This window comes from Mytilus trossulus, chromosome 4 (assembly GCF_036588685.1).
Source record: "Mytilus trossulus isolate FHL-02 chromosome 4, PNRI_Mtr1.1.1.hap1, whole genome shotgun sequence".
NCBI classification, from domain to species: Eukaryota; Metazoa; Mollusca; class Bivalvia; order Mytilida; family Mytilidae; genus Mytilus; species Mytilus trossulus.
In genome coordinates, this window is record NC_086376.1 from 93,072,329 (window position 1) to 93,123,985 (window position 51,657).

Sequence of the window (51,657 nt, forward strand, 5' to 3'; positions counted from 1 at the left end):
AAGTTGATAGGTTAAATAATCTGTCAAATGAACCATGAGAATGAGGTCCTGGTCAGAGGAAACCTGCCAGTAGATCAGTACACTTAACAATCACCTCATACACCAAATATGGTGTCCCTAATGCCCGCTTATAGTATCTGAAAAATAGACCAACCACAAAAACTAAATATTGTCAAATGAACCATGCAATAAAGATCAAGGTCAGATGAAACTTGCCAGTCCTACATGTATACCTTACAATCATTCCATACATCAAATATAGTTGACCTAGAAATCAAAATAAATGAAATAAAAAACCATTTAAAAATTTTTGTGAGTTTAATCGTCAAATTTTATCTTCTTTCCTTGGAAAGCTTGGATGGTTGAATGTTCCTTCCTTTTCTTACTAGCCTCCCAAGACGGATGGAGTTTCTCCTCTGTTTTTGTTGATGAACCTTGAAAAATAAAATATTAATTTTCAAGTTTAATTCTAACATATTTACATTACGTTAACTTGTTAATCAATGTTTCACAATAAAAACAAGGATAAGAAAACAAGTTTATCAATATAACTGATATTTATTTTACTCTGAACTTGAACAAAAGTAGCAACTTTTATTAGAATAAGTTGGTTCAATATGAATTTTTCCTATCAAAAAGATTGTAAGATATTGAATTTATTAAAGTACTGTCTATAGTGAAACAGCTAGCCCCATGGTGACTTTAGATTTACCTGATTTCCACCTACTCAACAGAGGCTGATTTAGAGGGGGTCCTGTTTCTCTTCATCAAAATCCTCTATCCGAATCTGAGCAATGTAGGATTCAACCCCAGACATTTTTAATACATGTAATACAGCACTTAATACAATCAAACAATCAAAAAGAATGTCCAATTGCAATAAATTGGTTTACATATTTTATTTATCTTTATTTACAAAATAACAATTTCAGCATAATTTGTTAAATGAACAATAACAAGAATGTGTCCAAAGTACACGGATGCCCCACTCGCACTATCCTTTTGCATGTTCCATGGACCGTTAAATTGGGTAATAATCTAATTTGGCATTAAAATTAGAAAGAGTATACTATAGGGAACATATGTACTAAGTTTCAAGTTGATTGGACGTCAATTTCAACAAAAACTACCTTGACCAAAAACTTTAACCTGAAACTTCCACTTTTATTTTCTATGTTCAGTGGACCGTGAAATTGAAGTCAAAAGTCTAATTTGGCTTTAAAATTAGAAAGATCATATCATAAGCAACAAGTGTACTAAGTTTCAAGTTGATTGGACTTCAGCTTCATCAAAAACTACCATGACCAAAAACTTTAACATGAACGAACGGACGCATATACGGACAAACAGAACCACAGAAGAACAAACGGAGCCACAGACAAGAAAACATAATGCCCCTCTACTATCGTAGGTGGGGCATAAAAATTGCAAGAATATGTAATTATTGAAAACATACATCAAGCCGTACGGTGATCTATGGTTGTTAATTTCTGTGTCATTTGGTCTCTTGTGGAGAGTTGTCTCATTTGCAATCATAACACATCTTTTTTATAAACCCAAATAACATGTATACATGAAAATACAAAATTACTATGCTTGGATTGTAGCATAAAATTAAAATGACATAGATAAAATAATTACCTTTATTGTCAGCGTAGGACCTGTAAAAAGTTAAAAAAAGTTATATTTTAAAGTTAAAATGTCTCTTCTTTTTTTTTCTTGATAATTTATATGTGTGTCTCACGAATAGTTTAGATTTGTTTTGGTAGCCTATACCATCTAAAACTGTTATCTTAATTTTAAAACTATAAGCTCTCAAAAAAAGAAAATACAAAAATATTTACAAAATATATCCACATCTAGCATGTCTAATTCAGAACTAAAATATGTTATATTTAATAGTACATTTACAAGTACATGTTAAATCTGTAATGTTTTTTAGTTAAAATTGTAGCAAGAATGTGTATATTAAATTGAGTAATCTAGTGTAAAAGTAAAATCTCATTTGCAGTTATTTACAAAAAACTGTCTGATGTACAAGCATTTAGAGTTGTGAGCCTTTTTGAAGGCCTAGCACAATTATTTAACATCCCTCCACAATAGTCTTTGTTTAGGTTGTGAAATAAAAGATAGAACTGTAATGAGAAATGGTCAGCAAACCAAAATAAAATTTGGCATATTTAACATGTTTAAGGGGTTGTAAAAAATGTATACATATACCATGTAATTTTGGTAAATATGTTTTTTTTTAAATCACATTTCAATAAGAGTTTTAAGTGAAAAAAATGATAATTTAAAATCTATAAAATATCTTGCATGAATGTTGTTTTTATACATGTGAAAAATAAATAAACAAACTTAAACAATTAAAGAAAATATTTGAGTCATATTATATTCAAAAAGAAACAAAGCTTACCAATGTAGTCTATTTGGTTATATATAAAGTATGTAAAATAAGTTGTTATCATGATCATGTACTCACTGGTTTTGTCTGTATGAACTTCCTCTATTGTCTGACCTCTGGAAATCTCTAGGTCCATTCTGATGACCTTGGAAATTGCCTCTTCCTCGTCTTTCAAAATTCCCTTGTCCTCCTCTCCCTCTATAATTATTAAATCCTCTGTCCCTACCATATCCTCTGTTTTGCCCCCTCCCTCTGCTGTCATCTCTTCTATCAAAATGTCCCCTCCCTCTGCTGTCATTTCGTCTGTCAAAACCCCCTCTTCCTCTACTGTCATTGCGTCTGTCAAAACCCCCTCTTCCTCTGCTGTCAGTTCGTCTGTCAAAGCCTCCCCTTCCTCTGCTGTCATTTCGTCTGTCAAAATGTCCCCATCTACCTCCGTATCCTTGTCCCTCACTTTCATCATGAGGTCTATGTTTTGATTTCACTTCATTTAAAGCACCTAGAAAAGAACTACTAATAGCCTGTCTACTAGCTTCTCTCTTTTCGTCTTCACCCATGTCATCTGATTCACTGTCACCATGAGTAGAAGGAAGATTATCATCTGAATCTTCATCATCACTATCACCTCTTTCAAAGAATGAATCTTTAGACTTTCTCACTTTTGAAATGTTTTCCTCCTGGGAATTAGCTACAAGAAAGTCTGGGATATCTTCATCTTTGCTATTAACAAGGTCATTCATGTTCAATTTCTTGACTACCATTTCACCTTTAATTTTAGTGTGGTCTTCATTCTCACTTTCAACCTGTTCATCATTGTTCGAATCTTCCTCACTTATTTCACTTTCATCACTGTCTGAACCTACTACTCTACTTTCACTTTCATCACTGTCTGAACCTACTACTCTACTTTCACTTTCATCACTGTCTGAACCTACTACTCTACTTTCACTTTCATCAATGTCTGAATCTTCTTCATTACTTTCACTTTCAGCATTGCTTTGGTCATCAGAAATTTCATTATTTTCACTTTCTTTCAAAGAATCATTATCTCCATTTGAATTACTGTCCTCTTCCTTGTTTGCTTGTTTTTTAATTACCTCACTTGTATCACTTTTTTCTTTAACATTTGTTAATTTATGTGTTTTTTCTTCCATACTTTTTTTAAATTTTGTTGGACTTTTTTCTAAATTAACTTTACTTGTCTTTTGTGGGCTAACTTTTATTATTTCTGTTAACTTTTTGGATTCTTCGCTATCATTTGTTGATTGACATGATATTTCTTCCATTACTTCTGATAGTTCTTGCTGACTCTCATCCTCAACTTGAGTTGTTTGTCCTTGACTTACTTTTTCCATTTCCGTAGATTTATTCACCAGTTCTGTGTCTGACGCATTACCGGAAACACCACTATCATCTTCTATAGTTAATTCTGAATCCTTTCCTATTTTATTTTCCAAGTACGCCTTTACTAAAACATTTCCGGCATTTACATTTGTCATCATTTTAGATTTGATTTCCTTGTATTTATTTTTGTTAAAACGCCTAGGAATATGGTTAAGAAGAAACTCTGATAAGGACTTCCAGTCATCATGGTCCTTTCTAAACTTGTCTACTTCCTCCTTCAGTGCAGCATGTTCTGATAGTCTAGCTAGTGCTATCATTTCTGAAGAGGCATCAGGCTGTAAGTACAAGTACAAGTCTTAACTAGTGTTGGTATTTTATGTTATACTTATAAAGCAACCATCATATTGGATTCTTCCATGGATAAAAAGATTTGGTTTGGAAGTTTGGGTGCATATAGAAAACTTCTTTCTAACCAGAAAGTTGAGAGTCCAGAAATTTTGATACGATCTGAGTAAACATTTTATCAATCCTTTGGTATTTTTATAATACAGTATAAAAAAGATGTGGTATGATTGCCAATGAGACAACTATCCACAAAAGACCAAAATGACACAGACATTAACAACTGTAGGTCACTGTATGGCCTTCAACAATGAGCCCATGCAGCATAGTCAGCTTTAAAAGGCCCTGATAAGACAATGTAAAACAATTCAAACGAGAAAACTAACGGCCTTATTTATGTAAAATATAAGTTGTTTTTTTGCTTTGAACTAGGTGTTGGTACTTGTGAGTACTCTCAGATCTGTACTTTTTGTCTTTCATGTTGTGAAGGATGCATATTTCCTGTATATAGTCTGTGTTTTTGTTATTTGTTTTACTAATTTGTATCGATCTGACAAGATAAGCCCTTTTCAACTAATTTTTATAGTTTTTTATAGTGTTGTATTGTTAAAACACTCTCCCAGGTTAGGGGAATGTTGGAGCATTCAAACATGTGTAACTCTGTCATTTTCTTTTTTTAACTTTAACAAAAACAGAGCACAGTCTTTATGTTCACAATAAAATATTCAACTTTAATGATGTAGTATATATCTCTTGACCAGGGAGGAAAATCAATTTTCTCCTCCAAAAATCTGTAAAATGCCAAGGATGATAATGATTACTTACCTTTTCTGTTATTTCTTGTAGAACTGAATCATATCCAATGGCAAACTTAGAAACTTTGTCAAGTTTCAAGTCCTACAAATAAAACAACACATTTATATAGACTAATTATTAAGTATATATAGATTGGTTGTCTTAACAAACTTGTTTCATTTTTTATCAGTCTATGAAGCACAATGATAACACATGGATTTTCAACCCAAAATAATATTCAAACAGAAACTGAAAAATCACAACATATAAAATAAGAAGATGTGGTATGAGGCAGTATTACAACAGATACCAAGTGATAGTAAGAGTTCAAACTTGATCTTTAAACCAGTCTAAATGGTATTGGCTTCTCACTTGTGGAATGCCAGATGGAGATCAATAGATGTTTAAATCCACATCATTTTGAATCTGTTGTTCAGTTCTCAAAGCAAATCATACTTTGTGTTTCAAACTCCACTTCATTAGTTCAGCTATTGAAAACATATACATGCACAAAAAATTCTTGATCCAGAAATCCTAGTGAGATTTAATTGTCACTATCATTACACCTTATGTAAGAATTCTGGATTTTGATTGGTTGATAGTATGTTTTTGACCAATTGACTGTTCTTGTTCATTTTTTAACACTGTCGGGGTATTTTCCAAAAGGATATGCCCTTTTTTACCCTCTCTGCTGTGGTATTTGCCAAAAAATACTCTATCCGACTTAACGCTTGTAACATCACGATCATCAATGTGTTTGTGAACATTAACATTCGGTGTAATTAAACAGATATAGCATGTTCTTGAGGGGTATTTGCAAAAAATACCAGTCTTGAGAATGAATTTCCCTCTCCTTACAGCTCGTGAAATTTAACATTCTCTCCCCTTACAGCTCGTGAAATTTAACATTCTCTCGCCTTACAGCTCGTGAAATTTAACATTCTCTCCCCTTACAGCTCGTGAAATTTAACATTCTCTCCACTGATATTTTTCGCAAATACCCCTCCTTAACATGATATATATCTGTTTAAAATTAATTTGGCTCATTTAATTTTCATAAAATTCTGTCAAAGTATTTACTTTGACCCTTTAACAAAAATATAAAAATTTCAAAAATTTTGAACTAACTGTTTTGTATGAAAAATTACACTGGATTAAGGTGGTAGACCTAGGTTAAGGGAAATAACTCTTAAAATCATAAGTACATTTGTGTCAACCATTTTCATAAATACGTTCTATTAGCTTCTAGGATACATAGATTATTTTCAATCTGTTTCAGGTAAATGCTTAAAATACATTAATAAAACTTGGCTATTGCAAACGCATCACTGAATTAATTTTGATCATTGAGAAGCTTAATATTCCTTTTACAACACAACGTAATTAAAATGTTTAGCTGACTTTACAGAGTTACTTCCCTGTAGTGTTAGGTACCACCTAAACATATGAATATTATACCTTGATGGCATACATAACTTCTAACTGTCTCTCAATCTTTCTTTTGTCCTTATTTTTTTCTTCTTCTGTCCCTCTAAAATTGTTTTGATATATGAATTACATTTATGAGGTATGTAATAATGCATAATTGTGAATGATAAATGCTTGTTGTTGGATTCTCTGATTGAGAGGGCCCCAGATCCTAAGCCATATGGACCACCTTGCTGTTAAAACTTATGAGCAGGTTTTACTAGGAGAGGTTTATATGTTAATTTTTTTTAAAGTCAAAAATAATAACTTACAATGTATGTATAATTTTCAGTCATGACAGTGTACATTGCTATTTGACTAGGCATCAAAATTTTACTTGACTTAACAGGAAACATCACTCTTGTAATACCTCCCAATATCATTGGCATACCTGTCAACTCACCCGTTTTTTGCGGGTGACACCCGTTATTTTCACCTCTCACCCGGGAGTTTTTCTTTACCTGGCGGGTCCCGGGAATTTCTAACATTACCCGTTTCACCCGGATTTCTGACCGGAATTGTTTCCGGTATTTAGAAGTAATACGACCTTCGGTTTTATCGGTCTTTTTCATTGTAACCAAAAGTCAAAATGTAGGACTTGTTTACCTTAACTGGAATCCGCTTGTATTACGCTTCACTTAAACAAAGTGTAGTAGTCAGTCGAGAACCAGCTTATGTTTACCTGAGCTACGTAACGATATTTTCAACAAGCTACAAGATGAGTTCAGTGACTATCAGTTGACCCCATTAGATGAACTTCCACTTTGCACTTCCCCTGAAACTGACATTGGTACATTTTGGGGAGAAATATCCAAGTTGCATGACATTTTTCTTAACAAGCCAAGATTTTTTGTTTTGTCAAAACTTGCTAAAACATTACTGGTTTTGCCAAACAGCAATGCAGACAGTGAGAGGGCATTTTCTTTAGTAAAGAAAATAGCTACAGAGTTTAGGGCTGATCTTAATAAGGATACACTGTGTGCTCTTCTTTCTTGTAAAATGAATACACATTTGCATTGCTATGAACTGAAACCAAGTGCAGTTCTTTTAAAGAATGCCAAGTCTGCTACTATGGAATATAACAATAGTCTGAAATAAACTTGTATACATGTTCTAACTGTTTTATATACATATTGACTATATAAATTATATGTAAACATATTTTTGTTCTTCAATTGAGCCCACAAAATGTCGTACGCGTTATGACCTGAGATTTTTTTTCTCAATGCAGGTCATGACCTGACTTTTCATTTTCAGAGGTTGACAGGTATGCATTGGCTATATATTGTCGATGAAGAATGTCCTATTTATCTTCATGATTCAATTTACTGAAAGGAAATCTCTTATTCTTTTAGATACCAAAATACAACAGACCTACAATCTTAACTAAAAAACTGGCTGTGTATGTAATCATTTTAAAATTAATTCACAGTGTTCTCTCCAGGGTGTTTTCGCATCATGGTAATGGGATGACATATTGCTAGTAAGTGATGTAAAATTAGTTCAACATTAAGGCCTAAATTAATATAATGTTTGTTTCTCCATTCTGACCCTTCCAAGCCAGGTGTGGGTAGGTAGGTAGGTAGGGAAATAATTTTATTTTTTCCAAAAAGATAGCACAATATATAGGTCGATACACAAGCCTGAAAATCAGATGTGAATAAAATAATATTTGACTTAGTTTTGACAATAAAATTTTATATGAGTTGGACCATTTTTGCAGGGTTGGTCGGGATTGAGGAAACAAAAAATATTTCATTTTAGGCCTAATAGATAGTGTTTATATGAATGTGATGCTATACATTTTTGTATTTTCTAGAACCATAATGGAATTTCATAATTTTCTATCTACCAGGATGATATAAGAAATTTCTGAGGAGAACACTAAATTCAAGAACCTGATAAATTCTTGGTGTAGCAGCTTGTACAAAACTACTTAATTCTTTTTAATATTTTTAATTCATGTAATTATTGCTTTGTTTTTCGCATGGCAAATGTTTTTGTTTACTTTAATATTTAAGTTTTTCTGCTATTTTTTTACTGATTTGAGCTACTTAATTAATCTCTATAATTTTTTGACCCATTAAATGCATGCTTCATAATGTGTGCTATATTTTGATTTCTGTTTTAATTTTATGTGAGTATGACTTGATATGTATGTTTTAATCGTATGTGAGTATGACTTGATACGTATGTTTTAATCGTATGTGAGTATGACTTGATACATATGTTTTAATCCTATGTGAGTATGACTTGATACATATGTTTTAATCGTATGTGAGTATGACTTGATATGTATGTTTTAATCGTATGTGAGTATGACTTGTTAGGTATGTTTTGATTTCTGTTTTAATTGTATGTGAGTACGACTTGATACATATGTTTTGATTTCTGTTTTAATCGTATGTGAGTATGACTTGATACGTATGTTTTGATTTCTGTTTTAATCGTATGTGAGTATGACTTGATCAATACGTTTGTTTTGATTGCTGTGCTTTTTTTTTGTCTGTTGTAAAAGCTCTTCTGAGTTTATGTTTGTAATTGTGTTACATTTACAGACATTAAGGTGGTACCTAACACTACAGGGAGATAACTCTGTAAAGTCAGATAAACGTTTTAATTACGGTACGTTGTGTTGTAAAGTGAATATTAAACTTCTCAATGATCAAAGTTGGTGTTTGTCAAATTGCTATATAACCAGTGTATTTTTTTTCTGACAAAACGGTTGGTTCAAAATTTTTGAAATTTTTACATTAAGGGGATAGACCTTGGTTCAGGGAGATAACTTTTTAAATCAGTTATGAGTTTTTAAAAGTCAAGTATCATCAATGTATTTTAAGCATTTAATTGAAACAGATTGGAAATAATCTATGTAACCTAGAAGGTTAGAATATATTTATGAAAATGGGTAACACAAACATACTGATGATTTTAAGAGTTACTTCCCCTAACCTAGGTCTACCTCCTTAAGGTGGTACCTAACACTACAGGGAGATAACTCTGTAAAGTCAGATAAACATTTTAATTACGTTGTGTTGTAAATTGAATATCAAACTTCTCAATGATCAAAGTTGGTGTTTGTCAAATTGCTATATAACCAGTGTATTTTTTCTGACAAAACGGTTGGTTCAAAATTTTTGAAATTTTTATATTTTTGTGAAAGTGTCAAAATATATACTTTGACAAAATTTTATGAAAATTAAACGAGCCAAATTAATTTTAGTTAAAGTGTTGGGTACCACCTTAAATAAAGTTTTATGTCATTATGTCTATTGTTAAACATGTTAAATAAATTATCATGATCCTTGTTAACATGGTTAAGCTGCTTTTACAAACCTTATCTTTAAAATGAATAACTCATTATTATCATGATTATACATGTAGTACAAATGAAAATTATGTAATAACAGAAGTCCATTACTAGATGAAGTAGTAATTGACTTCTGGAAATAATTATTAATATTTCATGGCAATACATGCGTTTGTACTTAATTGTTTTTAAGTTGGTACAAACTGGTTTAAATGTGAAAACTTACTTTTTATTCCTTAAACTTTTGACTCTCCTAATTATCTTTTGTACTGTCTGACCTTTAGCCCTCTTTACAGCTTGTCTCATCATAATAATCTGTCAAATCAAAAACACAAAATAAACCATACAATATACTAACCACTATTGTTCCACATCATGCACTTTCAGATGTTTAATCAAATAACAAATGGAGAGAATAAAAGTGTTTCCACAAAAAATAAAATATATTTGATCACATAAAATAATTGGCAGTGTATTATAAATAACCATAAATGTGAATGCCTCATTGAAAAGTGGCTTTGAAAGCAAATGGGACCCCCACCCTTTTTATGCATTGCTTTTCATTAAAAAAATTCATAAAAAAATTCTGTCATACTTCATATACTCGTTGTATATTCTTTAGTTATCTTACAAAATTACTCTTTTTCTTGCGCCCACCAGAGTCGTTGAGTATTGGTCAAGTTTGACAGATCACTAACGTAGAATGAAGATGTAGATGTAGTCATTATATTAATTAGAACACGAAGGTTTAATGTGGTTCTTCTTTTGCATTTAATTTACAATAGTATAATATGCAGCATATTTGAGCATATCGCTTCAAAGATTGAACAGAATCCTGCTCCACATTCAATCCTTTAATGCAAAGAAATCATATAATTGATGACTTCTTGTTGATTCTAACATTGTATGTTTGTTGTAAAGGACACAGGAAAGAATAGATGTAAATTTTAAACATCTATGACATTATATAAAATAGGAATATGAATTGCTTTGATAGATAATCAAGACCTCATATATCCAAAACTTGCTAGAACAATCATAATGTTGAATTGGGGCAGTATCATTGTTTGATGTGTTTTCGACTAATAACAATTTTTACTGCTTAAGGGTTTCACTGTTGAGTTTTTATTCAGGTGTTTACTCAAATTTAAAAAGCATGTCCTGTAGATTGATTTTTTATGGTATCTAGTTTTTTTGTCAAGGCTTACTACAATTTTTACTGTTTCCGATTACTTTGCGATTTTTGTATGTTTGTATGTAAAAAAAAACGGTGTGATATGTTTTCGACAGGAAATGACTATAAAATCCGGAAATTAATATTTTCTTAAGTCATGGTTCTGGTGATCGCTTAAATCTTAAAAAAAATTAGTTAATACTTTTCAGAACAGAAATTACTAGTAATTAGTTTTAGGTTGGCGTTTCATATGTTGAAATTGTAAGATTTTGATTAATTTCAGATTGGCACCTGGTTTGTACAAAATACATTATTTTTTCTAAAATAAAATGCAGTTTTCAAAATTTAGGTTTAAATATAAACAGTTATGACTGTTTTCATCTTCATTTATCAAGGATGTATAAAAAGAATTGTCAATAAAATATTGAATAATTAGATTTTGAACAACCATTTTAAAAAAAAACCTTGTTAATTTTAACTTGCTGGTTTGTAATTAAAATGACCAAAAAATACATGACAGTCACTTGTTTTAAAGATTCCGTGTCTGACAGGCAAAAACATACAGTGTATCTGGACTTTATTTAAACCCTACAGAATTTTTTTCCACAACTTTTCTAATGATGCATATTTTTGACAATAAAATAAAAATGCCTAAATAGGTCAGTTTTATTAAATTTGTTCTAATGTCTTTAAAAAGCGACGTTGAATATGTGTTAAATTTGTCAAGTTGTAGTGGTGGTGTTGTTCTAAATACCGTATACATGTTACAATTTACATTATGCATTCTAACCCACGATAGCTATTAGCTTCGGGTCGATCCGGCCCCACCTCGATCCGGCCCAAGTCGATCCGTCCCACATCACGGCCCCACGTCGATACGGCCCCAATAAAAAATATATTTATAAGGAATAAAAAATAAAGATATATATTAATTGTAATTCATAAATGTTTATGATTTTTAATATAATGTAAAAGGTGTAGGGTAAAAAAAAAAAAGGCCTTTGAAAAATATGTTCTTTAGATGAGTATAAACCAACTACAAAATGTAGGTTGATTATGTTTTTATAACAAGTTTTCAAGGTTATTGGGTATTATTATATTAAAACGTATATAAAATAATATGATAGTGCATTTGTTCTTGATGAGCAAATATTATATATGTACGCCATTGCCAGTTCCTGTATATGTTATTGTAGTGTTGCAAGTGTGACCCCTTTACAGTAAGTGACAGTGTAAAACTGTTAGTTTATGTATGTGAGTGTCGGAGAGAAAAAAACAAGTTATATGAGTATCCATTAATGACCATTATTCTTTATTGCAAATAACAAATCAATGACACTGAATGCACATTTCAGTTCACTCTCTAAAATATAATATCAGCGCTACTAAAATATAACAATAAAATCTTACACACTAACAAACACACTTCACAACTATTCAAAATATTGTCAAATTTAGAAAATATATTGACTATATTCGATATTACAAAAAAAACCACCAAGTGTTATACTTTTAGAAGCTTATGATGTTACCTGAAAGAAAAACACCAATTAATTATTATTATATACAACAAACAAACGATCAAACTATAAAGACCTTGTTGATTACGTAACTTTAATTAATTAGGATTTGATTGAATTAAGTGATTACGAGTGGATTAACCTAGTTTACAATCATCAGACAATTATTGATTAAACAAACCAATTATAGACTAATGATTTGATTAAAAAAGTCATTATGATGAGTTAAATTTTATAAGTTCCATTAGATTGTAAATATTTATTTAGCTATTGTCATCCATCATCAGACACTTTTTGCAAATTCCATTTATACTGTTAATTTTTTTTTCACAAATTCCTCTAAAATCAATATAGTTCATTCATATTTTATTATGGGGCCGGATCGACTTGGGCCGGATCGACTTTGGGCCGGATTGACTTGGGGCCGGATCGGTTTGGGGCCGGAACGACCGGATACTATTTTTTCCTTGACGCCTAACTGGGCAGTAAGGTGTTTTCAAACCATAAAAAATCAAAAAGCTTTTCAAGATGTCAAAATTATTTGGACTATATATATATGAAAGCAGAATAAACATGTCATTATAAACAGTGAACCTTATTATTTAAAGACAGTATGTCTGTACTAGCTGGTTTAGCAACGTCAAGCTTTCTCTGTTCATGTACTTCCATTGTTGAAATGTTGTTAAATATAGAAATAGGATTAGTTGATAGATCTTTGCAAATAATATATCAATCACATCTTAGAAAAAGCTCATGGTAAGAAATGGGAAAGAACACATTTTTTTTGGTCACTGTCAAATTTGTGCTTTAAATAGGGGATAACAAACAATGTTATTCAAACGCAATGATGATTTTTGGTATTTTTACCTCCCTTTTTTTAAGTGAAAGATTTTCTTGCAATCTCTTTTTCGAAGTGTTTCTGGGTTTTACCCAAAGGGTGCAGAAAAAACCAAAGTAACATTTCTTTACGCGTGTTCTTGTGAAAAATGGCGGATGTTTTGGATCTTCAAGAAGGGACCGGCGAAGAGTTCGAAGTTGACGAAGAAGGAGACCGTAAGATACTTGTATTTAAAGTAGCAGAGTCTCACAACGAACAGCAAGCTATTAAGGGCAACAAAAGCACTAGTGGAAAGCAATTCATACAGGAAAACCAATGGTCTAATCTATAAATAAAAACAAAAACACATATAGTCGCCGTCACGTAAAATTGGCACGATGATTTTTGTCAAAATTTTCTTAAATATCAATCGCATTTACTCGAGATCATGTTTTTCAATTTGCGGAATAAAAATCCAATCCAAATATATACTACTGCCCTACCTTTTATTGTGTTTTCACTGTATAATCCTGACCTTCACATTTTTCAAGATTGTTTTCATTGTAAAACCGCCATCTTGGTTTCTATGAGGATCCCTTACTACATAACATTCGTTACTCTCTGGTAATATCATTGTCATTGATGATACGATTTCCCGCGCTTTTTACATAAAGATGACGCACAGCTCCGAGAGACACAAGAACATTGAGAGCACGTGGACTCCACGGCAACACTTCCGGTAATAACAATGTCGGATTCCACCATACAAAATAATCCTGGATTTTGTGAAGGTCAGGATTATACAGTGCAAACATAATAAAAGGTAGGACAGTAGTATATATTTGGATTGGATTTTTATTCCGCTATTTGAAAAACATGATCTCGAGTAAACGCGGTCGATATTTAAGAAAATTTTGACAAAAATCATGGTGCCAATTTTACGTGACGGCGACTATAATGCAACATACATGTACAATTCCAATTCACCCCTCAGGTTAATATCAAATTGGGTTTTTCACCACCAAGCTCCTTAATGTATTGGGTTTTTTCATCGACACAATATTGAATATTTAGGCAAAATCAACCCCAATTTTGTTCAATCTAAAATTAATATGTTTCTGTCTTCGTTTAGCTCTTTTATTTGGTTTAGGGTTATGGTTACAGTCGATTTCAGGTTATTCTGGTTGGGCTAAAACGCTTCGTACGTAAAACTGACTTACCGCGTCTATTCAAAATTATGTTTTCCTAACGCATAATTTTTGGTATTGCCTTAATCCAATAATTATTTCCCCCTTGTTCCTCACATATCTGGTACCGTTTGCAAAATTGCTTCCGATAGGTTATCTCACCATTGGAAGTCGGCCATTGTTTTTACCGGAAGTGTTGCCTGGGAGTACGATGACGTATGTAAATATTATCTTTTCGAAATTCTCGGGAGTCGTCTCGGTTAAGACGATAAAAGAAAGACGTTTATAAATAGCAGACGAACTTCTGTTTACCATATCGACTTATATTGAAGACTTGAAGATTTGTTTATATACAATGGGAAGGAAGAAAGTCAGAACGACAATCAAGAGTGTTGAGGTATAACAACTTGTGTATAAACCAAGAATGATGTTTTCTGAAACTCAGGTGAATCACTGACAGTGCCTTTGGGGAATATCATCTGTTTTCAGTTGTCAACTTGTGTTATTGAAAACTTTATAAAGTTGTCCCTTTTAATGTATCAAAGTAAGAAATACTGTAGTGATTACCCATACAATTCAGAAAACACCATTCACAGCTTTTCCCTTCATATATAAAACTTTTCTTCCCTGTCTACTGCAGTTTTGAACATGCAAGAAAAAAAACATGACTCTTTGCAAATGATTCAAGACATTAAAGAATACAGAATAATGGGAAAAATATAGAAATAATATAGAAAAAAATACCCAACACAGGGGCAGATCCAGCCTTTCAAAGGGAAATTCCAACCTAGGAGAAAGGGGTTGACGCTCTACCCATTTCTCCTGGGTTCTAAGGGGTGGGATTTCCAAATGTATGACCCCATTCTGACCCCCAATGCCACCACTAACGAATACAACAAAATAAAGAATAGAGAATTCTATCTATTCATTGGCTGATCCAGGGTTGAGGAGGGTTGGTTTCCCTTTTTTGGGGGCAATCAATGCATTCATATGGGGACCTATAGTCAAGACATACATCCCTTTTTGGGGGGCAATCAATGCATTCATATGGGGACCTATAGTCAAGACATACATCCCTTTTTTGGGGGCAATCAATGCATTCGTATGGGGACCTATAGTCAAGACATACATCCCTTTTTTAAATGGCTGTTCTGCCCCTGATATTTTTACACCAAGAAATGAAAATTGGACACAACATTCATCAATCATACTTTATCACTAGACTAGTATATATTTGTTAAGGGGCCAGCTGAAGGACGCCTCCAGGTGTGGGAATTTCTCAGTACATTGTATACCTGTAGGTGACCTTCTGCTGTTGTTTTTCTAGTATGGTCAGGTTGTTGTCTCTTTGATACATTCTCCATTTCCATTCTCAATTTTATTTCACAATCAATTGCATAAAGTTCTAATCACTGATAGATCCTACATCTTATCTAAATTATTGAAATCATCATTTTGCTTTTGCACTTTGAGTAAATTAGATGCACCAATTATCACCTCTACAACATACTTCAATAGAGATAACAGGAAGTTTGAAAAATACCAAATAAACTAAACCAACAACACTGCATGGTCCATTTTTCCTGAGAAATAAATAGTGCATGATTTGGCCTAAAATTTTATACAAGACTGCCAGATACCTGTAAGTGCAATAATATGGGTAAAAGAAATTGAGAATATTGTTCGCACAGAGACATGCCTTTATTTTACAATAAAATAACATATATTAGAACCTATTCATTTATGAGTTGGACATAAGTTGCAAAAATTTTCTGCCCAACTTTTCATCCTTGATAGTAAAGTCTTTGACCATTATTTAACTTAGAGCAGAAGTCCATAACAAGTACAATATGTGGCACTCTGACACTTTTTATCCTTAGGAAAATTGTTTTATTGCTTGTTCTTCTAGTAATTTTAATTATAATTATAGTTTTTATTAAAATGAGCATATTTTGAAAGTTTCATCTATTTTTCCATAAAAAAAAAAGGTATGGGCATTATAAGCTAGGAATAATAATAACATGATGTCCTTTTATAGAAAATAAGTCTGGAGACCTACATTAAAAAAAAAACCACAAATCTGAAAATATATAAACAACATTTGAATTTATCTTATATAATACAAGGCATGGACATTTTTACCTAGGTTAATAAACTACAAGGAAATTATTAGGAAAAATAGGGGGATATGAATTCCATTAGTATTTATAATGCACAACTCTAATTATAAAACATAGTATTGAATATTCATTGTGTACATGTAAATATTTTTTTTTCAAAATTAAAGGACATGAATGCTTGAAGAATATAAATGACATTGACAAAAGTTTCTAGGAAAATTGGCCAAGGGACATCCATTTCAAGAAAATTATAAATCCACAACTCTATTGAATATCAAAACATAACATTAAAATTTCAATTGTGTATATGTACTACATGATTTAAATCGTTATTATTTTTTTCCTATACAAAAAAGGGACATGTATGCTTTCACCTAGAAATATTAATGATGGACTTTAATTCATAGAAAAATGAGTGAGGGAAAAGAAATAACTTACATCAGACTAAAAATACAAGTTAATTTTGTAACAATGGATTTTTAAGGCCAGAAATATGTGGCAACCTAGGTTTCATTTTTAGAAATAATAACTCACACTCTCATAAAATTCATAAACAGTTACCCAAGGGTGTCTTGACAAAATATTCTATCCATTGAGCACACCCAATTAAATTTTTATACACAGAATTCATTCCAGGAATTGTATACTAAGGGAGGTAATCCCTATAAGAAATAGATTTATCTCCCATTAATTTGTCAAATTGTTGGTTACAATATTGACATTTTTCAATGCTAAATTTTCTAATGCATGCAACAATTATAAAAAGCATCCCCAGAATAATAACAAACAAATAAATCTATGCTACAAAATTGATTAAAAACTGTTATGAATTAATTGAATACTAGAATTATAATGGAATGGAAAATTATGTCGGATTACATGCATTGTCACAACGTCAGCTCTGACGACATCAAGAGGAAAAACAACATTTATAATATTAAGATAAATACAAAATAAAGAGTATATCCACATCAAATACTAGGTAGTTTAAAATGTTATTAAGCCAGCAATCTGACAACAAGGATGAACAATTTAGAAATTATGATCTGCTTAAAATAAATTGTTAATAATAATTTAGAAATCAAAAACTGTACACTTACAGTTAAAACATTTTCATATAATTTATATTGAAAAACACTTAATTTAGAAAGCTATATATTATAATAAAAGAAATTGTGTAAATTAAAAATTATATTTGCCATTGATTTTTGCAGGTTTCACACCTCCTTGAAAAATTCTTAAAATTTTTCACCATGGAAAAGAAAATTGGAAAACCATGGTGTTTAAGTGATCCTTGGTCACGCATGGTGAAGGCAACAGGTAGTGTAAATATTTATGGTTAAGACACTGGCAAATATGAATTCTTGACTTACATTAAAACGGCTTGTCTGAAAATTTTACTTAAAAGTCACTGACTGTTCTTTATGAGTTATAGTTATAAAACTGGACATCCCCCTATTCTTAATTTATAATTCCCATATCTCAGAACAGTTTAAAGATCTTGAATTTTTAAATTAAAAAAAAAGAGCCTGTTTCAATTTATAGAGACAATTTTCAAAAGTTTTATGAAAGTAAGGTTTGAAACTATCTCAGGAAACGTCAAAAAACAGAAAAACATTTTAGTCATTACATTCAATCAAAATTATTTACACATGCATAGCTTCAAAATCAAAAAAGTTCAATAAAACAATATGCATAAACTATTGAAAAATAATGGTCCATCTTCTTTACTAAGGAAACCGACAGCTTCACACAAACCAGTACTTTACAAAATAAAAATGTACTAGAAAATGTGTTCTTTAAATACAATTATAAAATCTCCTGAAAAGATTAATACTCTCAATATCTCGTAATTGGTTGATTATTAAAGTGTTCACATTTAACACAGAACAAATGAATGTTAATATTTCTGAATAATTTTTCTCTATTTTCAGGTATAAGCCTCAGTACATTAAAGAGGAAGATCGAGGCTTTGGATCCAGTGCAGGATGTTGTAAAGGCAGTCCACAAGTCATCAATACAGAAGCCTGGTCCAAAGCCTTGGATCTTGGACGACTTTAACCGGAACGTTGTCAAAAGGACCATCCATGATATGTACCGGAAGAAACAGGTGGTGTCCATGCCCCGTCTTCATGAAGTCCTGAAAGAGAAAGACATTACTGCATCATTGTCAACAGTAGTGAGAACAGTGAAGTCACTGGGTTTTCGGTAAATATTTATCAAAATTAACATTTTTAAGTAGGTAGGGAATTTATTTCCTTTCTGATTGACAAGCAAAATAACATGCTTGTTGAACACAAGAAAATGAAGTTACATTTAGGGGCCTTTTATAGCTGACTATGAGTATGAGCTTTTCTCATTGTTGAAGGCTGTAAACTGACATTTAGTTGTTAAAGTCAGTGTCATTCTAGTCAGTTGTGGAGAGTTGTTTCATTGTCAATCAGACCAATTCTTTTTTATATTTACTGCACACACAAAAAAAAACAAGAAATCTTATTTCATTTTAAAATTAATTTATATTTTTGGGACAACAAAAAGAAATTCATATATGTAAATATGGTAAATATATGGTCTAACAGCCCATACCTGATTCAAAACACAAGACATCTGCACACCATTGATTAACATTTTTGTCAAACACTGTTATCATCAACCAAATGTAGAATCTGTAATTAGAAGTATTATAAGAAGTCAGTATGTAGGAAACAGTGTATTTGAAAATTACATTTTTTTTGCAGTGAAAATTAGTTATAGAGAAAAAATCATTCCTATTATTTCTTTATTCTGAGGACAATGCAATAAATGCCAATGATTAAACTAGTATGTCTTTTTTTCAGGTTTTCCAAGAAAGGATCGGGCCGACGTCATGTCGTTGAGAGGGATGATGTTGTCGCTCTTCGTCACCATTATCTGCGTCAGATACGTAAGTACAGGCAGCAAGAGCGTCATATTGTGTATTTAGATGAGACTTGGTTGAATTCCAATCATGTAGTCAAAGGTGATTGGCTGGATGAACCTAGCACATCCATGTCAGTCTTTGAGCCACACTGTGAGGGCAGCGGGCGTTCTTTACCATCTGGTAAAGGCACTCGTTTGATAATCCTAGATGCTGGATCTTCTCAAGAAGGCCTCATCCCTGGTGTTGGCCTAATCTTTGAGTCGAAAACCAGCAGCTCGGATTATCATGATGAAATGAATAGTGAACACTTCACAGAATGGTTCAGAGACACGCTCATCCCTAGACTAACTCCCCAGTCTGTAGTTGTAATGGACAATGCTCCATATCACAGCCACTTAGATCCTGAGTCGAGGGCACCTTCTACAGGTGCTAATAAACCAGGTATCTCGGCATGGTTGGATAAGAACAATGTTGATTATGACCCCAAAATGAAAAAGACTGGGCTGCTTGATTTGGTAAATCAGCACAAGCCTCAGAAAAAATATGTGATAGACGAACTTGCAAAAGCTCATGGCCATGTGGTTTTACGATTACCCCCTTACCATTGTGAGCTCAATCCCATTGAAATGGTTTGGTCTGACTTGAAAGGCTTCGTAGCTAGAAAAAATTCTACCTACAAAATTAAAGATTGTAAGAAGCTTTTTGAGGAGGCCAAGTCCCATTTCAGTGCGGAGCGCTGGGCTAAATTTGAGACTCATGTGGTGAGGGAGTATGAAGAAAAGCTCTGGCAGATCGATGGTCTCAGAGACAAGGCTCTTTCTCCAGTTATTATACACATGACGGACGATGAGACGGATGACAGTCAGGCGACTATTGTATATTGTCAGGAGGGGGGTACCGATGACGAGGAAATTGACATGGACATTGTTGACGGTTATGTCTCTGATACCAGCGATCAGGCTGATGTGATTTTGTGTAAAATTTGTCATGACACTGATCCGCCAGGACGTGTTCCCAAGCGAGACCGGGGAACACACATTGATTGGTTTCAGTGTGACACCTGTGATCAGTGGCTGCATAACAAATGTTGCACAAAACCTGCCCTGGCGCAGATAATGTGTCCTCGGTGCTATTCTCTTCTTCACCACCGAAAGCTCAGTGAAACACTGGTCTCACCACTGGATGATATGGAGCAATAATGTCTTTCTTTAATGTTGGTCAAATGCAGTGCATTTTTCCATCAGTTTCAGGACTTCTGAAGAATGGACAATGTTATATCTGTGATAAAAGCATATCTGTGATAAAGACTATATTGTGATAAAAGTAAAGCATATCTGTGTTAAATTATATAGTGCTAAACATCTGTGATTTGTTGTGTTTTAATGTGCAATATCATGATTGTAAATATTATCGTCATTCGTGTAAAGAATTTATCATGTAAAAAATTATCTCGAAATTCTTGGACTGTTGTTGACATTAATTATATATGCATATTATTTATTGTTACACGTTGATTAAGTTTAATTTGAATTTATCAAATTTTATCAATTTCAAATAGTTAAATGTATTGCAAGTTATTTTATATCAAAATGTTTCAATATAACTTATCAAAATCTCATGTGTATTTAATTATTTTAAACAGACTTTATATTTGTAATATGTACAAATAAATGGTTGTATGAATCTCAATTTGAAATGGAGATTAGAGACATATGAACACAAACTATTTTAGTTTTCACTTCATATGCAGAGAAATTACATTATTAAGCAGTGTAAAATATCTACACTTTATGGATTATTTAGATTAAACAGAGACAAAAATTGTTCTCATTCCATATAATTAGTTCACTACTGACAAAGAAGTACAAAATGTAGGAGGGGACGTTTAGGTTGCACTCTGTTTATCTGTTTGTCAATCTTTCAGTCCAACAAATCAGTTTTCAACATTTTGTATGCCCCATATATGGTGATCTATGGTAGCAATACACAGTTAGGAAAAAAACTTAAAATTGACACTCATAATTTTTAAACACCCCCTTTCCCCTCCTGTCTAACAAAGAAGGCTTTATATGTGTGTTATGCATGTATATACTTGTAGAAAGATAATCTTCCATAGATTTGATTTCTAATGGTCATAAGGGTGAAATATAATCCCTTTTGGGTGTAACCATGGCAACAATCTGCATTTCTTAGATACAAAATATAGCAAAAAAGGGGGGTGAACATGTCACAAAAAGTCTCCAAAATTTGGTCTAAAGGAAAATTTCAATGAATTACAGTGATACCTTTCCTGAATCCATAGGTTTATATCTATCAAGTGGTCCAAAAAAAATCATATGTCTTCCTGCTCGTTTTTCCATAAAATTGAATTGAAAAGATCGAGCGCAAAATCTTTGTTGATAAACACTACAATAATTTATGGACCTATGAACGGTACGGATAGGAAAATACGGACTGTCAATCATTGAAATGGCCTATAAAACATGTTAAAATCAATCTAAATGTTCATATAAACCCACTAAGAAGGCTATATTATTCTTCAATTACCTAAAAATCAATTTTATTGTACAAAAACTTTCATATTTAAAAAATTCACAGGGGCCATAATGCGAAACTAAACTTCTGACTGTGTATTGCTACCTATGGTCATTATGTTTTTAGTCTGTGCATTTGTTTGTCTGTCTGGCTTTATATTGAAGCTTTGGTCAAGGTAGTTTACAACACTTCTTTCTGCATGTTTGACGTTATTGTTTCAAGAACTTGGTATATATAGTTTTATCACGACAAGTTAAGAAGCATGCTTGAATTTTATTATGGTCTCACTCTGACGAGTTGTGGTTCTTGGACTAAGAAAATCCCCTTAAAAAATCATCAGGCTTGAATATTGGCTTCATGTTTCTGTGTTTGTTTATACATTGCACTAGCTATTAATATATATATAGTACATATAGAAATTTCCATCATGACAAGTCTGAATTTTGGTTCCAATACAACAAGTTTATATCCAGTGGGATATGAGTGGGGGACTATTAAATGTATGTGTGTTGCCATGAAATATGCACATTATAGATATTATCATGTACATGTAGAAAGATGTGAGTGCCAATGAGACCTCTCTCCATCTGAACCTCTGATTGCTTGTTAATAGATATAGGAAGATGTGGTGTGAGTGCCAATGAGACAACTCTCCATCCAAATAACAATTTAAAAAGTAAACCATTATAGGTTAAAGTAAGGTCTTCAACACGGAGCCTTGTTTCACACCGAACAACAAACTATAAAGGGCCCCAAAATTACTAGTGTAAAACCATTCAAACAGGAAAACCAACTGTCTAATCTATATAAACAAAACGAGAAACATGAATATATTACATAAACAAAAGACGACTACTGTACATCAAATTCCTGACTTAGGACAGGTGCAAACATTAGCAGCAGGATTAAACGTTTTAATGGATCCAAACCTTCTACCTTTTTCTGAAACAATAGCATAAAATCACAACATAGAAAAACACACGATAAAATATCAATTGGCAGACTTAACTTTTAATCAAAAAAAAATATGATTACAAAATAAACGAAATACGAATGTTAAATATTATTAAAAAAAATCTGAAGAAGAAAGTCAGACAAATAAAAACATTCATGAGCTCAAGTTTATACTTGGAAATCAGACTGACTATAACTGTGCTTGTTCCAAAATGGCATGAAAAGTGTTAATGTATGCACTAACATTATGGTACACTACGTGTGGTCAACTAAAAGATGCTTATTATTTTTTTTTAACTTGGCATAAAAAGGGGTTGACGTCATGAAACTTTGCTCAGTGCTCAGAGCACAAAAATCATGCTCGAAACATGAAATCCAGCATTTTGATTGGTCGATTCTGGAGTCTTGAGTACAAAAGTTGTGCTTGAATGTTTTATGACCGCAAGGCCCGAACACAAATTCATTTAAAAGAAAACAAACAATACATGTAATTTAAATTTTCACCGTTTGTACCTACATGTATATATGAGGACAATTCTCAGTTGACATGGAAAAAAAATGAATAGGCTAGCATATTTTACCCTTAACGCTAATAGTTAACGAAATCTTTGAATCCACAAAGATGCTTTTTATTTTTCAGAAAATGAAAATTTTATAACATTATGATTACAGCATGTACAGCCAGTACCAAAGCACAAGTATTTTTCCGGCGATTTTGCACTGGTAAACAAAAGTCTAATCCTCATGTCCATTCCTTTCACCATATGAACTAGTTGTTCACAACTTCCAAATAATAATGACATCTCTGATGTTTTTATTTCAATATTCTTGTTTCTGCATGTTCAAGGTGCTTTTATTTCCAAAAACAAAATAGTCATGTAGACATCATGTGCATTGTAACAAGACATAATTATGTAAATTTTAAATGTTCTTGGTAGAAAATTGAGGAAAGGTATATTGCTTATAAAACATACATGTAACTGTAGTATTATAAATAAAAGTTGTAATGAATTTTAAATGCTTCAAATTAGCATGAGTATAAGCTTCGACGTAGTCTTCAACAATGAGAATAACATTCTTTAATTCATGACAACTTGATAAAATATTTACTTTCCCCAAGTAATCTGATTTATCCCCTTAGGCAACAACCATTTGATTTTTTGTTTTTGAGAGGGGGGAGGCCATCATATGGATTTTTTTTTTCAATTTTTGGAAAAAAAATAATTTGTTTTTGACACTGAAAAAAGAAATATGATTTCTTTTCACTCTCAGCTGCCACTACAGTAATGTTATGATAAATTTATAAGAACTTGTCGCCAATAAAATAGATTGGCGAAAAAAAAAGTTTGAGCGGGGGGGAAAAAAGCCAAAGCCTCCACCCAAGAAATCAAATGGTTGCTGCCTTATCTAATACAAAATGTTCCATTGAAAATGTTGAAGGAAATTGCATAGTAAACAAATGTGTTTGATTGCTGCACACGTGAAGTGAGTGATACGCGACACATAATCATTAACCCAACATCAAGGACAAGGATCAGGAACATCGAATGATCAACAGATTAGCGATCATCAAAGGCATGAATAAGGCCACACAAACATGTTATTTACAGAAAAAGGTTGCATATCATTATGAGAATTATGGATTTTCTTAACTACTGTACACAAACCTTCCATTCATCATGTTCATCGTAGATGTTGAAACCGTGACGGTGAAAACACGTGTATGAAATTGATTCCGTTCCATTCATTGTATCATATTAAGAGCATACATTATAATTGCTAATCTTGGCATTGGATATGTTGTCAATAATATCATTCTGTACAATATGTAGCGTAAAAATACCGGGTACAAGATCATATTTTCATAGAATTAATCCTCAATTCCATGTTTTCTACTGTCTCATCTTGTTTACATCATTAGCGCGCGAAAAATAACGAAACATTAGCCGAACGTTTCCGGAAACTCCGGAATTTCCCGAAGATTGATAAACAACAAACGATCCTCATAGAAACAAAGATGGCGACCAATCAATGCAAACTTGTCGTAGGGAAAGTCAAGGTCGGAATTTCAACCGTCCAATACACAAGGGCTGCCGTAAAACATTTGGAAATGTCAACACCAAAAATTATGCGTTAGGAAAACATAATTTTGAATAAACGCGGTAAGTCATTTTTACGTACGAAGCGTTTTAGCCCAACCAGAATAACCTGAAATCGACTGTAGGGTTATTTGCTAGCTGTTTTATTTGGTTTATTCACTGAGGTTTAATTTGTGTCCCGTTTCAAACCTTTTGCCAGTTTTGTATTTTCTCACAAAAAAAGGATATGTGTATTCACAGGCACTCGTTTACCTTTATATAATGAATTCTGAGACCAGTGCCTGATCAGTGGCTGTGTGCATGGTGTGTGTATTCATTAATTAACCTTAAAATGAATAAAAAAATAGCATATAAACTCTAATTATACTTGAATGATTTTCTTTTATTCAATTTACATAAATCTGGGTTTAGTTGTCTTTTATTAGAACTTTTGGTTTCTGATGCTTTATCATTTCATAATTGATTTGGCCTTTCACTTTTTCCAACTGAATTTGGGTTTGATGAAACCCCGTGTTTATTAGCAATGTTCTCGTTCGATGGACGCTTCCTAAAAACACTGGCTGAGTCTTGTTATCATTATAACTTTCCCTCAGTTTTCTATTTTTAGAAAGACAGGAAATTTTCAATTATAAATATTATAAAAATAGTTAACGTGACGACTGTAAACAGATAAGGGCAAATAATATAAACAGTAGCCAATAAAAGGGTTGAGAACTCATGGTTTTGGCATATAATTGTGTTTTCCGTTGAATTAATTGGGTTGTTGAACACTTCAATGGACAATTTCATTGGGTTTTCTTTTATTTGCATTGCGTGATCACGCAAATACGCAGCTTATCTGGAGCTCTGAATTCTATGGCCTTTTTCTTCTGGCCCTCATACTTTTCATGTATTGAATCCATATTTTGAATGTAACGGTTTATTTGTGGTACATATTTAGTTGATCAATGTCTCCTTATAAAATACACTGATAGTGAAATGTCTATTCATTTTTTTGCTCTATCATGGTTGTTTTCTGCTGGTACTAAGACAGTAAGACTTGCTTTAGACTTTAGTGGTATACTTGTTCAGAGCTCTTTTTTATATGACCTGACCCTACTAAGTGGGTTTTTTCTTGTCACTTGGTGTTCGTCTTCCGATTTCGCCTTGTTAACTTATACAATTTCGCAGTCTCTGAAACTACTGGACCAAATGTTATTGAACATATGGGGCTCACAAAACATGTTGAACCCCGCCACATTTATCAGGGCTTTCCATTGAAGCCGGTAGCCGGCGGAAATCCGCCGTTTACGGTGGCTTCAAGTGCCGGCTACTTCACTGACAAAAATATAAATTCAAAAAGAAAAAAAAATCTTGTTCAAATGTTTAAGGCAGCCGAGAGACTTATTGTCGCAAAGTCGCGGTCACGACAAACAAGGATGAAAAGTCAGTTTTTACCTTGGGCTAAATATAGTTCACATGAATTCAGGTCACTGATTGGTTGTCTATTTAAAGTCAGAATGCATCGTTTCTTTTCAAAGATAACAAGAGAGACGTTCCGGTGGTCATTGAAGGATAACAATAGAGACGTTCCGATGGTCATTAACTCGTTGGCTTTTTTTGGCTTTTAAAACGTGAAGACAATCAGATAGGATGACAATTTTATGTTATGGAATATTATCAGTCAAATTAAACGAAGTGTAGTGGATCATATTGTTCAGAATCTGGAAAACAATATCTTTTGAAGTTCAATTTTCAAAGCCCACGTGGTGTTCAGAGAATCAAGGTCAAAAACGAAAGTAGAATATTGTCGACTCGACCTCAAATAAAAAACATTTCCAAATGATTTATGTATCCGACTTATTGAACAGTTTACAAAAAAAAGAGAAAATCAGAGGATATATCAATTTTCTGTCAATGCTTGAGAAATAATTGTATAATTTAAATGCGCGTAACAGTCTTTAGAGAGAAAAAGGGGGGGGGGGGGGGGGGGGGGGGTCATTTGTTTACAAATTATGCACGTAGTTATGCAAAATAAATCGATCAAGATTTTTAACAAACCGGATTATTATATAAATAAATCTCCTTTAAAAGTAAATGAATTTTAAGCATAAGGTAATGAAAATAAAAAACTAAAGTAAAAAAAAAATGAAATTTCTTTGAGATTTTTTTTTCTTTCTTTAATTTCATACATAAAAAATGGTGATTTGAAAGATGAAATTAGGTGCCAGGAGATCGCGAGAATGCAGGATTTTGCTCTATTTATGCCAGAGCTTCTGGGGGCCTTGAGCGGCCCCCAGACCCCCTGCCGTAAGGCACCAAGCTTACAGCTTGGTGGGAGTCCGGCTTCGCCGAACGCATGTTACAGCCGCCTATAATTTTATTTTAGCCTGCTACTTCAATTTTAATGGAAAGCCCTGATTTATGCGCCTGTCCCAAGTCAGGAACCTCTGTTCTTTGTTAGTCTTGTATACTTTTTTCAATTTAATCTCATTTATATGTTTTGGAGTTTAGTATGAGGCACATTTTCACTGAACAATTTTAATCCCTGGGTGTGGTATTTTTCGTTGCGTTGAAGACCCATTGGTGGCCTTCGTATGTTGTCTGCTCTTTGGTAGGGTTGTTTCCTCTTTGATATATTCCCCGTTTTCATTCTCAATTTTATTACTTATGTTGAGCTCTACCTAATGTCCACATCACGTAAAAGCAGTTAGACTTCTAACAGGAGTTATCGACCTTATATGACGAATTTTATCACTTGCATGTTCCAGCCTGTTATATTGAAATATATGGCAAATAGATAAAACTTTCAATTGCAAAAATTACCAGCAAGACAAGATCTATTGATTTTCATAGTTCTTTATTTCACCCCTGAATTTCCTTCTATATAAAAGTTCTTTCCGTTCCGTTTTCCATTTCCGCTGTTTAGCAACACCCAGTAAAAATAGCAAACAGAAAGTAGAAAAAAATGTTTTGACTTCAGGATTGCATAACTTTTTATTCTTCGAGGCAAGACCCACTTTTTTCGATTAAAACACAATTTCACATTAGTACATGTACATAATATAAACATGAATTTTTTTTTCTATGTAGCATTTTTTAAAGATCAGCTGTTTTGCATGTAAGCCTATGGAGCAGTCAATTACAAGACTGCAACCTTCAACATGTTCTGCTTATTTAATTTTACGTGCATCGTGATTTTCAAATGCTAATATTTTGCGTGTTCTGTATTTTTTAAAATAAATTATAAACACTGGGCAGAATCTGACATCAAGAAAAAAATTGATTGAAATTTGGAACAATGGAAGAAGAATATGACTATATTATATGAAGACCTCAACTGCAGAAAAGCAGGTCCCCAGAGATGTTGGCCAGATTGGACTGGGAGGAGATGTCATGGAGAGGATGCGTCCAGCAGTTGTAAAACTTGATGACAAGATTTTACAAGTGTGTGCAGGGGGTATGCACACAGTGTGCTTAACCAATAAGGGAGAGATAATTACATTTGGATGCAATGATGAATCAGCCCTTGGCAGAGAAACTTCATAAGAAGGATCAGAGATGTACCCAGCTAAATTAAACCTGCCTTACAAAGTTATACAAGTTAGTGGTGGAGACAGTCATACAGCTGTATTAACTGAAGATGGCCATGTGTATGCTTGGGGTAACTTTCGTGATGCAAATGGATCAATGGGCTTAACCTCTGGTGGCATAAGTAAAGACTCCCTTGAGATGTGCCCAGGGGAGACTGTTGTTAATATAGTCTCTGGAGGAGATCATTTAGTATGCTTAACAAACAAAGGGGAAATATTTACAGGAGGCTGTGCAGAATAAGGCCTGTTAGGAAGAGTAGCAGAGTGCTTTGCTGGTCGAGGCAGTAGGAGAGGAGAAGATTCTATATTAAAAATGGGGCCTGTAAGGTGCAGAAAACACAGTAGTAGAAAGCATGCCACATTTTCAGACATCTGGGCAGGACAGTACGTTACTTTTGCCAAAGAAAAAGAATCCGGTGATATTTATTCTTGGGGACTAAATAACTACTTTCTGATAGGCTTTCATGATATGCAGAACAGATTTATTCCAAAGTGGATTCCATCATTTGCAGCTCTTAATAAACAATGGACTAAGATTCAAGCAGGCCAGCACCATACAATGTTGTTAGATGAGGATGGAAAAGTGTATACCATAGGAAGACCGGAGTATGGCAGGTTAGGACTTGGTGAGAAAAGTGGAGAAATGAAAGATCCTACACTAGTAACAAAATTAAGTGAAAACATGTATGACCTAGTTTATCGGAAAATATACGCCGGGAAATACGAATGAATTAAGGTTATTATTAAAAGAATATTGCAAATAATCGTGGCACAACACTGCTCCTCTTAAAGAAAAAAGAATTCTGTCCCTAGAATTGACATAAAATGAATAAATATTCAAATTTAAACATAAGAAGCAAACATACAATGTATATAAACAGTAAAACAACAATATATATAAATCTCATTCATTTAAAGTTCAATATGATTACAAAGTTCTTTCCTAATTTCTTGAATTAACAACACACACGGTACTTCTGATCTTCTTAGCGGAATTACATGTAGGTTGAAACTTTGTTAATTTATTTTTAAGGTTTCTGACTTCTTCTTTCAGATCTGTCTTTCTTTTTTCCAGTCGCTCAATAAAATTACCAAAACCAAGGCACTCGAATCTATGTTTTTCTTCTAATTCTTTCAATTGATTTGCATGTGATGATTGTAACTCTATTAATTTATTTTCTAATTCTACAATTGTTTCATCTTTTGGATCAATCTTTATTTCTACAATTTCAGTCTCCTCTTCTTGTATGAATATTTGATTCTTCATACATGTTGATTCATCAATTTCTTTAATGTCGTCACTTACTATTACCACATAAGGATTACTGCTTTTCACACAAATGTTTTCTTTATTTTAAACATGAGGTTTTTTAGGATCTTTTATGTGTCTGTGCAATTGCCACTTAGCATTTGAAATGGTCTTGAAATTACATGTTTTGCATAAAAATGGGACTCTGTCATCCGAAGTATGTTTTATAATAAAATGTTGGATGGTATTTTTGGTATTTCCTGGAAAAGGACACTTGCAACATTGAAACAGTACCATAATTCTGTAAAAATAAAATTAATCAATACTTAATACTTTATAAATTAACAAGTATAAAATATAAAACAGGAATAAATACATGAAATAAATACATGTTTACAATATTTAGGTTTACACTTAACATAACATTTATTCTAATTCGTTGAGTTTTCTATTAACCCAGTCTGGTATTTCACCTATGTACGGTATTAATTGGGGAAGACCTTGAAGCCGTCAATCCCCAATGTAGTTGACCAGAGTGACATTCCCTCACATCATTCATTTTGTTTTTATAGTGTTGAAAACCCCCAACAAATCTTACTGAGAATGATAAGATGGGAAGACACAAATGAATAAATTGACTTTATACACTTTTTTACACATTTCCCTTCTGTTTCTCTTGAAATTATCGTATATTGAGCTCTCCTTTACACTATTTACGTTTCTTTTACAATCTGGAAAAATCAGTATGACGAGATATTCTAAATATATCCAACCTACATTATATTTTATAGTGACATTATTGTTGGAATGCCACACTACGAATAAGCAGGGATATCCTTTACTGGTTATTTAAATCTGCATATCTTTTGATTATAATGTAGTTAAAGTTTTATTGCATAACCTTCTGTCCATGGTCAAGTTTTACATTGTTTTGAAATATGACTTTAAACAGTTGCATATTCTGTCTACATCTATGGCCAAGAAATTCCACTAAAAATGTGAATAAAAGGTGAATGCCAGAGGCGGATTTAAGGGGGGGCAGGGGACACAGGCCCCCCCTTTTCTGAAAAAAAAATGGTTGATTATATAGGGAATCACTGAAGCGTGACAAAAGTGGCCCCCTATTAGGCAGTCAGTTGGCCCCCACTTATGAAAATTTCTGGATCCGCCACTGAATGTATCTCCTGTGACAGTGTGGATTAGAAAACACCACACTTTCAAATTAAACTGTCACTAATATAATACTATGTTAGTTGATAGATACTACATGACATGTTGTAGAGTGTATTTTGTTTTCTTCATTTATATGACTGTTAAAACAATGTGCATTATGGAAGTTAATACACAATATCAACCAAGAAATTAGTCTTTTTTTTATCATGTGAGATTTTATTAAACAACTTTATTTCATTTTTTTATAAATACATGCAGAGAGTGATTGCTATTTCTGTGCAGACAGAGATCTATAAGAATAGGTTTCTTTAAAATGTATTTCAATGTCAATTATAATTGCCATGTGTTGTAAATATTGACCTTTATTTACATCAACATCTTAAAATGAAACTTTTTTATTTGGGCTTTAATAAAGGGTTATAAAAATTTCTCAGACGAAAAATATCTATTATTTCATCTGATCTGTCCCTATATCTGCCATGATAGAATATTAAGTAATGCAGAAAGTATTTGATTCATTATTTTGAATATATTAACATGATTAAGTATATCACAGGTTTCCCATGAAGGGACTGTACCAATTGCTGCAACTATCATTTGTTTATAAATTTTTCCATCGAATTCAAATGCATTGTCTTCTGAAATGATTCTCAACAATACCTTTTTGTATTAACCTGTTTTTACCTTTGTGTTTTTAACTGTTATTTGAGACAAAATTAAACTGTTAACTGTTTTCAACCCACTGGCTGTTTACTGTTTTAATGAAAATGAGATTCCTGTAATCTGTTACTAGACATATTTTGTTTACATTGTTTTTCAAAAAATATTCTTGTTCCTGTTTCTCATTTTTGTTTTGGAATAGGTCAAAAAAAAAAGAAAAGAAAACAGACAATTAATTAAATCTTGTTTATAAAGAATAGGTTTATTAACTTTTCAAAATTTCCTCTTTAAAAAACCATACCATGCTTCATACCATGGTATAATAATTTTTACCATGATATAGTAATTTGTACCATACCATCATACCATACCATGGTTCCATTCATGTATACCATGGTATGATGGTATTCGTACCATACCATCATACCATAACACATACCATACCATCGTACCATACCATGTTTTACAGTATGCCAAAAAATACACCTTGAATTTCAATAACTCTTGGTGCTCAATAATTTATTTATGGAAAATACACCTTATTTCAATAACTCTTTGTGTTCAATAAATTATATGGAATAAATACACCTTGAATTTCTAAAACTCTTGGTGTTCAATAATTTATATGGAAAAAATACACCTTGAATTTTAATAACTCTTGGTGCTCCATTATTTATATGGAAAAAATACACCTTGAATTTCAATAACTCTTGGTGCTCAATAATATCATATGTAAACCACAGTTTGAGTTTCAATATAAGCTGATTTGTATGTTGTTGTTGTTTTTTTAATTAATTAATTTCTTTTTTCCTTTCTGTTTTTTTTTAAATTTTCTTTTACCGCTGCCACCAATTGAAGCACCAACAGTTATTGTAAATGGTTGGCAGATATTATACACATATCAATTTTAAAGTCAAAGGAATAAAACTGTTTTGCAGTCCAAACTTTGAATACTCAAGAATAAAATTTGTTGGAATTAAATAAAATCAGCTTTATTAACCCTCTTGCTGCCGGAGGGACACATATGTCCAAACCGGCAGTGCCGGAGGGACACATATGTCCATGTTTTAAATTATGCAAGCTTCTCATCAATGCTGTATTTCTTTCAATTAAAAAACTGAAGATTTAACAGTGATATGTTTTTCTCCAATTTGTCCCAAATGTAACGGTCATTATGTCGTGACGTCATATATTGAATGACGTCATTGTTTGGCATATTACGTCACAGGTCGAGCTGTCGTATTTGCCGGCATATGAAATACCACCTTGAAAAACGGTCGGCAGCAAGAGGGTTAAAAGCTAATATCAGAAATTATAGTTATGAATCAATTACAATATATACTGACCGGCTTTAGAAACGCAACACTAGATTATTTTTGTGTTGTTTTTGAATGAATGTGACACTGTCAAAAGCGATGACTGCCTGTTACAAACGCCAAAATGATTGTCAGAAAGGTCAACAAATAATGTCTGACATGTTTAAGGTTCTGTTTTACACCTTCTGATTTTACATTTGTTCGACCCATTAATTGCTTTTGGCAATTATGCGGTTGGAACTTGAGGGCTTTAAAGGTTTTCCTTCAGTCGATTCTTTGGTAATTCAGTTTATGGGAAACATTTATGGCATGAATCTGTACTCAATGACACTCGGCAATTTGATTAGCAGTTGACGTTGCGGCCGTAAACATGTCTTGCAAATGACGTTGCATATTCAAATTCTGTTGACGTTTCATTGTCACTACACGTTGATTTGTTCATTGATGGCTAGAAACAAATCTAGTCTACTTGTTTCGTTGTCGGAAGGACAGTAAGACGAGTTTCTGAAGTCATAAAGTATGGTTGCAGCACGTTTATGTTTTCATGTTTGCAGTATTTTTAAGGGATAATTCAGTTTTTTATTTCTCAGTCTTGGCAAAATGGGGATGCAACATTTTTAAACTGAATTAAGTGAGGCAAAGGATTTATAGTCCAGTCAATCTAGCATAAATTTAACCCTAACCTGAAAGTAATTGCAACAGAAGATTTTTAAGTTTTAATCTTTAGCATTATACCCCAAATATACACAGAAAAAAGTCCCATAAAATCTAACTTGAGGAAAACTAAAAAAATCACCATTTAAAATTCCTATGGAGATTTGCATTGAAAAGGGAAATAACTCTTGCAAAAAAGGCAGAAATATCAATAAAAATTGATACATTATTATAACTTTACCGCTTCTATTCATTAGAATGTATTGATTCTTGATTTTTTAGCGGTCTTTAGAGTATAACAAACAACTCTAAAGGTGTTTTCATATATTTTATCAAGCTATAATCTAGATTTCGTAATTTATTAGTTGACCATTTATTGAATTTTTCAACATGTCAAGGTAAAGAATCTCAAATTTAATAAAAATAATTAAGCATGTATTCTTCTTTTTGTGGTTTAAAGTTTCTTAAGATGAGTAAGTTGCTAAAAAAATATAATATACAGATATAAACAATAACAAATTTTCACATTATTTTTTCAAAATGGTTACAAAGCTTCAAATTTGCAATTTCTTTAATGAAAAATGTATGAAAAAAATAAAACTACCCATAACATTTCGGTTTTGTACATTTTATGAGTAGAAGATTATATAATTTAGTCAAATAGAAACTTATAACCCCATCAAAGTATCAAACTATATATAAATTTCAAGAAAAACAATCAAAAACTGACCAAAAAAGACTAATTTTTGCAAGAGTTATCTCCCTCCCAATGTTAATTTCCATAGGAAATTTTAAATGCTGATTTTGAGTTTTCCTCAAGTTAGATTTTATGGGACTTTTTTCTGTGTATATAAAGGACATAATACTATAGATAAGAACTAAAACATTTTCTGTTGCAATTAGTTTGAGGTGAAATCTTAGTTTGACTGGACTATTAAGGAACTGTTTGACAAAGCAAAAAAACCTGAAACAATCTTTCATGGGTCCAAAATTTCGCTTTAAGAAATTCGTGCGACTTAAAAATTCGGTATGTTCAATAACCACAGGTAAGTCAGATTTTGATTTTTTTGTAAGGAGAAAGAAGTATGATAAGCATGGACAGAAGTTATCAGAGAATCAAACAAGATTTGGTAAAAAAAAATCAACAAAACGAGTGTTGCGTTTCTAAAGCCGTTCAGTATATATAAATAGAATTGCAGTGTGTGCCACAATAGGGAAAATACATGAATAATAAAATCTAGGTCACTTACTAAAAACAGCTGATCGGTCTGGGATCTAATTTGAAACTGACTATACTTTTCTCTAAACGTTAAAAGGATCCAGTTAATCAATACACCTAAAAATAGTACGTGTGTACACAATATGAAAGTAACTAAAATGGCCATAAAGTTGACAAGTTCAATTTGGGATAATTCTAACATTATAAAAGGATAAATATGGATTAAATAGGATACATTAATAACTTCTGAATAAGGTAATTATGTTGTAACTATAGAAAATCATTCCGCATAACAAGCAGGCGTACAAAAAGTAAAAACATGTATGACCTAGTTTCGCGGAAAATATACGCCGGGAAATACGAATGAATGAAGGTTATTATTGAAAGAATATTGCAAATAATCGTGGCACAACAATTGTGATAAGGAGGAAAGGCCTATGATGTTGTTCCTTTATTTGCATTTTTTAATTCAGAAGATTGTTAATATTTAAATACTTTTTAAAAAGCAACCCCTTTTACCGGTATCAGGTCCGTTCGCGCCCAATACACGTTCGCACCTCGCACGTTCGCACCCAAGATCCGTTGGCACTCTACACTTTCGCGCCCAATTTTAATTCAAACTCCAGTGGAATAATTTGAAAATCATGATTGTTGTTTTAAGGTAGATCACCAGTATATATTTTTTGAGACAGAATTTTTTTATAATTTGCCAAAATGAAGATTTTACTATGCTCTTTTCAAAAATTTAATAAAATGTATGGGTCACCGTGCTATTTTTCAAGCAGTGAGTCGTTGAAAATTGCCAAAATTTAGTTAGTTTGTTCATGAAAAAACACATTAGTGTGCATAAAAAAAATTCTATGAGATAGAATTTTGAAATAAATTGCGAGAAGAAAGGTTTCATAATATGTTTTAAGAAGATAAAAAGAAAACATGGTGTCACCGAACTTGTTTTCTTGCTACAAGTAAAAATAAAAAATTTCCCTATTAGTCCAGTATAAATTTTGTACTAAAAGAGTTATCTCCCCTTAAATGGCTCATTTGAAAAAAAAATGATTTTAAAACCCCATAAAATTATATTTTCTAAAATATTTGAATAATAATAATAATTAACAGGTTTTCTTCAAATAAAAAAATCAGTCGAACTATTGAATTGCAAATCTGTCTCTAAATTTGCAGATTTATGCAAATAACTAGACCGTTTGTGTACTGTGATTTTACAATCCAAGATGGCGGTATACCATCAATCTACCTTAAATTGCTTTGGTGTAAATACTCAGTCTGAATCTATTTAGCTTGGTATGGGTAAAACATTAAACATTTTAAATAAAAAAACACAAAAGATATTGTTTTTAACAGCTTGGTCCCTTTGATCTGAAACAATGAAAGAATAAAATATAGCAATACACTATTATAACCAAAACATGATAACATTTATTCAGCACACAAAAAACAAACACAGTCAGAATCTCAAGGCTTTAAAAAAAAATTCAATGACACCTGTCATTACTGAAAAAAAGAGAAAATAGCCTTGCAAGGTACAGGTAACTTACTATGTGGTTAGACATCGTAGTACTTAGTCAAGTCTTAATAGCAACCAAAAAAATTAAAATCACACATATAATCGGTTTATTTTGGGGGGAAGGTCTAGAGTGGGGCGCCCATATTCGCCGGGGACATAATTTCACTGTTTTATGATTTTGAGGTGTAAAAACTTCAAAGGATGGCTGAAATGGAAGACATTTACCGGTATTAAAATTATATTATATAACAAATATGGTTATTTTTTAAAACTGAGACAAAATTGCGGCACTTACTAAAAAGGACCGAAAAATGGACAATGATTTTTGGCCAATTTCCTGAAGAAAAAACATGAATTCAAAGAAGTATTTCTAAGTAATTCTTTGACTGAATGCCCCTAAATTTCAGTTCTTAACACCTTTGAAATGTCTTCTATGCATCTATAATGAAATTGATTTGATCAATGTTGTTTTAAGCTGTGGTTATTTGGTTTTAAATAGATGTGTAAAAATGGCGAATATGTGTCCCCCATTGACAAAAAATCAGGAAATTTCAAACACCCTTTAATCTAACTTTATGTCCATTCAGGCATTCTGTATAAAAATGCTCAAATTTATAGATATTAAAGTTTTATTCTGCTAAATAAGAGATCACCATCGATTTTAAATTTTGAGTATCAGTTCTCTGCTCTCCGCCATCTTGTCACCTTCTCCGATGAAAAATCCCGATATGTCTATAAACCACAAAGGAACAAAACTACAGTAAACGATGTAGTCATAATTGGGTGTCGATATCTTGTCAATCGTACGGTTGTTTTATCTGACTGACTAACTTGATACGGAAAATGGTCTTATATTTTTAAATAACCATATAGTCTGTTATTTTTAAACTGATAATATTGTAATTAGTTAAAAAGTCAAAGTTCAAATCATAAATAAGTGTTCCGTGGAAATTGTTTTCGAAAATCTAATTCGTTCATAATTCTTTCAAGTAATAAACTTTATTTAAATAAATTCGAATCTTCCCTCATCTGATCACCAGCATGGCTAAAGGTATCACTCCCAAAAGTATTGGAAGGGGTGTAAGGTGACACGTCCAGGTATTCAATCTATTTCCTGTCCGGCGGGCTTGCAAGTTCATGCATCGTTTCACTTCTGTAGGTATTGATCAGTGTACACGACTGTTACTTATAACTTTCCATTTTGAACTATCAGGTGCATGTATAATATACATTTTTGTCTTGCGTGTCCGAAAGTGATATAATATACTAGTCATTACTGAACTCATACGCTTGTTTATAAATAACATTTCTGGTGTAAAGAATATAATCTATAAAAAAAAAAAATAAAAAAAAAAAAATTGAAGAAATACAAATTCTATTTACATATTTTTCCAAGGGTTAATTTGGGGAAATGTAATATATACTCGTCAATAGTTAAGGACAGATTGGAACATACCAGAATTATTGATTTAAAAAAATGTGCGCACTTGTCGACGAGTCGTGTATACATACGCCTGGGTAGAAAGTTACGGAACTATAGTCAGTAGCACAATTTAAAATATGTATACATGTATACATTGAACGTTCTTGAAAGAAACATACATTTTGTGTAAATTGTGGTAAAAGTTTTGTAAATAGACTAGTCCACGTATGCCAACAGTATGTAATCAACGAATTCAATAGACTATTGTATACCAAAAGAAGAAGAATAAAAAAAAGAAACAATTTGATTTAAATACAGGTCAATTTATAACTTGCTTTGGTTCATCGAAGTTAAAAACGTAGTAAACTCACAGATTTATATATCAATAAGATTGTTCTCGAATAAACGACGAAATTCGTCATCATCACAATTGTTCAAACATTCATGTAAAATATATGCAACTGGACGTACACTAATAATCCCCAAGGGATGTGAATATTTTTTAGGAAAACTATTGAGTATCAATTTTGGGATTTATTTTTTTTCTTGATATTCAATGACAGCAATTTAAAGAATAAACTGCTTGTCGGATATTTGTCTGCTTTAGGGGTATTCTTGCAAGTTGAACAGACTTATAATAACATTCAAAAATGGGGAAAGATAACATTAAAATCGTTGTCTTTTAATTTTAAACATCGTTGGTCAAATAGTTATTTAAATATATATATACGTTGGGAGACGACGATTATTATAGTAGTCTCAGATTTTAATAAGGACGTTCCCGATTATGAATAAATTTGGTTGACGTTTTTCACACTTGAAAAGAATATCTATTCGTAATTTTTCGATTCCATTCCAATACAAAAGTATTTTTTCTTTATTCATACATATTATATTCCGCTTCGGTAGAGTTATCTTCAGATAGTTTCATATATTAATTAATACATGGCTTTCAAAAGTCTAAATGTAAGTGTTCTCGTACATTTTTTCGCCTAATAAAGACAAATAAAAATGATTTAGTAAAGCTATTTCTAATTTCTAAGTCCCCCTTTTTTATGAGACATAAATCAAGGACAAGACTTGTTTATCATTTCATTCTGACATGAATTAAGTTTCCTGTCTTTAACTGAAAATTGTGTATTTCTTAGTAAATTAACTTATTTGAATTCAAATAAATAATAGCACCAAATATAATTAAATAATTCCACGGCGACCAATTTTTATTTGTCACCAACTTGAATATGTATTTTTAATGTGTGTATTAAATGCTCCCACTGATCCGAATAGACAGTCACACCTGGCAAGGTGTGCCCTAGAGGCGTGGTTAAATACCGAAGTGCAAATAACAATTTACCTTTCAACAAGCCATCTACGAGTATTGCCACAGAACCGTGAAGACACACATCGTATAAACCTAGTCATAGCAGGGATAGTAAAAGGTCAACATATTGTCTTTACAGATTATTGTACTTTAATTTGTTCACCTTATCAGTCCGAAAATGCATTTATTAAAAATAAATTTATAACTTTTTGTGTTGTCTACAAAAATAATTCGAATATATACGTTTAACATAGATAATTTATCTCACGAATGAGTACAATTGAACGTTGTGCGTTTTATCTTCTTATTATCGGATGGTTATTAGATAAAGCATAAGTCATCGACGAGCTTACGATTACGCTAAAATATGATTAAAAACCAAGACTTTTAATGATTGTATTTTAAATCCCGGCATGCAAAAATCAGGAGAAAAAGTCACGACCTACAGGAAGTAGTTGATATTTTTTCATTAATCATTGAATTTCTCCTTTATTACTGCACATATAGCGATAAAACTTTGTGAATATATATATTATGTCATAATGAACATATTTAAACCATAAGTAAAAAATCGTGAATTTTCCCTTTAAGAATATTTTGCTTTTGAAGTTATCTTCATATAGAAATATCAGTATACTTCAAAAACATTTACACCTGAACGGAAACTGTAGAAAACAAGAAAAGATGTGGCGAAAAGGAGCACTCCACTCTACCATTTTCAGAAGCTATTCATAATATTGTCAGGGTAACATGAATGACGGAATAACAGTGTTATTTATATCCAAAATTTTAATTTTAGCACACTTTTAAACATTTAATAAATGATATTACATGTATATTATAAGTGTATTTGATAACTTAAAAATGATTTGCAGCAAGCAGGTAAGTTCTTGATCGTTATGAATATAGTGTCAATAAGTATGTACATTGAATATGGCGACCATGTCACATGGTATATATGCGTTATCCTTGGTCACAATGTTGGAGTTAAACACTACATGTATATTTATAACTATCTAGACCCTAGAGCATATACTTTTTCAACAAGTTACCTTTTCTGCGGTAGGACATCCTGATACTCAGTCAGTGAGAAAATTGCCTGCTTTCTGTTTTCTATTTAAAACATGACAATATAGGTACCTCAAATGACTGAAAAACATAACATGTCTGAAATATGAAAAAATACTATACTGAAGTCTTCGAAAAACTTTTTTGGATTCTGTGCCTGGACAGATTTTTTGGCAGTCAAATCAGAAATTCACTTGGACACAGAATTCCTGAAGGAATTATTGCACAGGTGTAATTATGTAAATCATTATTTTTTTTAGAGGGCTTGCAGAAACTAAAAGAAAAGGCAAAAAGAAGAAAGGGAAGAGGATTTGGTTCAGGTACATTATAATATTTATCTTAAAACTACAGATTAATGAACCTTATTACATGTATATATATGTAAATAGATTTCAGTTCTAGGGAACAGAAACTCAGAAGTAAACAGTTCTTTTCAAGCAAAATTCAATATACTGTTAAGGGACGGGAGTGTCCCAAAGTAAAAGTTATTTATATCGGTTAACACTGATTATACTATATTCTTGGTAAATTCAAATATAGAGCTGTCAACTCTGGTGCTGAGTTACAAACTAAGTTATACTGGTAGCGTAGCTGGCAAAATGGTTAATACAATGGTAGCGTAGCAGGCAAAGCGGTTAAGGAAGTGATCTAAATATGGTAGCACAGAAACTCATTAACATTGACTTACTAATTACATGTACAACAGACAACAAGATTAATTAATATTCACAATTTATTATATACAAACAGTCAATACTATTGCAAGTATAAATCCCAACAGAACAATTAATAGAATATACCGAGACCCCCCTTTTCGGTATGTTAATCGTTTGTCAACATGGTAGTAAAAGTAGTAAAACATCTAGGTCAATTATGGTTTGGTCCATTTATTCAACGGGGATGCATACAATAGCAAGGTACATACATTGCCTCGACTGTGGCACTTTTTGTTTGCCTTGGTAAGTTCCTTGATATCAGGAGTGACTGCCCTGGTAGCGGGCCGCAGTCTATCTGAAGACTGTTGTGCACTTGCTTTTATATCTCTGTCCCACCAACGTCTCGTGCCCCTATGGAGATGGTGGGCAAATTACGTTATGTTGATTGGATGCTGATCTCAGGTCATTAGGTCACTGACGTCAATAAACATAGTGATGCAAATGGCGGCGATCAGAATGTTGACATTCTGTCCAGTCGGGAATTGGACAAACAGGAATTATCTAAGCTTACTCTTAGCATGTATGGGCCCCGGTTACAATATTCATGCCTTACGCTAATAAAACAACAAGGTAATAAAGCCGGAACATGTGAAATAAGGATAAACAGAAGGTGGGAACCGTCGTTCAGTCAAGGGACCCCCCATGGTCAAACAGTGAAGACGAACTCTATTTATTATTCCCAGATACCTTACTAACAATATTTACATACAATAACAATATATAAGTTTACACAATGTTCATCAAATGTTTTTGTATACGCGTTGGATAACAGTAAACGACGAACGCGAAAACAGAATAGAGTGTTTACTGAGTAACCTGAAACAGTCATATGTACAAACCTACAGCTTATACCCTAAACTGTAACAATACAAATCCCAGACTCTATCTTTTTGGAAAGTTTCACAGACAGAACAGGTTTTAACTGTATATTTTAACAGTTTTACCTAGAGAAGGTTTTATCATGTTTATTATGATCTTAATTTTATTGTTATTTCTTCTGGTACTATTTTAATTATTTCAAAGGCATTTATTTTTTACTTAGATATATTGTAACTTAAAGGTGTAGCAGACATATAACTTATTGTTACTAATTTCTTCTTTCTTATTTCTCTTAAACATAAACACTAAAAGCATATATAACCATGTGTGTTGTTAAATTTGATTTTTTTAAGCTATTTTGTTCTACATTGACCTAAAGCCTGAAAGCTTGTATAAAATAAATCATATTTTAAAATTTACTGTGGCAAAATGAAGAAAATTCTTAACTCTATTTCATGTATATGATATGCTATATAAAACCAAGTAAATTAGTCATTGTGGTTTCTGTAACATTGTTTTATAAAAAAAAAAAAAAAGGCAATGTAGGTAGAGATTTTTATCAAAAAAAATTATACTGACTATACAAAGGACCCAATATGTTTTAACAGTGTTAACTTAGAAATAGCAAATCAAAACTGGTGTAGATATGAAAACGTTACCTTATCAATTTATTTCTGTTCATTCCTGTTTAGATGGACCTACCAGGAGTGGTGTTGAAGAATATGAAGCAATGGAAGTGGATGACTCTGATGGTGGTCCAGGTCCACAGAGATGTATGTATTGTCTGTTACATAGTCTAAATTTATACTCGCCACCTTTTGAAATACAAATAGCATCAGTAAATGCACATTTAAGAATTCTTAAATATATTTTTATTTGATACAATATAGATAAGAAGATGTGGTATGAATGCCAATGAGACATCTCTCCATCCAAGTCACAATGTATAAAATGTTAACAATAATAGTTCAAAGTAAGGCTTTCAACACAGAGACATGGCTCACACAGAACAGCAAGCTACATGTATAAAAGATGGCTGAATTCCTTATTAGATTTTTTATTTGATGCAAGCCATTTCTAGGTTGGTTTTTTTTTGTTGCTTTTAGCTGTAGAGGGCTGGATCCTGTTTGTTACTGGTGTCCATGAAGAAGCACAAGAAGATGATATCCATGATAAATTTGCAGATTATGGTGAAATTAAAAATCTACACATTAATTTAGACAGAAGAACAGGTTTCCTAAAGGCAAGCACTGCTAATATTCACATGTTGAAATGAACATGCTCATACATAAATATTGATGTATTGAGATGAAGAAGATCTAGAGATTAAAAAAAAGAGTGTTGTATTTTAGAAATTTTGAAAAGTTTCACTGTGCACCCAATTGGAACAAGGCCACCCTTAAAAAAATGTTTGTTTGGCATTGCCGACTCACACCATCAGCATTTGGGTAGGTAGCTATATATAGGTAGGGATTTTTTTTTTTATTTCATTCAAAAACTATATATCATGTATATACATGATATATATATATTGCAACCATAATCATTTTGACTCTAGATCACAGCCAAAAGCAGTGCAGCATTTTGCAGTTGTGTGCACAAACTGATGGTTTCTTTGATAGGGGATAATGTCACATTCTACAACATATGGGTAATTTCATGTCAGACGTTCAGTGTTTTGGGAGGAGTAAACCAAAGTACCCAGCAGAAACAGATCTGTGGTAGGGAACAGACATTAACCATATAACATGTTAGACCTGAAAATTGAATCTGAACTGTGGGACTGTCTATTGAACAGAGGCTTAATGTCACATCTTGAAGTTGCCTTCAGTTTGGTAAACTTGTCATATCTTAATCAGTTTGACCACTACAGCTCCCTGTACAAATAGATGATTTAAGCCTTGATTCATTGTTTGCTTGTTTGATGGGATTTAAAATTAACTTTCTACACCATATTGGCAAGTTCATGACAATCAGTTTATTAGTGGATGAAAGTGTAGTGCACAGAGGAACCTTATCATAAATGTCTTTGACAATCTAACCTTAATTTTGTGGTTGCAAACTTATACCTAGAGGTGATAGACTAGCATTGATACATGTAAATTTTGTCAAACTAGAAAACAATCAAAGCCACTGCAGCCCCTGATCAGCTTTTGAGGATAGCAAAATATAACAAATTAAGAAGGTTGGCACAAGAACAGACATGAATGCCAGACAATATTTATAGATATGTTGCTGTCAGATATCTTTTCTGTTTTAAGTTTGTGATACACACAAGAGGTTAGTCTTTAAAAATATGTATGTTTTGTACCAGGCTAACCTCTACATGTACAAAATTTCTATAAACCTGTAAATCTGGGACCATACATGTATTGGTCTTTAAGCTTTGGTGCTTTCATGCAGCACAGTCACCTGAAGATTTCATAATTAAAGCAATTTTTAGTAGTATTAATTATAATTATAGCGAAAAAATGGGGGAAATAAAATATTTTTAGAACTACGTATTCTACATAATAATTAATACTGATAAAGTAAAAATATTTTATTTCCCCTATTTTGTTAGCTATAATTATGAAATCTTCAGGCAACTGTGCATGCAGGTACACCTTTCAACCATCAAGCCAAGGCATCATTTTGAATAGATATAAGAAGAGTGGTATGAGTGCCAACGAGACAACTCTCCATCCAAGTCACAATTTGTAAAAGTAATAAATTTATAGGGTAAAGAATGCATTGTTTGGAATTTACATGGCAACATGCTTTGTTATCTGGTTCAAGAAAAATGATAGATTTCACATATTCAAGAGATCTTTCAAAGGTTAAAGCTACAGATGTTTATTCTGTCATGTCTTGGTGAAAAGCTTCTATCCCATGAAGTGAGGATGCAAAGCAGACACCAACAATAGTGTCACTGTCTGCTTTACCAAAGACGACATTTATGATCTCTAAAAGGCCTTTCAGAACATCAATCCATGTTGCATGTAAAGATTAGCTGAAAATCTTATGTTTTAATAAAACACCCCTCTCCATAATTAATGGAGCATTAGGGGATGCTATCCACTGCCTGTCTTTTTTACATTTTTGGCAGACTTTTTTCTAATCAAAGTCATTCAAGCGCTTGCTCTGAATACACTGTACATCAAACACTTTAAAGATCATGATTTGAAAAAAGTAAGGTAGCACTCCACAGTTAGGTGTGTAGTTTCGCATTTTGGCCCCTGTGGATTTTTTAAATATGAGAGCTAGTGTGCAATAAAATTCATTTTTGGATAGCTGAGTATTTAATTAGCCTTTGTATTGGGTTTATATGAACATCAAGGTTATGTAATGTATGTAATATAGGCTGTTTTCTGTATGACAGTCCGTATTTGCATGTCCATACCATACATTGGTCCGGCAATTATTGTAATGTTTTTTTTCAACTTTTTATTGCACGAACTTTGTGATTGGATTTTACGAAAAAATGAGGCGAAAGACACCCATTTTTTATTTGATCATTAGGAAGATTTAAGAAAACAGTTTCTAAAAAGGTATCACTCAAAGGCATTGAAATTCTAGTTTGATCCAAATTTTGGGGGGATGTATGACATGTTCACCCCCCTTTTTGCAATATTTTATGGTAAATAAATACTGAATGTTGCCATGGATACACATACAAGGAATTAATTTTCACCCTTTTAACTTTGGAAAATTGAATCTATGGAAGATACTGATTACATACATATGCACATGTACAACACAAACAGTTAGGTTAATGTATTAAAAATCCAGGAATAGGAGATGATAAAACATTTTGGGGCTCATTTTTAATTTTATTTTTTAACTGTGGAGTGCTACCTAAAGTCTGGAAACAAACTCCGCGGATATGATCCAAATTCCGGGAATTTTCCGATTTTTTAAATTAAAAAAATACGAATTTTGAAACACCAATAAAATTATTCGGGCGGCAAGATTTTCAGTGGGTCGGGCGGCAATGCCAAACAAATGAAATTTTATTTTAGGCCCAAATAAAAAACAACTGTAAGCAGCAAAACAGGACTTCTCTATTTTACACATTCTTTCAAGCTAAAATTATCATTCTTTTTTGCTATGGCTGTGGCAACTGAATTAATATCAGATACACACAATTAAGAATGCCACAGATCTGACAAAATAATAAATCTACAATATAAATACATATTAAAATGTATATTTTTGATGTTTAAAAGTTTAAGGTGTCCAGCATAGTAAGAAAGGTTAGTTCAGTATTAAATGGCTCACTTTAAAATGTAAATGTATGTTTTTTTTAGGGTTATGCTTTAATTGAATATGAAACCTTTAAAGAAGCACAAGCTGCCATGGATGCACTAAATGGATCAGATTTCTTTGAACAAAAAATTAATGTTGATTGGTGTTTTGTCAGAGGTCCCAGAAAACACAAGTAAGTAAAAAATGACAACAAAAAATAAACTGACAACTTCAAGTCCACATTGGCAATATTAAGGCCACGGTGTTACAATTAAACTTTACAAAACAATTAAACTTTACAAAGTTTAAGGACTGTGCATGTTAGCCAGGGAAAGTATCTTGAAAATAAGGTAACCCTATAGATGCAATGTTAGAGACTTGTATAAATGTGTTGTCACACCGATAGTGGCAAATTCAAATTGCCTTCCCTAGTTTTGATGTATATTGCTATGAAACAGTTCAAACATATATGAGTAATTGTGACCTATCTATCAGTCACATTCAGGAATATTAGTAGGGTCCTAGTGCACATCTTTGGAACATAAAAATGTTATTTAGGAGTGCTTATACACACCTTAAAAGATCTTGACCAATAATAGTTGCCTGTGAAACAGTTATGATAAACCATAGAATAGAGGATGAAAACAGGGAATGTGTCGACATATATAGTAATAAAAAAGAACTGCAACACACATCAGACATAAACAACCCAAAAATTTCATAACTGAGTATCCTTATCGCAGCTATAAAAAAAAAATGGTGAAATTTATAAAAATTATTAAAAAAGTTTTTGAATTTTAAAGAAATGAGCTTTACAAATTATGAGAATCATCAATTAATGAAATAATGTTTTCTATTGCAGAGGAAGAAGAAGTGGGGATGATCGACGGAAAAGATGAAAACTGTACTTCATTGTTTTATTTTATTTTAGCAACATCATGATATGTTTATAAAGTCCAGCAAATTTTGTATTTCTCTTATCAAGTAAATCTATAGATGCTTGATACCTATGATCAAGGAATGATTTAGTGAATATTAAAGGAAAAAACTGCAATGGTTATTTTAGATGTATAAATCATGATCTTTAAGAACATAAGGACACATCATTCATTATTTTCATTTTTTATGCTGTCACTTTGTGTACATACATGTCAACATTGAAACTGTAAATAAATATTGTTCTAAAAACCATATTTCATTTTTTGTCGAGCCTGCAACTTTTGTTGCAGAAAGCTCGACATAGGGATAGTGATCCAGCGGCGGCGTTAGCTAATTTCTTTAAAGCTTTATATTTTAGAAGGTGGAAGACCTGGATGCTTCATACTTTGACTTTGTATATAGATGCTTCATGTTACGAAGTTTCTGTCAGTCACATGTCCAATGTCCTTGACCTCATTTTCATGGTTCAGTGACCACTTGGAAAAAAAGTTCAAATTTTTTGTAATGTTAAATTCTCTCTTATTATAAGTAATAGGATAACAAAATTTGGTATGTGCGTACCTTGCAAGGTCCTCATCAGACAGTTTTCACTTGACCTCGACCTCATTTCATGGATCAGTGAACAAGGTTAAGTTTTGGTGGTCAAGTCCATATCTGAGATACTATAAGCAATAGGTCTAGTATATTTGGTGTATGGAAGGACTGTAAGGGATACATGTCCAACTGGCAGGTGTCATCTGACCTTGACCTCATTTTTATGGTTCAGTGGTTATAGTTAGATTTTTGTGTTTTGGTCTGTTTTTCTCATACTTTATGCAATAGGTCTACTTTAATTGTTGTATGGAATGATTGTAAGGTGTACATGTCTAGCGGGCAGATGTCATCTGACCTTGACCTCATTTTCATGGTTTAGTGGTCAAAGTAAAGTTTTTGAGATTTGGTGTTTTTATCTAATACTATATGCCATAAATCAACTATATTTGGTGTATGGAAATGTTTTATGATTTTTATGTCAATAGTGCAGGTTTTATTTGACCTTAACATCATTTTCACTGTTCATTGTTCAGTGTTGACTTTTTTTGTTTTGGTTTGTTTTTCTTAAACTATAAGCAATAGGTCAACTATATTTGTTGTATGGAAGAATTGTTAGCTGTACATGTCTGCCTGGCTTGGTTCATCTGACCTTGATCTCATTTTTATGGTTCATTGGTCAATGTTTAGTTATCTTGGTTCATGTTCAGTTTGTGTGACAGTTTTAATTAACCTTTATATTAAGGACTATCAACATAATATCAATGATTAATAAAGAAGGCGAGACATTTCAGTGTGTGCCCTCTTGTCTTTAAAAAAACCGAATACAGGATATGGGGTTAATTTGATATAACTGGTGAATAAAACAGCAGAAAAGCTAGAAATCTGTGTCTGGTTTATTGTGTTCCTGATTTTATCCGAAAATTCTTGATTGACAACATAATGTTATGTTTGAATTGAGGTGTTTTTTGAACAAGCAGTTTCCCATGGTAACCATATGTGCCCCTCTTCTTGCTGACTTAATCATTTATAATTATTCATATGAGGCCGACTTCATACAGAAACTTAATTGAGAAGAAAGAGAAGAATTTAGTAGTTTCCTTTACTTTTGGCTATACATGTATAGATGATGTTCTCTGACAAAATAAATCAAAATTTGTTGACTGTTGAACACATTTATCTCCTCTAATTTGAGATAAAGGATATGGGTACAACACATACAGTTAAGTCTGCCTCATTTCTAGAATTTTTTAATTAGGGTTGGTTTAAAACAAAACAAAAGGACAACGTATGATTTCAGCTTCCCAATTGTGAACTATCCATTAAAATGATTTCCATGTAGCAACATTCCAGCAGCGCCTGCATGCAGAGTATATATCTCCCAGTTGATACTTTATTTCAAGGCTTGTGTATTTCCTATCACGACTTCCTTGATAGGGGCCTCAGGGTTATAAAACCAAGTGGTAAAGTTGAAAGCATCCCTAGTGAAAATTTTATGGACACCTTTACAAGTTGAGCAAAATGTTGCAACATCATTCCTGTCCCCTTATCCTTGAATGCGACCTTCTAAATAAAACTTTGTAATAACATGAGCAACACATGTCCAACAGGAATCTACTTACCCTTCCAGAGTACCTGGGATCTCCCCAATTTTTGGATTGGCACGTGTTGCACAGTCTTTGGTTTTTGGTCAAACCTGTGACTTTTCTCACAGAAAGCTCGACATAAGGATAGTGATGCAGTGGCATTGGCTTACTTTTGAAATGATTTATATTTTAGATGGTCGAAGACCTGAATGCTTCATACATTGTTTATAGAATACTCATGTTACGAAGTTTCCGTCAGTCACATTTCCATCGACCTTGACCTCATTTTCATGGTTTAGTGACTACTTGAAAAAAAAATGAGATTTTTTGTAATGTTAATTTCTCTCTTACAAGTAAAAGGATAACCATATTTGGTATGTGCATACTTTGCAAGGTCCTCATGCCTGTAAGTTTCACTTGACCTCGACCTCATCTCATGGATCAGTGAACAAGTTAAGTTTTAGTGGTCAAGTCCATATCTCAGATACTATAAGCAATAGGTCTTGTATATTTGGTGTATGGAAGACTATAAGGTGTACATGTTCAACTGGCTGGTGTTATCTGACCTTGACCTCTTTTTCATGGTTAAGTTTTTGTGTTTTGGTCTGTTTTTCATACTGTATGCAATAGGTTTACTATATAAGGTGTATGGAATAATTATATGTTGTACATGTCTGGCTGGCAGGTGTCATCTGACCTTAACCTTATTCTCATGATTCAGTGGTCAAAGTTTTTAAGTTTTGGTATTTTTTTCTAATACTTTATGCAATAGGTCAACTATATTTGGTGTACAGGAATATTTTATGATGTACATGTCAGTCTTGCAGGTTTAAATTGACCATGACCTCATTTTCAGGTTCATTATTCAGTGTTAAGTCTGTGTTTTGGTCTTTTTTCGTAAGCTATAAGTAATAGGCCAACTTTAAGTGTTGAATGGCAGAATTGTAAGCTGTACATGTCTGCCTGGCATTGTTCATCTGACCTTTACCTCATTTTCATGGATCATTGGTCAATGATTAGTTTTCTTGAGTTAGTCGGTTTCTTAAAAAATATAATCACAAGGTCAACTATATTGAGGTATTGAATGACAACAACAAATTTAAGTTTTTAATGACCTTGACTGGCTTTACAGCCCTTGCACAGTCAGTACTTTATTGAATGATTGTAAGGTGTAAATGTATTTCTTGTTTAATTTATATGACCTTGACCTTATTTTCTTGGATCATATTAAGTTTATGTGATAGCTGTAGTAAAGCTTTATATTAAGAACTATCAGCATAATATCAATGACTAGTTAAGAGGCAAGACATTTCAGTGTGTGCACTCTTGTTATACTGTGAAAGTACTTTAATTCGTGGGTATCAATTTTCGTGGTTTGAGGAAAATTTATATGTTCGTGGGTTTTTAAATTCGTGGATATAAGTTTCTTAAAAATAAAAAAATTAAATAAAAATTAAAACCAGGTTACAAATAGTTTTCATTGAGGAAATTGCAAAGTAAACATTAATCTATGTAAATCGTAGTGATAACACTAATTAGCCCATAATGAAGTGTTCAACAGATTAAAGACCAGTGAAGGTGTTAATTAGGCCATAAACATGTCACCTAAAGAAAACAGTAACATAAACAAATGCTATAAACGTATCTTGAATTGTCAAATAATTCTTATCAAAATCAAACCCAGCATGAATTTATAATTTCCCTTATGTACGAGAACTACGAGGATATAATGAACACTTTATCATATCGATACTGGAAATCTGACTTTCATCGATCTTAAATATTTTTGAGAGAAGTACAGTTTAGGTTATTTAAGCTTAAATGGGTATGATCATGCACGTGGTTGTAGTTCTATGACTGCTATTAAAGAATTCTTAGATTTGGCGTTATTCAATATATTCTCTAGATCATATCAGTAATCAAACCTACCGATGGGGATCTTCCTATGACTTGATTTTCTCAATGGTTGTTTTATTTCGTTGGACACTTCAATTCGTGGATAAAGTCATCCACGAAAATTCATACCCCACGAATAAAAGTACTTTCACAGTATTTTGATTTGTGTACTATTAGTTTTTTCCAGTTTTTTTGCCATGGTATTGTCTGTTTATTTTGACTTGATATTGAATGTCCCTTTGGTATCTTACAAAACCGAGTTATGGGTAATCTTCAATTGGTCTAGATGAGGTATGGTATATATTTCCCTTTGACAGGATATAAATGACCCTGACCTTTTTCATAAAACAGGAATCAGCACTTGGATTTTCTCCCTATGGTTAATTTTAAAGTTTTATTTTTTCGAATCTACTATATTTGGTCTATAGAATTTGCTGTGTTGAAGACCCATTGGTGGACTAGGGCTGTTTTCTATTTTGCTGTGTTGAAGACCCATTGGTGGACTAGGGCTGTTTTCTATTTTGGTCGGTTGAAGACCCAATGGTGGACTAGGGCTGTTTTCTTCTCTTGTCGGTTTGATGTCTATTTGACACGTTCCAAGTTCAATCTCAAACTTATGATTGCCAATGAGACAATTTTTATCCAGAATCAATCGGGGTTCATCTGTCAATCTCATTTGCATGGTTCATTGGTCAATGTGAGGTTATTGTTATTTTGTTCATTTCTAAGATACTATATTTAAAGTAATGGATCTGATTGTAAGGTGTAAATGTCTGTCTAGCAAGCTTCATATGACCTT

General features: G+C 32.5%; 3 protein-coding genes, 1 long non-coding RNA gene and 1 pseudogene across 7 annotated transcripts; 3 read left to right on the forward strand and 2 right to left on the reverse strand.

Moving 5' to 3' along the window:
- Positions 1-299: 299 nt before the first annotated feature.
- On the reverse strand, positions 300-13,161 carry LOC134716336 (serum response factor-binding protein 1-like). Of its 3 annotated transcripts, XM_063579269.1 has the most exons (8): positions 12,951-13,161; positions 9,889-9,977; positions 6,344-6,416; positions 4,916-4,987; positions 3,300-4,083; positions 2,483-3,263; positions 1,642-1,661; positions 300-434 (listed from the first exon to the last, which is right to left on the reverse strand). In XM_063579269.1, the coding sequence occupies exons 1-8, from the start codon at positions 13,023-13,025 to the stop codon at positions 319-321; spliced, it is 2,010 nt and encodes a 669-aa protein (XP_063435339.1). In that variant the 5' UTR covers positions 13,026-13,161; the 3' UTR covers positions 300-318. The 3 variants fall into 3 exon arrangements, with proteins under 3 accessions (XP_063435339.1, XP_063435338.1, XP_063435340.1); XM_063579268.1 differs by having other exon boundaries at positions 2,483-4,083; XM_063579270.1 differs by lacking the exons at positions 6,344-6,416; positions 12,951-13,161 and having other exon boundaries at positions 2,483-4,083.
- A 75-nt stretch (positions 13,162-13,236) lies between these two features.
- On the forward strand, positions 13,237-47,094 carry LOC134716339 (RNA-binding protein 8A-like). Of its 2 annotated transcripts, none has more exons than XM_063579272.1 (6): positions 13,237-13,409; positions 40,405-40,464; positions 42,372-42,452; positions 42,786-42,922; positions 45,969-46,099; positions 46,769-47,094. In XM_063579272.1, the coding sequence occupies exons 1-6, from the start codon at positions 13,343-13,345 to the stop codon at positions 46,803-46,805; spliced, it is 513 nt and encodes a 170-aa protein (XP_063435342.1). In that variant the 5' UTR covers positions 13,237-13,342; the 3' UTR covers positions 46,806-47,094. The 2 variants fall into 2 exon arrangements, with proteins under 2 accessions (XP_063435342.1, XP_063435343.1); XM_063579273.1 differs by lacking the exon at positions 13,237-13,409 and adding an exon at positions 35,132-35,183.
- LOC134716340 (uncharacterized) lies at positions 16,040-24,801 on the reverse strand. Its single transcript, XR_010106868.1, has 3 exons — positions 24,536-24,801; positions 19,067-19,146; positions 16,040-18,620 (listed from the first exon to the last, which is right to left on the reverse strand). It is a non-coding gene; the product is annotated as an uncharacterized LOC134716340 (long non-coding RNA).
- LOC134716337 (uncharacterized) lies at positions 18,378-20,718 on the forward strand. The gene is made up of 2 exons (XM_063579271.1): positions 18,378-18,688; positions 19,318-20,718. The coding sequence occupies exons 1-2, from the start codon at positions 18,378-18,380 to the stop codon at positions 20,576-20,578; spliced, it is 1,572 nt and encodes a 523-aa protein (XP_063435341.1). The 3' UTR covers positions 20,579-20,718.
- On the forward strand, positions 27,373-29,689 carry LOC134716338 (regulator of chromosome condensation-like; annotated as a pseudogene).
- Positions 47,095-51,657: the final 4,563 nt, after the last annotated feature.

Bases quoted from the DNA above. Each gene is read 5' to 3' on its own strand.
- LOC134716337 (XM_063579271.1), top strand. From the start codon at position 18,378: ATGTTAATATTTCTGAATAATTTTTCTCTATTTTCAGGTATAAGCCTC. The intron at 18,689-19,317 runs GTAAATATTTAT...TCTTTTTTTCAG, and splicing joins GTGAAGTCACTGGGTTTTCG to GTTTTCCAAGAAAGGATCGG.
- LOC134716339 (XM_063579272.1), top strand. From the start codon at position 13,343: ATGGCGGATGTTTTGGATCTTCAAGAAGGGACCGGCGAAGAGTTCGAA. The intron at 13,410-40,404 runs GTAAGATACTTG...TATTTTTTTTAG, and splicing joins AGTTGACGAAGAAGGAGACC to AGGGCTTGCAGAAACTAAAA. The intron at 40,465-42,371 runs GTACATTATAAT...ATTCCTGTTTAG, and splicing joins GGGAAGAGGATTTGGTTCAG to ATGGACCTACCAGGAGTGGT.
- LOC134716336 (XM_063579268.1), bottom strand. From the start codon at position 13,025: ATGGAAGTACATGAACAGAGAAAGCTTGACGTTGCTAAACCAGCTAGT. The intron at 9,978-12,950 runs GTTCACTGTTTA...TTGATTTGACAG, and splicing joins TACTGTCTTTAAATAATAAG to ATTATTATGATGAGACAAGC. The intron at 4,084-4,915 runs GTAAGTAATCAT...TTGTACTTACAG, and splicing joins TACAAGAAATAACAGAAAAG to CCTGATGCCTCTTCAGAAAT.